Source organism: Danio aesculapii, chromosome 13 (genome assembly GCF_903798145.1).
Source record: "Danio aesculapii chromosome 13, fDanAes4.1, whole genome shotgun sequence".
Taxonomy (NCBI): domain Eukaryota; kingdom Metazoa; phylum Chordata; class Actinopteri; order Cypriniformes; family Danionidae; genus Danio; species Danio aesculapii.
This window is the reverse complement of record NC_079447.1, coordinates 23,775,313-23,847,401: the sequence shown is the minus strand read 5'-3', so window position 1 is coordinate 23,847,401 and position 72,089 is coordinate 23,775,313. Positions and strand designations below refer to the sequence as shown.

General features: G+C 34.5%; 5 protein-coding genes across 5 annotated transcripts in view; 3 read left to right on the top strand and 2 right to left on the bottom strand.

Moving 5' to 3' along the window:
* The window catches only part of rgra (retinal G protein coupled receptor a), a 12,529-nt gene extending 4,581 nt beyond the window's left edge, over positions 1-7,948 (bottom strand). Inside the window, exons 1-6 of the mRNA XM_056471572.1 lie at positions 7,542-7,948; positions 7,163-7,319; positions 6,234-6,355; positions 5,009-5,162; positions 2,217-2,334; positions 581-694 (exon numbers count right to left, since the gene is read on the bottom strand). Coding sequence (XP_056327547.1) covers positions 581-694; positions 2,217-2,334; positions 5,009-5,162; positions 6,234-6,355; positions 7,163-7,319; positions 7,542-7,620 — 744 coding nt within the window. The 5' untranslated portion in view covers positions 7,621-7,948. The remainder of the gene's footprint in view (positions 1-580; positions 695-2,216; positions 2,335-5,008; positions 5,163-6,233; positions 6,356-7,162; positions 7,320-7,541) is intronic.
* A 7,919-nt stretch (positions 7,949-15,867) lies between these two features.
* Positions 15,868-19,697, top strand: lrit1a (leucine-rich repeat, immunoglobulin-like and transmembrane domains 1a). The gene is made up of 4 exons (XM_056471472.1): positions 15,868-15,989; positions 16,690-17,150; positions 18,132-18,437; positions 18,595-19,697. Exons 1-4 carry the CDS (start codon positions 15,868-15,870, stop codon positions 19,635-19,637), a joined length of 1,932 nt encoding a protein of 643 aa, XP_056327447.1. The 3' UTR covers positions 19,638-19,697.
* Positions 19,698-23,708: 4,011 nt separating this feature from the next.
* lrit2 (leucine-rich repeat, immunoglobulin-like and transmembrane domains 2) lies at positions 23,709-27,207 on the top strand. The gene is made up of 3 exons (XM_056471555.1): positions 23,709-23,815; positions 25,000-25,775; positions 26,382-27,207. Exons 1-3 carry the CDS (start codon positions 23,709-23,711, stop codon positions 27,182-27,184), a joined length of 1,686 nt encoding a protein of 561 aa, XP_056327530.1. The 3' UTR covers positions 27,185-27,207.
* An 8,223-nt stretch (positions 27,208-35,430) lies between these two features.
* Positions 35,431-60,832, bottom strand: cdhr1a (cadherin-related family member 1a). Its single transcript, XM_056471291.1, has 18 exons — positions 60,772-60,832; positions 60,621-60,626; positions 60,216-60,311; positions 57,963-58,108; positions 57,814-57,864; positions 57,646-57,735; positions 57,389-57,475; positions 54,764-54,883; positions 54,511-54,654; positions 52,822-52,900; positions 52,607-52,707; positions 51,571-51,774; positions 50,897-51,049; positions 48,914-49,078; positions 46,750-46,817; positions 39,522-39,750; positions 39,187-39,441; positions 35,431-35,968 (listed from the first exon to the last, which is right to left on the bottom strand). The coding sequence occupies exons 1-18, from the start codon at positions 60,830-60,832 to the stop codon at positions 35,450-35,452; spliced, it is 2,574 nt and encodes an 857-aa protein (XP_056327266.1). The 3' UTR covers positions 35,431-35,449.
* Positions 60,833-66,105: 5,273 nt separating this feature from the next.
* Positions 66,106-72,089, top strand: part of chst3a (carbohydrate (chondroitin 6) sulfotransferase 3a) — a 10,142-nt gene continuing 4,158 nt past the window's right edge. The window contains exon 1 of the mRNA XM_056470984.1: positions 66,106-66,259. The gene's annotated coding sequence lies outside the window, so the exon portion shown is untranslated. The remainder of the gene's footprint in view (positions 66,260-72,089) is intronic.

Sequence of the window (72,089 nt, the reverse complement as noted above, 5' to 3'; positions counted from 1 at the left end):
ATCCAGAAAATGTCATTCATTAACACATCGCTACGACTACATAATTTGCTGTAATTTAAGATGCTTATATTATTATTGCTTATTGTGAGGAAAGCGTGTAGCACTTTTTTCTCATTTATTTTTTGTTTTTGTTTTTGCTTATAAGATATTTCAAACCTTCAAAAGTAAAGAATGAAAAGCACTGTGTCTTGAAAAATATCTAGTAAAATATTATTTACTGTCATCATGGCAAAGATAAAATAAATCAGTTATTAGAAATGAGTTATTAAAACTATTATGTTTAGGTATCTGTTGAAAAAAATCTTCTCAGTTAAACAGAAATTGGGGAAAAAGGGCTAATAATTCTGACTTCAACGGTATGTCAGTGCGTTTACGGCCATTCTAATCCATATGACTGTCTTCTGTAGAGTACTAAGGAAGATATTTTAAAATCATTAAGTTATTTATAAGGTCAGTTGATTACTGTTTTGTTTGGATCACATTTATTAAAGGAAATATGTTTTGTCCTTCAAACAAGACATGAGATTGATAAATGACACATTGTGATGCCTGCTGTACTTTAAAATCATGATTTTCTCACCATCCTCAGTTTCGGGGAGACAAGCGTTGCATTTTCCACTGCGGCGTAGAAAGCCAGGACTCCATAGGGACCCCAGCAGAGCAGCATGGTCTTCAGAGGAGTTCCACAGTTGAACTATACACACACACACACACACACAGCACACAGGAGATTTAGATGGATTTCTGAGTCACATGCTGCAGATTTAACTTGCATGCAACTTATACACCATTAAACATCTACTATGGCATTGTGCAAGCAAACTACACAAAAAGTGAACACAAAACACAAAATTAGTTTATAGGTATTGATTATGAGTATTGATTAAGCTAAACTGATCATAAAAACTCATTATAGCTATTGATCATAACTTTAATTAAATGACCTTCTATTTACAGGCTAGAGTTGTTGTTTTAAACATTTTTAAAACTGTATAAGTCTGACTGTATTATTACTTATACTTATTACTTATAATTAGTTTTTCAATTTTTACAAAGTTTGGTGAGTGCTTTAGTTATTTTCATTAGTTTGTTTTTTAAATGTTACTTGTTTTAAATGTTGTTTTTTAGATTAACTATGTTAGCTAACAAACTAACAATAAAATACTTCTACTACTGTAGTATTTTTATATAATTTGTGTATAATTTTTAAGAATTACTAACACTACATGGAGCGGGGGTGGGGGGTGGTGGGGGCAGGTTATTTAATTTAATAATACCAACATAAAAAAATAATAATGTAAAAAAAAGATTGCTCATTTTTTGTTCATATTAGTTTATATTGACATTTACTGTATGTTAATAATAATATTTGTTTATCTTAATGAATTTACTGATATAAACCAATAAAACCTTATTGTAAAACATTTACTGGAATTTTGATGCCTCAACTTACATTAATTAAAATTTGTTGCAATGGCATTAGTTTAATTACATTTAGTAGAACACAAATATTATTATTTTTATATACTTTGTTTATATCATTTTTTTAAATAAAATTTGTATATAATTTTTAAGAATTACTAACATTACATGGAGGGGGAGGTATTTAATTTAATAATACCAACATTAAAAAATATGTAAAAAATATATTGCAAAAAAATTATATTTTTTGTTAATATTAGTTAATGCATTTACTAATATAAACAAATGAAACCTTATTGTAAACATTTACTGTAATTTTGGTGCCTCAACTTACATTAATTAGTTTATATTAACATAATATTAATAATTATATTTGTTTATAAAATGCTATTAATGATATCTTATTGTTAACATTTACTGTAGCTTTGATGCCTCAGCTTACATTAATTAAAATTTGTTGCAACGGCAACACTTCTAAATTATGTTTAGTTTTCCTTTAATATTTTTTTGCTTCAGCTTTATTACAGTAAACACAAATATTTGAATAACATAAGTTTTAATCCAAACAATCATTTTCTTTTGCTCACTTTGGAGTGAGCAAATTCCTGAAGAAGAGTTCAGTAGCTGTTGCTGAAGAGATGCCTTTGTGCTCCCAGGCAAAACGTTTCTTTGACCCACTAAGTCACCCTGAATAATATTCTTACGCAATGTGAGGGGAAATGTATACTCGCTTCTTTTCATGCACCCTTTAGTCTCACATGTCAAACTTTAATATTGCGCAGAGGATACTTTACCTTGGCCTGGCCGGTCTTCTTGAATTTCTTATCAATGGACTGATAGGAAGACAGCACCACAAACACCTGAATGCCCATGTTGAAGATGGACATAGGGATCAAGTAAGATACATAGTTCCTGGAAAAAAGGACAGACAAAATTACATTATAGGCCTTTGAGGGTCTTATCTCAAAGTGACCAGATTCAAAGTGAGAGTCACATGATCTCCTCATGACCCTCTTGCTTTGTAAACAAGTTCAGAGTTCATATTGGACTGTAAATGGGTTTAAAGTACAATGTATGCTGCCTTTAATAGATTTCCTGGGGCATTTTTATAATTAGATTATTTGTGTGGTATTTTATATCTAATACTGTATGTACTGTAATTTGCCTCAGTTTATCTCAGTTATAGTGTAATATGTACAATAAATGTAAGTTTTACAGTTCTACTGTAAATCTCAGGAATACTATAGAATGGTAAAGTTTATAAACAACCTGTTGTATGCTGTTTAGAGGTAGAATGCATGCATTTACATAATAACCTAAACAATGTAAATATGAAATATAAAATTACAAAAACAAGAACTCAATATTACTGTAGTCATTGACTCAATTACTGCTCTTGAAGTTGTATTAATGATAATACAACAATATAATACATATTATTAATGATAATGCAACAATACAACTAATATCAACCAAGAAATTGCAGCTATAAAAAAACGGACACCAACATTGAACATTGTCAGTTTCTATGAAATGATTAAATATGTGTTAGAGTAAAGGGTTAATATTTGATTTAATTTGATAATGCCTTGCAACATTTTTTCCAAACTTTTAATAATGTTCACTGTAAACCCCGCTGTTGTCATTACTAAAGATATTAAGTTAATATAACATTTTTTAAAATACCAAGTTATGGCATCAAAACTTAAACGGGTGAGTTTAACTTACTCATTAGGAAGCAAGAAACTTTTAATTAATATTTTAGGTTCTCTAAACTTAACATATTATTTTCTTTAAACGATTCTCAATGTCTCTGTTTAAAATGATTGCTTGCAAAACAATCCTGAAACTATGGTTGGATCCATCTGCTCCAACTGATCTATCCTGGAGGCTTTATCTACTGGACATTATTAGTCTGGAATACACCACAGCCAAAATAAATGGTGCCAGTAAAAAAAACTGACCAATTTTGGTCAAATATGAGAGAGACTGTATCATTTATGTTTCAATCCTAATTTTGTACTTGTGATTACAATATTGTATATTGTATTGTTTTTTTTATTTTGGTTTTATTATATATTTTTTATTGGGTGATTCTCGGGCTTTGTTCAAAATCAAAATGTTCAATAAAAAAAAAATTAAAAAAGAGATTGCTTGCGCTTGAAATTCTGCCTTAACAACCGTGCTGATTGGTCGATAGTTGTATATGACATAAGGTGGTAATTTTGCTTGTGATGCTGAATTTTGCTGAAGCGCAGCAGGACAAAGGCACTGCCTGAACCCATCTGACGAAAGAGACAAGTTAAACTAGTAAGTAGATATTTATATACATTTTTCTTAATTGATATACTTGCAAAGGCGACACAGTGACACAGTGGGTAGCGCTGTCACCTCACAGCAAGAAGGTTGCTGGTTTGAGTCCCAGCTGGGTCAGTTGTCATTTCTGTGTGTTTGCATGTTCTCCTTGTGTTCACGTAGGTTTCCTCCAGGTGCTCCGGTTTTCCCATAAGTCCAAAGACATGTGCTATAGGTGAATTGGGTAAGCTAAATTGTCCGTAGTGTATGTGTGTATGTCCTGGTCCTCGGGGTTGTGCGTTGGGCTAACGACCCACCTCGTAAAATTAAGATATTACGAAACACCAATATGGTGAGGCTAAATATCAACTTCAATATAAATGGCCCTGGAAGTAAGTAAAGAATATAAAAGCTGATCATTTTGGAAGATTAGTCTAGTAGCCATTTTAAGTTATCTGTACTTAAACATTTACGTTAATTCAATAAAGAGACCACAATTGGTCAGCTCAATTAATTGAGTTGTCGATTTCCTATTACTCAAAGAACTGAGGAAATCACTTTCCTCAAAAACATTTGAGTAGTCTCAACTTTTTAGGGTTTACCAGTGTTGTCATTCAGAACAATTTCTTTTGCTTTTGATCAAAATAACAAATGTTTTATTTGCTGTGATTGACTGTCAGCAAATGATGTAAATAAAAATGGTCACAATATTAACTAATAATGAACATTATTTGTACAGTGTTTGTTAATCATAGTTTAACATGTATACTAATGCATTATTAAAATCCAAACCCATGCTTGTTAATATTAAAGCACTTTGAGTTAATATGAACTAACAATGAACAACATAATTTCATTAACTAAGGTTAATTAACATGAATAAATACTGTAATAAATGTATTGTTCATTGTTTGTTCATGTTCATGAACTAACATTAGCTATTACAATCTTATTGTAGTGTTACCATAAAAATGCATGTGATTGGTTCATAATGTTCAGCGCTGCAAAAACATTTTAATTCTGAATTCTGAAGTGTCCAGTTCTGAATTTAATGCTATGAATTGTAACTTTCCATTTAATTTACATTTTTTTAATGAAATGAAATTAAATTAGGGTTAATTGTGTATCTGTTACCCTTTTAGATTTGTCAGCAATTTGTGTTAATTAAAGTAGAACTTTTACCCCAATCCCATGTTAGGAAACTGCCACAGGTGATGGTAGGCAGTATTGTATGTTCTAATCATACAACAGTATGTGAATTATGAATGTTCTACTCAGCAGTGCATCTTACCTGTCACCCTTGCTATAGTCCAGTGTGCAGCAGGTCCTCAAAGGCTCATAGTCATACTCTCCCCAACCAAACAGAGGCATGGCAGCCCAGAAGGCAGTGAAGAGCCAGGTGAAGAGAACCAGGGTGATGGCACTGCTCCATTGCAGCTTTGTCCCTAAAGATGCAAGGTGAACACAAAGGTATTTAATAACACAACACTATTTTGATGCTCCACTTTAGACAATCTGTTGACTACAAGTAACTTTATAACTATGTAAACTAGTAGTCATTAGTGGTGGGATATGATCTACTGTATATCTGCTCACAATTTCATTACAAAACAAGTGCATATCAACTTATTCAAAAACTCTAAAAGTCACATAGAGTTAGGTATAGCCAACAGAATGTCTAAAGGTATTTTTGTTTTATTTTTTAAATACAGTTATTTGCATCATGCAGCATTCAAATGTTTGTGGTTAGCAAGACGTTTTTCCATATATTCAAAAATATATATATAAAGAGTTTAGATGGGGAAAAAAGTGCTGAGAAACTCCTATGTTTATGTTTAGCTACTTCAAATTTTTTTTTTGGCCTTTTTGCCTTTAGTAAGTGGATAGGGCAGAATTTCAGACAGGAAGCGAAGTGGGAGAGAGAGGGTAGGGACGGGAAATGTCCTTGAGTTGGGATTGGAACTCGGGACGCCCTGAAGTGCTACTGCATCATATGTCAGCATGCAAATAAATTCTTATTTTAGAAGAAAATTTCACATGGCACCTAAAAGTTTTTGCATCTAAAGTCTGTATATAGAACATATAAAGCTGAGTTTTAAGCATCATTCTTCTAAACCCATGATCCTTGATATTATAATAATTGTAAAAATTGTATATGCTGAAATACATTTTCTCAAAAACAGTCCCTTATTTTTCAACATCTAATTTACTCAAATTTTTCTATTTAATTAACTAATCCTAAACTTTTTAGTGGTAGTATGTAATATGCATTACTTTAAAACTTGGTTTACTGGTTAGACCTTGGTTTTTGGTTTGACACACCAGTTTTAAATGGTCATTCTATGAAAAGCATGTTTTTAATTGAATACTATGTGATCAGCAGGTGTTATTTGCAACATGGGTGGGCTCAGGGTGAACTAGAACAAAGACTGTTAAATATCCCATTGAATTGCTGGTTCCATGGTGAGAAGCATCTCATCTTTTGTTTTGCAAATGTTCTCTGGTCTGTTACTCACTTGTGCAGTACTGGTGGTATCTGTCCCAAGCAATGGCGGCAATAAAGTGTATGCTGGCAAGAGCAGTCATAAAGCCCTGGAAACCATGGGTCTGACATCCATCTGATCCATAAGGCCAGTATCTGGCGTTTCAAAAAGACAAGTATTACAAATTCAAAATTCACCAAGTTGCAAGTTGATGTTGCTTACCTGCATTAAAATAATTAAATTATAATAATAATACACAAAGCTTTTTTTTTTTCTAAATGACATTTTGGCACCCTGATCTAAAATATTTGTTCACATTCTTGCTTATATTATTTAGAAAATATGGTAATATATCAAATTTGTCTAATGGCCAGTTTCAGGTCCAATAGTCATAGTTAGCCACAGTGTTAAAATGTTTTAATGGTCTACCAGCTAAACAACAAATTAAACAATAAAGGTTCTTTATTGTAATTGATTCTTTTTTAAAGCTTCTTTGTGATTGACGTTCTTTGAATTGTCAAATTAAACCTTTAAAAAGATTCCTTGGAGAACCATAAATGATACTTCAATAGCCTTACTGCAGAATTAATCAATCAATACTCTTTGAATATTTATTATTATGGTGTATAATGGCTAAGATTTTATTCTAAAATATATGCAGCTTTAAAATACTTTAAAAAGTCTCACACTAGCCTGACCTGGTTTACTGATCAAAAAAAGTCTTCTAGCCTGGTTGGCCCTGTTTGGACTAAATTACGATTAAAAGTCATTTAATCAAATAGAGAATTTTAAAAATCCAACTAACCCTCTCACCTCACAGCTGCACTTATAACATAAAAATGACCACCTTTATCAACATTACATCACAGCTGTATTTACACACCAGCATCTGTGACGCAGCATCGCCTCTAGGGGTTTCGTCAACAACAACATCATCATCGTCAACACAAGCGCGCACTCACCTCAGAAAGCTAGAGAAAGCAGCGATTGTGGCGTTCATTGAAATGCCCATGTCTGCCATGGCCAGACTGAACACGAGGAAATTACTTGGGGTCCGCAATTCTCTGATTTTAAGGAAAGCAATAACGGTGACAGCGTTCAGGAAAAACCCGAGGAGACCTTCAGGGGACACAGAAAAAAAACGTGTGAACATCCTCGAGACGCAGAGAGCCAATATTAACATAACATTCAAAGGTCAAGTCGCAACGTAAACAGGTTAAATCGTAGCAGTGTTGCTTTTGTAGACCTCTTGCTATCGTTCCCGGATGAATCGCATACATATATCCACAAAGTAAGATTGCCACCCAAAATGCTTGTTTTTAACCCAAACATGACTCTTACCCTCTACGAGCAGACAAGATCCGAGGGAGAACACGTCGAACTCGGAGAATCCCTCCGGTAATGGATACGACGTTACCATATTGAAGGCAATTTCACCACCAAACTGTGAAGAATGACAGTCCGCTCGCTCGCGCGCGAGATGTGCCTCGGTGTGCTCAATCGAAGCCTTCTTTTAAAGGAGCATTTCACGTGAAAAAGCATGAACGTAATTATGTAAAGCCCCCTCTGTCTGCTTCAATCCGCGCAAGAATGTATTAATGATCACAACAACTCCTACCACTGACCCCTGATACGTATTTACACAAGGCGACCGTAAAGCGCTCATTCAGTTACACAACAAGCCTTTGTGCCTCTGAGCGCTCTGATAATAAGACCGCGGTGGACGAGGACCAGTGCAGCCTGCCTGTGCCAATCCAGTATGTCGAGCTCTGTTCTGCTCTGCTCTGCTCTGGTCGCTGCCCGCACAACAGGTGTCCTCGAGCTGCCACTCCTGACACTAATACACCAGCATCCGACGGTTTGCCTATGCATGAGTGAATGAAGCGTAGCTGAGTTTACAAACGTGGGCACTGTCAAACAACAGCCAACAAAAATGTTCTAGCAACGCTTTACTAATGATTAATAAAATTATAGAAACCTTGGAATGTTGTTTTATGTTGCTTTCATTGTGATGCAAACGTTATTTTAAGAATTATTGGAATGTTACTTTTGAATGTTCTGCATACATTCTGAAATGAAATGAACTATTGTTTTACTTTGTGATTTTTGTTGGTAAAACTAACTAAATTACCCTGGTTTTAAAAGCATTATCAGGAAAGCTGTAGAAAGGCATAATAAAAAAGCAACAACATAATTTTACCAGTAGGCTATCTATGTGTATTAGAGTAAAACAATGGTGACTACAAAAATAGACCAGAGCATTTTCATTAAAGCTAACCATATATTTAATCAAAGATATAAAAGCTACTATATAACCACGATTTTAAAGCACTCGGTAAAACCATAGTAACTTAAAAATAACCATGCAGTAAAAAGAAAGATGCTAAACTATGGCCTCACTATAGTAACCTAGGCCAGTGGTTCCCAAATTGGGGGTCTATCATCCGCTTGGTGATTTCCAAAAATCGAATTCATTTTATTAAACTATTAGAGTTACCATTATTTAAAAATTTTATCCATGATCTACAGAAGAAAAAAATGGTAGATAACAGTTATATAAAAACAACAACATTGAAATAAAAAGCCATCATTCTTTTGATTTTTTGCGACACCTGAGGTGATTATGATAAATTAAAGAGACAGCACATTGACTTTATGGCACCAGGTTAAACTTTCTTACACCTTTACTGACCTAGGCTTTTATAGTAATACAATAGTAACTACAAACATAAATTAATAGTATTAAGTTACTACAGTATAATATTACTAGTTTGTTTATTTTTATTATAGTTATCACCAAAGCAGGGTAAGTGCTAGTCACTTTGTTTCATGAACGATTTATGATTGCCTTTTCCAAAAATGCTGAGAACATTACAGACTGTCAGATAACTTTGAGCTTTTATTAAATAATTATTTCCGAGAATGGTTCAGAATTTCTTGGAGTTGGAGACGTTAACAGTTTAAAAAAAGCATAATAAATAGATCTTTAGAAAAAATATTTAGATAAAATGTCTTGACTATTATAAAAAAAATATTATTTAGAGAAATAGTAATGTAGTTACAACCTTAAACCAGTTCATTCATTCAGTCTTAATCATAAACTGTGATCAAAATAGAAGTATTTGCGATATTTTTTAGACAATAGTCTCTGAATTCTGTTCTTTTAGAAGGCCCTTTGTTTCCAGATTGTGTTATTCATAGTTGAGTGGAAGCCAAATCATAAACAAGTTTCAGAGTTACACTGATACACTAACCTGCTTTTTATTAACTTGCAAATCTGTGTTGTAAATGAGTTTTTTATGTGTAATTTGTATGTATTCATCAGTGTGCTGTGTATACTGTATGTAAATGTATAGATTTGGAGTGGAAATCCAAAGTGTAAGGCTTATTGTACCATACAGCAAACCTAAACAAGGCCCACATTGTCCAGTCAAGTACAATATGAAGATTACGAAGTTGTGAAAATTAGGAATTAGGAATATCATTTACTTGCTTAAAAAGGAATGGCAGAGCTTTTAAGGGTTAAGCACATTTCTTCCACTCAGTGAGCCTATGTAATACAGTGGAAATCAAAATTAGAGAGATATTTATAAACACATTTTTTTTAAAATAATCTTTGATTGACATGTAAAGCAATTTAGCATCTATCTGTGTTTTACAAAAGAAACAAGGCAATTACAGCTAGAATTTATGAACATTACAAAATGAACAGGTTCTTGCGTTTAATGACTTGACCACATCTGTGGCCACAGGATACTAGTTTCTCTCAAAGGACATGACAAGTCTCTCACAGAACATCACTAGTCTCTCACAGGACATCACTTGTCTCTCACAGGACATCACTTGTCTCTCACAGAACATCACTAGTCTCTCACAGGACATCACTTGTCTCTCACAGGACATCACTTGTCTCTCACAGGACATCACTAGTGTCTCACAGGACATTACTAGTGTTTCACATGAGATTATCTTACAGGACATCACTGGTCTCTCACAGACATCAAAAGTCTCTCACAGGACATCACTTGTCTCTCACAGGACATCACTAGTGTCTCACAAGACATCACTAGTGTCTCACAAAACATGACTAGTCTCACACAGGACACGACTAGTCTCTCACAGGAAATCACTGGTCTCTCACAGACATCAAAAGTCTCTCACAGGACATCACTTGTCTCTCACAGGACATCACTTGTCTCTCACAGGACATCACTAGTGTCTCACAAGACATCACTAGTGTCTCACAAAACATGACTAGTCTCACACAGGACATGACTAGTCTCTCACAGGAAATCACTGGTCTCTCACAGACATCAAAAGTCTCTGACAGGACATCACTAGTTTGTCACACTACTCTGCTGTGATCTTGATCACCTTTATACAGTTCAGAGACAGTAGGTGTCTTAGCCATAACTTTGACTTTTCAATTAGGTTCAGATCAGGACTCCGGGCTGGACATTTATTATTTTAATGTATTAAGCTTCAAGCAAATGCTATACCCGTTTTGCTCATCCAGCATGAAATTTGCTGATTGAATAGACAATGACATAGGGAAGGAACCATACAGTATGTTGAACCAAAGGAGCTTCTGGTTAACATTAGCATTTACTCTGCCAAGTAGCTTTATGATACAGGTGACTCATGCTGCAGTAAATATCCTAAAATACTTGACAATACATCTAACAATGACTTCACACCTTCAGTCTTTCTCTCAGTTCGATGACAAAAATGATCACCCAAATAAATTTCCTTTATCACTAAAGTGAACTTCAGTTCTCTGTCCACACAACATGATCCTCAGCAATATATTGACATACAGATATTTGTATTTTCTGTTCAGAGCTAAACTGGAGAACAATTCCAGTCAAACATTGAGATTTTCTGTATTATCCTATCCTATCCTATCCTATTTTTCTTTTGTGGAATTTATGATAGGGGCCTCTGAACGATTCAGCAATGCAACATTCAAGAAATCTTACAAAGTCAGTGAAAACTGGAAAGTTATTTTGCCAGTTATATAGGGTTTGTCAGATTTACCACCAGGTGACAGATTAATCCCAATAACTGGGAAACATCAAAAAGTGTTCTCTAAGTTTGACATGTTCTTCTTGAAATCTCTTATTTACATTTGTTATAATGTGCTTCAGATTATATGTAAATCATAAAATACAGTACGCTTAAACACTGCTCTTTTACAACTGTTAGAATCAATTAAAATACACCTAAGCAATGACTTAAGAAATTGAAGGTTAGTCTCAATTTTTTTATCAGAAGAAAAATACTTCTTAAAATTGTTTAATAGATATGTGAACATCATCCAAATATTTTGTATCGGATGTGATTTGGTGAAAGATTAGGATTAGAACTCTATAATCTGTGATTTTATGATCCATAAATCATATTCCTCACATACAGCTCCTCTATTCCATAACTTCTAAAAGAAGGATTTGGTTTTAACAGCGCAAACTAGATTAGTTTCCTTATGTGAAATAAAAACGGTAACAAAAAAGGAGATATTTTTGAGATTACCTAATAATGCTCAAGAGGCTTATAGGCTACACAAACTGCAGCTTTCATTGCATTCTTGAGCAGAAACTAAACTAAATGTCAAACTCATAAAGATCTTTAGGGGAATAATGTGACCTCAGTAGACCTTAGTAAGGCTGAAGGAAATGTTTAGCACTTTGTGTTCATTTATAGAATAATACTAAATATAAAACAGTAGAAATGATTAGTGCTATAAACAAAAATTAATCATGTCAATATGTTTAAGAAAATTATACATGCTTATAATACAATTTATGTATAAATCTAAATTTCTATGTTACAAAATAGTTTTGTAATTTTGTTTTTATGTGTGTATCACATATACTAAATAAATAAATAAATAAATAAATAAATAACCTTCAATTTCTTAGCGTTGTATGTGCTATGCTAATTATTCTCTTTATTCTCTACTTCCAACAGGGGATTCTCATCCCGAGACCCTCAGACCACACATTCTGATTCGATCCAAGACCAGCGACGAGATGATCCCAAGGTTACCATATCCTGGACCAGGCCGTATCCTGAGCAGCTACTGTGGTGGTCAGTGGATAGCATGAGACTGCTTCCTGTGACGCTTCAGGGACAGATGAGTCTTCGCTGAGGTCCAGCTTCCAGCCTTTGGCGCTTGGACTACAGCTCTCCACAAAATTTTTGGCTAGTGGTGAAATGGTCGTGCCCGTCTGAGCCTGGTTCTCTCTGGGTTTTTTTCTTCACCTTCGCCAATTGGTGGAGTTTTTTCCTCGCCGCTGTCGCCACTAGCTTGCATGGTTCGGGATCTGTGGAGCTGTGCATCGATGGATTGCCCTTCAGTGTTTGAACTCTCAGTAGTGATTATTAAACCACACTGAACTGAGCTAAACTGAAACTTTAGAAAATGAACTACACTGGTTCAATTTAATATGATCTTTTGTGTGAAGCTGCTTTGACACAATCTACATTGTAAAAGCGCTATACAAATAAAGGTGAATATATATATATATAAAACACTCTGACATAAAACTTTTATTTTGGAAGTTATTAATTGTGATAAATTTTTGCCCAGCACCAGAAACGATATTAAAATAATTTCAACTAATTGAGTTAAGCTCGTGACACACTTGAGAAATTCTGTTTCACATTTATAACTTGGCACTAATCAGAACAGATATTTTGGTGCCAAGGATCAATGTTGCCGGATAAACAAAAAGGCTTCTGGCAAAAAAAACTCTCTTTGGCCAAGAATTAAAGGAAAATATTCTCCATAACAGACACACCATATGGTTTTATTATACATGCAAATTTTTCTATGAACAAAATATTTTTAAAAGTTAAACTGCTGTGTCTGTACTTTCCTTGCTTACTGTTTTGACTTGTTTACTGAGTTAATGTTGTCGAGATATATACAGTATTCTATTTGAATGCATTTTAAATAGCAAATTATTCATATGATGCAGTATATATAATTATATTGCAAGAATTGTTGCATTTAAAAAAACCTGCATAACAGCAGGCTAATAAGAAGAGCAAGCTGCTGGTGAGTCAAGGCCTAACAGGATTACATGAAGGAAAATATTTTTCAAATCCCATTGGATACGCCATTGAACAATAGCTGTGTGCTCTGTGTCCTCTGTCTGAGAGTATACTCTGACAGATATTAGTAGACTTTATTCTGTGCATTTTCAATCAATTCAGTAATAAATCTATTGATAAAGGGCTCTTTTATCAACCAATCACATGGCAGCAACTACATGCATTTAGGCATGTAGACATGGTCAATACGATCTGCTGCAGTTTAAACTGAGCATCAGAATGGGGGAAAAAAAGGTGATTTAAGTGACTGAAGGTGGCATAGTTGTTGGTGCCAGATGGGCTGTCTGAGTATTTCAGAAACTGCTGATCTACTGGGATTTTCCAGCACAATCACAATCATCTCTAGGCTTTACAGAGAATGGTCTGAAAAAGAAAATATCCAGTGAGCAGCAGTTCTAAGTGCCCAATGTCCAGACTGCTTCGAGCTGATAGAAAGGCAACAGTAACTCAAATAACCACTTGTTACAACCGAGATATGCAGAAGAGCATCTCTGAACGCACAACACATCGAACCTTGAGGCAGATGGGCTACAGCAGCAGAAGACCACCCTGTCAGCTAAGAACAGGAATCTGAGGCTAAAATTCACACAGGCTCCCCAAAATTGAACAATAGAAGATTGGAAAAACGTTGCTTGGTCTAATGAGTCTCGATTTCTGCTGCGACATGCGGATGGTAGGGTCAGAATTTGGCATCAACAACATGAAAGCATGGATCCATCCTGCCTTGAAGCAACTGTTCAGGCTGGTGCTGGTGGTGTAATGGTGTGGGGGATATTTCTTTGGCACACTTTAGGCCCAGTAGTACCAATTAAGCATTGTGTCAACACCACAGCCTACCTGAGTATTGTTGCTGACCATGTCCATCCTTTCATGCCCACAGTGTACCCGTGTTCTGATGGCTACTTACAGCAGGATAACGCGCCATGTCATAAAGCGCGAATAATCTCAGACTGGATTTTTGAAAATGATAATGAGTTCACTGTACTTAAATGGCCTCCACAGGCACCAGATCTCAATCCAGTAGAGCGCCTTTGGATCATGAATGTGCAGCTGACAAATCTGCAGCAACTGCATGATGCTATCATGTCGATATGGACCAAAATCTCTGAGGAATATTTCCAGTACCTTGTTGAATCTATGCCATGAAGGATTAAGGCAGTTCTGAAGGCAAAGGGGGGGTCTAGTACTAGTAAGGTGTACCTAATAAAGTGGCCGTTGATTGTATAAGGTGCGTAAGCAATACATTATAATGTTCAATTAGAAATGAGATTAAGAGATGTAATGTAACATTTAACAAAACATTTACTGTATTACACTAATTATTTGTCTTTGTTAACGTTAGTGAAGTAAGGATGTTCATTGTTAGTTCCTGTTATCATTGTTCATTGTCATTGTTAGTTCCTGTTATCTGACTGTGTATTTACTAATGTTATCAAGCACCAATTAGAATTTTAATTATACATTAGTAAATACTGTAAGTTATAAGTGCAAAGTATTGTTCATTCTTAATTTATTTAAATAAAACCAATGAAACAAGATTAAGGAGTGATTAATATTTAATATTTAATGTTTTTTTTTCTTTTTAAGAAAAAGAAATATTAATAAATATTGAATTGTTAGTGTTAGGTTAGAATATCAAAGTAATCGTTTAAAAAATACATGGTTGATACTACAATTATTTATAATAAAAGGCAGAAGACAGAACGTTATTTTTAAAAAATACATTATTAAAATGTATGCTATTAGAGAACGATGGAGTACAAATAGAATAGAGAATTAGTAACAGGAGTTTTGACAAAATATGACTCTTTGGGAGTCTTGTAAAAAACTAACACAACAGTAGCAATCCAAATCAACAAAAGAGCAATAATTGTTATGATCAGCTGGTTAAAGTTTTTACACACAACAAGGGTTATGAAGTAATAACAGATCATCTGATTCAGCAGTCTTTTGTGGCATTTTATTTGCAGTACAAACATTCTAAATGCACCTACAGCATTTTTGTCCGATTAAGATAAGTTTATTAAGCATATAAATATTAAAGTGTTGACATAAATATTGAGTATTGTTTTGTTTTTTAACAAGTGTTAAAACTAAATTTTACACACTGGTACAAGCAAATATAAATGACTGATACAACCAGAACAGACCAGCTTTCAAAGCATAATCTCTTACACAATCCAGCAGTGATAAGAGAAAAACAGCCATAATTTAACTGTCTGACAGTTGGACGGCTTAAAATAGAGCTTGATGAGGGGTGGGCATTACACATCATGACCAATTCGCAAACATTTCCCTCCTTTAATTAACAGCTGTATCTCTGTGTAGCCTATCAGATTGCAAGATTGCGCACGCAAATGAATGAAAATAACGCGCGTGCTTGCGCTAATCCTCGTCTGTCCTTTTTATCTGCTGGACTTCTATCTGTCAGATCACTATGGGATGTCGGAGCAGAGGGACGATGACATGCTGGTTATTTTTCCATAACTGCAAGTGGATGGTTCTTCATTAAAACTACGTTCCGCGGTGTTGTATTGACACTAGTGGCGAAATGTCTCTTATTGTCTTTTTGGGTCTCCTACTGGCATCTGGAGGCTTTCCACTTGTTCGGAGCACCTGTCCTACACAGTGCAGCTGCTTTTATCATAACTTGAGTGATGGATCAAGAGCCAGGTTCGTGTGTGTTCATTTTAATCTCTTTTTTCTTTATTTAGTGGGAAATGCAAGGCGTTTTCACACTTGAATTGCAGTGAACTGATGCGTTTTCAGACCCTGGCTGTGTTGTATACATGGCATAACTAAATTATATTTAATTTATTTTTATTATTTTTTTCTTAAATTTAGTAATTAACATGTACATACGTATATTAACATATACAATTTTGATAACCACAAAGTAGCCATGGTTACACTAACCATGATCAGATGGCATTTGTCGTAAAACGAAAAGAAAATAGTAATCAATACGCCAATATGTATGTTATTATATAATATTACCTTGTTATTTGCTATTACTTTTTAATGACTTTGTTAATAAAACTATGAATTATTTTCGTTTGTTCATTGTGTTTTATTTCGTTTGGGATATTTAACACAATTTATGCATTTATTTAATATTTTAATATATGACCAGGTCTCACTGGAAGAAGAGACAGTACTGTCTCAATGTGATCTCCTGGCTAAATAAAGGAAATAATAATTATTATAATTTTAATATTTGAGCAATCGATTTAAACAAATGTATGTATTTCATAATATTATAACAAATTTGGTTTAATTATTGCTGAAAGCGTTTGTAACTGGTTTTCGTGTGCGCATGCTTTTAAATCCCTGATTTATAAATCTTTCCTCTTGTTTGGATTGCGTTTTGCAGGAGCGTGATTTGCAATGATCCAGAGATTTCCCTGGTGCCCGCCTCATTCCCAGGCGACACATGCAAACTTCGCATTGAAAAGACTGCCATCAAGAGGATCCCGAGCGAGGCTTTTAGTTACCTCTCAAACTTAGAATTCCTCTGGATGTCATTTAACGTTTTATCCTCTCTGAACTCGGACAGTTTCCGCGGCCTGTACAGTTTAGAGGAGCTAAGGCTGGATGGAAATTCGCTCTCTTCCTTTCCGTGGGAGTCCCTGATGGACATGCCGAGTCTGAGGCTCCTTGATATCCACAACAACCAGCTCTCCTCATTGCCTTCTGAAGCTGCTCTCTACATGAAAAACATCACCTATCTGGATTTATCCAGTAATAATCTGCTGACGGTACCAGCCGAAGTTCTCAATACTTGGTTGACAATTAAACCCACCCTGGGAGTAGAAAGTTCAAAAATGATTCTTGGTATGTTTTTTTGTCTCCTTTTTAAAATGCATTGGGGGTTTTATATATAACATTATTTATATATAAAATTTGTATAAATGTATTTAAATATATATAAAACATTTTTTTCATACTTTGCATAGTAAGTTAAATTGTTCAGCAGATCCTCTTATTTTTTATTTATTTATTTACTTATTTATAATTTAACATTTTCCAGTTAAAAAAAAAAAAATTGGTGGTTTTAACAAAGATATTTTCCTGACATCAAGACACCTGCAAAAGCATTTATTATTTGTGTTTCAAATGATTAGATATTAAAATATAAACAATTATTTTTAGTAAAAGTTGTCAAACAATTTACAGTATGAGAAAGTATTTCTACTTTTATACAAAAACCTCTATCAGATGCGATTAATTGCCTACATTATTTGGAAAACTTGCATGCTCTTACAACATTTTATATTATTATGTTATTCTTAAAGTAATATTTCACCCACCCCCCCAAATTTTTTTTTTATAAAATTCCCTCACTATTAACACACACACACACACACACACACAATTTCTATAAAACCTCTACGAGTTTCATAATTCTGTTGAATATTCTGTATATTTTAAAGGATGTTAATAACCAGACTATCAACACTATGAAAAAAATGCAGGGTTCCACACAATTCCTTAATCAATTTGTGTTTAGACAACATGAAGTTAATTTAATTGCTTTTACAAATTTAAGTTGACTGAATTTAAAACAATTAAGTTATCCCACAAAAACTCTCAAGAATTGTGTTGATTCCGCTTATTATAAATCCGTAATTTGAACAAGCAGCAAAAAATTTTTTTTGGAGTGAACATTCTTCAAAATATCTTCTTTTGCTTCCAACAGAAAAAATAAGCATGTGTATGTTTGGAACATCTGAGGCTGTGTCAGCATTGTATTTTTTGGGTAAACTAACATTTTACGAAGTTGCCTCTAGTCACTAATCATTTGTTTTGCTCCAGGTCTTCATGATAACCCCTGGCTGTGCGACTGTCGTTTATATGACCTGGTCCAGTTCCAGAAGTCTCCCAGTCTGTCAGTGGCTTTCATTGACACGAGGCTCAGGTGTGCTGATCCAGAGAGTCTGTCTGGAGTTCTGTTCAGTGATGCTGAGCTCCGTCGCTGCCAAGGACCTCGGGTTCACACCGCTGTGGCCCGTGTAAGAAGTGCAGTGGGAAACAATGTCTTGCTGCGATGCGGAACCGTTGGGGTTCCCATCCCCGAGCTGGCCTGGAGAAGGGCAGATGGGAAGCCACTCAACGGGACAGGTGAGTCAGCACAGAGCAGGTTGGTTTCAGAACTACTAATGAACCATGATTCCTCCACAATCTGGTGCAGACACAACAATGCACTTTGATTACACAATACTAATTAGATCCTGCTTTTTCAGCAATCATACTCAAGTGTTCTGCTTTTATTTTGCAGTTCTACTGGAGAATTCGAAAGAGGGAATTGTTTGGTCTATTTTAAGCGTACCTGCTGTATCCTATCGTGACACTGGAAAATACATCTGCAAAGCTACAAATTATGCAGGCAGTGCAGAAGCTGTGATTTCTTTAATCATAAATGATGCACCCAAAATGGAAAATCCAACCCTGGATCCAAAACCCAAACTAAAGTCCAAAAAGCCAAACACAATGGTCAAAGCAGCCTATCAAGAAAAACACATTGCCACTTATGTTTCCCCAACACCTAAAAATGGACTACCACTCAGTGGCACAGCGAGCTACACAGGCCCGTATCCCGGAATGGAGAGCGACAATGCTGCTAATAGTCGGATGAATACCCAAACAGCCAGTCCAGATGGATTCTTGGAGACCAATCTGAGCAACTTAGCCGCAAACACATCCTCACTCCAGCAAGACCCTGACAGGGTAGTGCGCTCTGTGAAAGTGATTGGTGATACAGACTACACTGTGTGTCTGAACTGGAGGGCTCCGACCGCCAAAAACACCACCGCCTTCAGCGTCCTCTACGCTGTGTTTGGGGAAAGAGATATGCGCAGAATTAATGTCAGTCCCGGCAACAACCGGATCGTCATTGAGGGACTAGTTCCAAAAACCAAATACATCGCCTGTGTGTGCGTCAAGGGGCTGATCCCCAAAAAGGAGCAGTGTGTAATCTTCTCAACAGATGCAGCGGCGAGCGCTAATGGAACCCAAAAGCTCATTAATGTAGTAGTAATCACGGTCGCTTGCGTGATAGCTGTGCCTCTGACTGTGATCGTGTGCTGCGGGGCGCTTAAGAGGAAAATTAAGAAGTTTCTGGGCAAGAACTCCAAAGACATTCAGGACTCATATGTGACTTTTGAGACACTATCTCCCAGCACCAAGGCCAAAGGCTTGGAGGGGGAATATCTCACCAGACTGAATGCTGAGGAGTCCAACAGACTGCTGTCAGCCCGCTCCAGCTTAGACTCTGAGTCCACAGCCAAGATTGAGGGACAGCCGAATGAATACTTCTGCTGACAGTATCCCTCAGCCACGATTCCACCACGCAGCCTGCCGTGTATCCAGGCCCAGCCGCAGTACCTGAGTGCACATAATCTGTACCAGCAGTACATGACTGGCCATCCGTGAAGAAGCTTCTGGATACTTTGCATATGTAACAAAGCGCACCACGTCAGCTTTTGTTACTGTGTATTTGGACTTGGTTTCTAAACTAAGCCATTTGGCTGGTGGTGGGGTTGTGGCTGAGCGATCCCAGGAACATGTATATAGACCCTTTTAGATATTGCTAGAAGGAAAAGATTCAAAGGGAAATGTTCATATGAAAAATGTTCTTGTATATTTATGTATATCGAAACATCTATTAATATGTGATAATAATAAGAATATGTACAGAATTGGGTCATTTCTACATACACTCTTAAAAATAGGTTTCATTTTGTTTTCACAATGCTGTAAAACAATGTTTTGGTTCCACAAAGAACTTTTCAGGAACGTGTTCTTAAAGGGAACCTACATATTATATCATCATTAATTCATCCTCTACTTGTTCCAAAGTGAATTGAGTTTCTTTATTCTGTTGAACACAAAGAAAGATATACTCATCAACTTCCATACTTTGGATGTGATTGGCTGCTTTTTCGCAATCTTTCTCAGAATAACTTGTTTTTAGTTCAACAGAAGAGATAAAATATAAAAGTTTAGAACAACTTGAGTGTGATCAAATGGTGTTGGAATGTTCATTTTTGGGTCAACTATCCCTTTAAAAAGCTTTTTTTTCCTTACCGTGAAAAATCTTAAAACATCTTTTCCACTTTTAAGATTGCAAAGATGCCATGAATCTCACTTTTGTAGCATCTTGAATCTGTAAGACTTTAGATTATCTTTAGAAATAGGGTGATCCGATCTCTCAAAATGGAGATCTTTCTCAATTATTTATACTCCAGTGACTCAACGCTTATATATTCAGAAACTCTGACTGTCTCTGAAACTTGACTAATTTATTCAAACACTGTTCAATAAATGAGTTATCACTAACAAGAAAAAAAGTGTCTGTTTTCAGCTGAATGTCCTCTGACTTTATTTTCTTTTCTGATAACTAAAGCATTTTAGCTACTGAACGGCTTTCTAGGGGTTATTGCAACATTAGAAAATAGTTTTCACATCTAACTTGATCTCAGTGCTTGGAATCAGTGCAAATCGGAAATGTGATTGTATGGTAATTTGGCCAATCAAATTATTCAACAAAATGATTTGCCACTGATTAGACTTTTTTTTTACATGACAAAGACCTACTATTGTTTAGCAATGAATACATTTTAAAGAAGATGAAACGTGGAATAAAAACTAGAAGAGTTTAGATGCAAAAACCTTTGTGTCGTCTGAATTTTTCATCTAAAATTTGCATTTTTCTTAGGCTGTTTTGTGTGTAGTTTTAATAATTTTACCCTTAGTGCAAAGAATAGGTTACTTTCATTGCCTTTAAAGTGAAATAACTGAACATAAACATAAAAGGAGGCTGAGAAAAACAGATTTCAGATGGCACTTAAAGGTTTTTGCATCTTCAATCATTTTTTTTCTATTGACTCTAAGCTAAAATAGAGCTGAAATATACGACTGTCCTGTGAAAAAAATATAGTGTAGGCTCCCTATATAGAACACAAATGAAGAAATTTAGGAGATTTCTGCCCCTTCATTGAAAGTCTATTCACCATAAACCCATGTTTTAAAATGCTTTGCTAAAAAAAACCCAAAATACAAGCGGTCTAATCCAAGACTTCTGAAGAGATGTGATCGCTTTATAGGATGAACAGATTTTATTTAGGCTTTTATTCACGTGTAAACACTGATCAACAAACACAAAAGCTCACCAAAAAAACAAACCCCATTGGTCCCTGGATGCTTAAAGATCCTGATGTGACATGCAAAAAATGAACTTCATTGGTTCTTGTGTCAAGCAAGAACGCTTGAATAATTTGAATACTGCAAACATTGTTCACTGATCAGAATAAAGACCTAAAATAAATCTGTTCATCCAATAAAAGGAGCATGTGGTCTTAAACCTCCATCTTGGAATCAAAGATGCAAAAAAAAATCTTTATTTTTAAGAGTGTAGTTACTCTTTTAACAAAGTATAATGAGTCTAGTGTAACACTACAATAAAAAAATTGAGATTTTTATTTTAAACGCAGCAACAATATCATCAATGTGTATTCATTTCTGTTTACCTTATTAAACTTGTGCTATCTGAACCATTACGTCCCAGGTTTCTTAATAGTATTGTTGGAAATAGATTTGGTACATACAATATGAAAAAGTTTTTTTATTATATATATATCCATATATATATATATATATATATATATATATATAAATAAATTAACTTAAATGGGCTAATAATAGAATAATAATTCTAGTGAAATAAAACAAATAAGACTTTCTCCAGTCGAAAAAATATTTTCAGACATATTGTGAAAATGTCCTTGCTTTGTTAAACATCATTTGGGAAATATTTAAAAAAGAAAAAAAAATTAAAAGGGGGGCTAATAATTCTGACTTCAACTGTGTGTTTATATATATATATAGTGCTCAGCATAACTGAAAATTATGAAAAGAATATTTTGATCCATTTCTCAGTGAATACAGGCAATGTATTGTGCATGGGCATTTAAACAAAACAGATTTATTAAACATATACATTCATTAAAATAACATTTTAGTCACTAAACATATTTAGAAATTGAAAGATAAAAGAATTACTTTCAAGCAATGATAAAATGTTTTGATTTTACTTGCATTGCAAAAAATAGTTTGAAAAAGGTCATTTTTGAAAATATTTCTCATAGTTTAAAATGGTAAATTGTCTGGGTTGGTGTTGTATAGAACTATACAAAAACTATGCAAATAACTTCAAGTACTTTTCTGTTATTCTACAGACTTATTTCTTTATACTGTATATTATATCTTTTTTGTGAAATTTTTTTTTATTATTTCAGTTTTTGATTAATATAAAAAAAATACAGCCTATGATTATATCATAAAACAAACCCGAATCCCCACCCCCACCCCCACCCAGGTAGACCTTTTATATAAATGACAGAAGTTGCTGTAAAAAAAACAAAAAAACAAGAATAATGTCAATCCAAATAAAGAGTAAAGATATAGTATAAAAATTAATAAAAAGTACAAATAAATAACTATTGCATCATAAGATACATGAAGTGCATATAAACAGAAAAGCTGTACATTAGAAGATAGAAACAAGAAATATGACTGTATATTATTGCTGATACATTATATTATTTCAATTAGGTTAATAACTACTGAACTGTCAACAAAACCACTTTGTTAAACAATAGAGTTTAATTTTCAACATTAAAAGTCTAGAGCAGAGAGAAAGGTCCTATAATGCATTCCTTCATTCCTTTTCTTTTCAGCTTAGACCTTTTATTAATCAAGGGTCACCACAGTGGAATGAACTGCCAACTTATCCAGCATATGTTTTACGCAGCTGCAAACAATCACTGGGAATCACTCATACACTCTCATTCACACACATACACCACTGACAATATTAGCTTACCCAATTCACCTATAGTGAATGTCTTTGGACTGTGGGGGAAACCGGAGGAAACCCACACGGACACGGGGAGAACATGCAAACTCCACACAGAAATGCCAACTGACCCAGTCAAGGCTCGAACCAGCTGCCTTCTTGCTGTGAGGTGACAGCGATAACCACTGCACCACCGTGTCGCCCCATAATGCAATTGAGAACTGTAAATAAATGGAAAAACATGAAAACTGTTAATTAACAGATATTTTTTTACAGTGTACAAAATAAAAATATTTCCACTTTTGAAGTTGCACCTAACTCTGATTTTTGTCAATTAAATTTTAGAATTTTACAATATTTGTAAAAGTGTTTTATTTTTACAGTCTAGGTCAAAATTAATAGGTCAGTCCTACAATTAAGTTGCAAACAGTGTCTCACGAGGTACGTCAAGGATTACAGCTAATAGGCTTTACCGAACTGTACCTGCAGTCATGTCGTGCACAGACACAGAGCGGATGTACCATTTATAGGAGACCATGGATGCCTCTGTTTTATTTCATCTGATTGTTTTCTGTATTTTGATTAGTCATATCAGCTCAGAGTGTTTTCCAGGATGCTCCTGTGGGACTGATCGTCATGGGAGGTTAGTTTCAGTTTGTTTTAGTGATGGCATATTGTAGATGAGTAGTGTCATTGAGCAAAGATGGTGGTTGTTGTTTTGAAACAGGGCACAATGTGAAAGCTAACGTCTGTAAATATATGTCAGTGTGCCTTTAACTACTCTGCCCATAATGTTATAAAGTAAATTATTTAAATAGTTAAAAATATATTAAAATTGATTCTTGAATTCTTATAATTACACCCTTAAACATATAGCTTCCAAAAGAAGGTTTTCCCAGCAATGAGACAATTGGAAATCTTTTTTGAGTTCCACGCAAGAACTTTTCAGTGATCAGTTTTGAAATGAGTATTTTTTCTTTGTTTGGACAATATTTTCATTTTTCACGATAAAAAACATTTTGTGCAATGAAAAAAAAAAAAATCACAGAACCACCGATGATGCCAATGAAGAACTTTTTTTAAATTCAACATTTTATTAGAGGTTAACTGTATGTACTGTGTTTGTGCATGTATTTATTTAAAAAAATAATAATGAGTCATTATACTGTCATTACAGGCATGCCAAGCATTTTTTTTCAAAAGGCTGCTTCATGTTGGAACTAAAATAAAGAACAAATCTCTGTCAGGACAACTTGATTTTGTTAATTCTTTTTAAGAACAGCTGAGAGTGGCTTTGTCAAATTGTATTAAATAGGCCTACCTCTCATGGAAAAATATATACAACATTTTATTTTAGATAATTATTTTTGTTGAATTTGTCTTAACTTTTTAATTTAGAGCTTAAAATACAATACACAATCAAGCAAGCAAATAGAATACAAAAAAAAGTTCTCAACATTTTATTTATATAGATATAGAAAAGGCTGTTATCTGGTCATGTTTGAGATGGAAGAAACAAGAACATTGCCAGGATAGGTTGATGATATTCATTTCTTATAATTGTTTTTAATACATTTTATTATTTATTTATTATTTAAAAAATATTTAACTTTTTTAATTTAGGGTTTATTCTAAAGTTAATTTAATTTTTTTAAATCCCAATATTATTGTATCGGCTGCTAATTGATCATGATGGAACATTCCATTTGCCATAATAGCTCATATGTTAAAAACATTATAATGTAATAGCTATTATAATGTCAAGTACAGACGTTTTCTTTAGATTTGTACGTCAACATCTAATTAAATGCATTGAATACCTTTTAGGTCACTCACGTGTATGGAAACAGCTCTAACCGGGATTCCTGACGATCTACCGGAAGATTTGACAAAAATCCGGATTGAGAAATCACAACTAAGCGAACTGCCGAAGGCCGCGTTTTCCCATGTCAATGCCCTAAAACATCTCTGGTTGAACTTCAATGACATTGCCATCATAAACATTAAAAGTCTGGAAGGTCTGGCTAACCTGACGGAGCTCAGGCTGCAGGGAAACAAGCTGCGTTCAGTACCGTGGACCGCGTTCGAGGAGACGCCAAACCTCAAGATCCTGGACCTGAAACACAACCGCATCGACGCCCTTCCCGAACACGCCCTCAAGTTTTTACCAGGCCTGACCTACTTAGACCTGTCCTCAAATCAACTCTCAGTCATATCTAAAGACGTCTTTCTCAACTGGCCTCTTTATCATTCAGAAAACAAGCACGAAAAGCCTTCAGCATCTAATGTTGTTCTGGCGCTTCATGACAACCCGTGGCTGTGCGACTGTCGGCTGGGAGGCTTCATTGAGTTTATTAAATCGTTAACTCCGCCGTTTATTCTTATGAACTCTTATTTGACGTGTTCTAGCCCTGAATTGAAGGCAGGGAAGTTTTTTCATGAGGTGAACTTGAAGACGTGTGTGAAGCCAGTGGTCAGTGCTCCGGTTATCAACATCACCGCGCCGTTGGGAGGTAACGTCACGCTGACGTGCTCTGTGTCGGCCAGACCTGAAGCGGTCATTCGGTGGATATATGCCCTTAAGATGCTAAGAGGATTTCGCGGTAAGAGATGAACGTAAAATATGTTTACATACATTTATTTGTGTTTAAGATAAATATGCTTAACCCTCGATTAGTATACACACACACACATTAGCCCACTTTTGCAAATGACATACGCAGCCTAATGAACAAATAAATTGACCTCATCTACTTAGACTCTTAAGTACCCAGCAAGCATTTTTTTTTTGTTTTTAAAAGATGTCTAATAGATGTCCAATAGACGTCTAAACATAGCAGTCTTGGCTAAAACAAGGCTAAATTTGGGCTGTCAATGAAAATCTAATAAACGTCTAAGAGTAGGCCAAAATTTGACTAGTCGTCAAATAAACAGAAAGGAATGACTACACATATAAAGTCTGTCTAATACGACTAGTCTAGTTTCGAGCTATTCTTAGATGTCTATTAGATTTTCACTGACAGCCCAAGTTTAGCCTTGTTTTAGCCAAACTGTCTACGTTTAGAGGTCTATTAGACGTCTATTAAACACATAATTGTTTGCTAGGTAGATACTGTTATTTAATATAGAGTTTATATAATACGTACATGCTATGTTATTATTACAGCCTTTTGATATGACCTATTGAACAATATTTTCATTTGTTTTAGAAATTCTGAGCCGTGTGGATGAAGACACCATCAGTTCTCAGCTGGTAATTCCTTCACTCCATTCAGCCGACCGAGGCCTCTACACCTGCATTGCCAACAATTTCCTAGGCAATTCCTCTGTCATCATCTCAGTAGATGTGAAGTCTCAAGAAGGCTCATCATCTCATCCCTCAGGTCCTTCTGCTGCCATCGGCGAGGAGAACGTTTATATCGACATCCGTATTGCCAAACAGACAGTTTATGGCATCACAATTGAGTGGCGTGCTGTGACAGAAAATCCAGCAGAAACCTGGTTCACCATCCATTTCGGCCGATATGAGGCGGTTAAGAAGGAGCAGATTTACATGGGGCCAGGTATAAACACATACTCGGTCACAGACCTGCTCCCTGCCACAAAATATGAAATTTGCGTTACTCTTAAGAACCAGGCTCCTCGAATCGGTCAGTGCATTGTGTTTGTGACTGGCAGTGATTTCAACGAGATGGAACAGAGAGAGAAGCTCATTCATATTGTGGTCATTGTACTTGCCATGGTGCTCGCTGTGCCTGCAGGAATGTACGCCTGTACCACCGATGCCAAGTTCAACTGTTTCGAGCGCTGCGCTGAGATGTGGAGAAACAGAAGACACGCAGAGCTTTCAAACCCGGCTGGCGACAGGCAGGGTACATTTGACAGTCTCCAGGCTGCCAGTGATGAAGGTCTCTATAAAGAATCCAACAAAGACAAGAAAGCCAGAAGAAGGTCTGCGGAGAAGATACACAAGACAAAGAATGAACGAAGACCAACAGCTGAGCTTTACTGACACAAAAAGACAACTGTGGACTTAATAATACCCATGAAAGGGTTCACACAAGCCTCCGTTTAATTGCATTGTGACATTCATCCAGCTTGAGTGTTCAACAGAAGATGAGAGTTAAAGTTAATGCTCTTATTATGGATGCCACAATCTTCATGAGAGTCATAAACTCACGGATCAGCTTCTGGACAGGATTTTCCAAATAAGCTGGCGATAACCAAAGGAAGCGTCTGAATAAAACAGTGAAAGGCTTTAAAAATAAAGATGCATCAATGGAAGCATGATGATCTTTAAAAGGATATTTCTCAGAAATATCACCAAATTGCTGTTTACTCTGTCTCAGAGCATCCAAAATGTACAGTAGGTGGACCTTCTTCTTCCTGAAGAATTAAAGAATTTATCGAACATTGAATAATTCATAAAATGCAAGTCAATTATAACGAGCACTATGTGGGATTATTAAAAATAAATGTAAAAATAAAAAAGAATACAGACAAAACAAAAGTAATAGCCCTGGCCATTCAGCCATTTCATTCATTTTTGGTTAATTGTATCTTAACCTTGAACTTTTCGGTGCACAAAAGCTTCTTGCAGTGCACAAATGTTCCTCATTTTTAATTGTTCCTTACAAAAAAAAAAAAAAAAAACATTATTTGTGTAACAGCAATCGAGGAAGGAAAATATATATTTTTGGATGCCTGTGGAAAACTCTGAAACTTATAATCTCAGTGCATTTTCATAGAGACAACTAGTTTCAATTAAATATCGAAGATATTCATGGCACAGTTACTGTGTATGAAACTCTTTATTATGGAGATTGAAGATGATATTTCTCTTCTATAATAAGTTATTCTAGGTTGTGGTGCATTTGTATAATTGTAAAATTCACTTGGATGTTTTATGTAAGAGATTTATTTTAATGCACATTATATGGTCAGAGAGATACAGTCTAAAAGAAGATTAGGGTTGCTGAGGCTTGTTCCATATCATGTGAATCCAATAGGGTAGGTCAGTCAGCAATCAGCCAAACAATTAAAATAAAAAAAACGAATAATTAATAATAATTACTTACATTTATATAGCGCTTTTCTGGATAAAGCGCTTTACACATTTTTGGGGTGAATTTCCTCATCCACTACCAGTGTGCAGCATCCATCTGGATGACATGATGGCAGCCATATTGCACCAGACCGCACACCACACACCAGCTGATTGGTGGAGAAGAGACAGAGCGATGAAGCCAATTATAATATGGGAATGGTTAGGAGGCCATGATGGACAGAGGCCAGTGGGCAAATTTACTTGGCCAGGATACCAGGGTTAAACCCCTACTCTTTTTCAAATGACATCCTGGGATTTTTAATGACCACAGAGAGTCAGGACATCGGTTTAACGTCTCATCCGAATAACAGTGCTTACTGAGCAATATAGAGTCCTCATCAACATACTGGGGCGTTAGTACCCACACAGACCTGCAGCCCTGCTTTGCTTCAGTGGACGACCATGTGAGAGTTGCAGAGAGCTAGCTGTCAACTGACATAAGATTGCAATCCACTGACCATCCAAGGAAATAAATCTGACCTTTATTTGAACTATTAGAGGCTGGACACTTTCAGCAGTCTTGAGGCCGCCAGTGATGAAGACAAATATAAATAGCCTGCTGGACTAGTAGAGTAGAAAGCCAGGTGAATTTATGCAGAGAAGATACAAAGAATGAATAAAGATCAACGACAACGAGCTTTACCTGCACTGAAAGAGACCTACATGTATAGATTGATTAATACCCATAAAAGAGCTCAGGATAGTCTCGATGTTAATTGTATTGTGAAATTCATCCAGCTTGTGTGTTTTAGCAAAAGATGAGAGTAAAGATAATGTGCTTATCATGGATGACACAATAGCGTCTGGACAAGATTTTCCAGATAAACTTGCAAAAAACAAAAAAAGCCATTTATTCAAAGCAAAGACGTGAAACAGGTCTACATTCTTAAATATGCATTTATGGAATCATTAAGACTTTAAATGAATGGATTAATTAAAATTTAATGGGACTAGCAGCTTTTATACACTCAAAGACAACAAATATAAACTGTTATGGTTAAAGTGATTCGATTATTCATGCTTTCACAACAACCTTTAATAACATAGTTCATCTAATTTTCTACATTTGCTGTTAAGATACTTCCGTCAGGCATTCCAAGATGTACAGTAGCTAACATTTATTTTTTCTTTAGTAGATAATAATTAAAAAAAAAAAGATTTTTAGCTGAAATGGTGATCTTTATGGATTCATGAAATGTAAATCAATAGCTGCAGGCTATTTAAGAATCAACAAAGATATACTGTCAAATCTAAATTCATTTGGCAAGACAAAATCTCTTGGCAACACATTTTAATTTTGGGGTGAACATCCAATGGTTCTGCCCATTCCATAAAAACTTCTTTATTTCAGCCTTTTTTTTTTTTGTCCTTTCCTCAATTTGTGTGTGACTACAAATAATATTCTGTGGGATCAGTTTGGAAAAACAGTTGGAACTTTTATTTTTAAGGCTGTAGTACAATTAGAATCAAAAGAACAAATCTTTTATAATCTGAGTGCACTTTATAGAAGCAGCTACAATGTTTATGATACTGTGTATAAAACTATCATGATGGTGGGATGCTACATTGCCATTCTATGCTACATGAGTTATTCTAGGATAAGGTGCATATGTATAATTGTAAAATTGCATGTTTTATGTAACAGGTTTACTTTAATGCACATTACGGTCATAGAGGTAGACCGTCTAAAAGAAGATTAGGATTGTTGATGCCTGATCCATATCATGTAAACCCAACAGGGCACTATATACTTATCATTCCGCATCAGTCAGCAATAACTCAATGAAAATGACTGACACAAGACTGGTTTGTTAAATAGTTTGCCCCCTGCTTATCTGTCAGATTTATTGACTGAACATGGGCTCCGTCTGCCTCTTTGGTTGATAAATAAATCCAATGACCTTGAAATGGAAATTGCCCTTGAATTTAACTCCGTCTACTGTATTATATTATGTGAGTTGTTGTTTTGCTCCTGAAATTCACATTTTGTTCCTTTTTATATAAGAAAAATGTGAAAAATGTGCAAGCTTTGTCTGTCTGTAAATGTATCAGTCTAATGAAAATGTTACTGACACTAAACTGTTGATTTTGAATAATATAAATGTTTATACAACCGTTCTGTTTGGTTCTTGAATCTGATTGGCTGATAGCCGTGCGATATTCTGCAAATAACAGCACTCATCCAGCCTCTTAACCCTTCACCCTTGTGTATTACTCCGCCTACATACAGCAACAAGCAGAGGACACTCTAGAGTTTGACAAATATTGCTGCTGTTGGACAACATAACTACATTCTTGACTAAAAAAGCCTCGAAGGTACATTGTTTAGATTGCAACTATGCAGTTTATTCATAAGGATAGTACCTATTTTAATTTTTTTCACAATTTTGGAGCATCGGATTTAGTGTATCGGCCGCCATCGGCCTGTCCAAAAGAAAGTGACGGTTGATGTTCTACCACAAGATGACGAACAGCATTTTTTCAGCATACGTTTCAAACTACAGCTGAACAAAACAGGCAAGTGACATTCTAAGTCAATCTCTCTCTTTTGTATTTTGTAGGGCTGTATTTATACCACAGAAACTGGTAGTGTTTGCTTTGCTCTGGCTTTTTCTGGGTTATTTATTGTGAAATCCCGATTGCAACAGAGAAATACTGGGATATCTCTGTAGATTGATGGCATTTTATGCCATTCAGCCTTATAATCTTAAAATTTGAGCAAAAATTACCTGTTTTGTCATCACTTTAGACATTACGCTAGAGAATACTAGCTCTAAAGTGATGTTGGTGAAGTAGCAACGATTTCTGCTGTTCTGACATCAGCTGTAGAGGTGAATAAATGGTGGAAGAAAGTAATTCTTCATACAAAAGGATTTTGAGACCCTCAGTGTTTGATTTTCTTTTTTTATTTACACAATTATGCCATCGTACTGTTGTATAAACGCAATATCACACTAGCAGCAGTGCAATATGGCTGTATATTGGCACTGGTGGGGGTTACTAAGGCACTCGGCCTATGGCCTCGAGCCAACACACGCTTCCCACCAGAGCTGATATACAGCCATATCGCACTGCTATGAGTGTGATATTGCTTATATATCACACTTATCACACTTCCCTGCTAAAAAAAGTTGTTGCTTTCTACTAGAAAATACCATTCAAAACATCATTCAAAATCCATTAACTATTAACCAGAAGAAAAAAAAAAAACCAGTAGAAACCCACAGAGATTATTACAGTGGTCAGTACTTTCACCTCACAGCAAGGACACTGGTACGAGTCTCGGTTGGGCCAGGTGGTATTTCAGTGTAGAGTTTGCATGGGTTTGTGTTTAAGTGGGTTTCCTCTTGGTGCTCCGATTCCCTCTGGGTCCTCCGGTTTATTCGGCTTTGGCAACCCCTGATAAATTAGGGACTAAGCAGAAGAATAGTGAGTGAATGCTGATGTGGATCATAAACAAATGTGTCTTTATTAAACCAAGTTGGCCTCACATGTAAGTTTATCTATGGATTTGTGTAGGTGGGACCTACATCAGTTTGCCCATGTGTGGCCCATATGGGTTTGCCCATGCCAGAGCCACATGTTGGGTTTACATAGATTCGCTCATGTGAGAGCTACAAGGTAAAGCCAAGTATATTGCCCATATTGAGGCTACCTGGAATAGCCCAAATGTGGTCTACATGGTATAATCTCATGTGTGTTTAAGTGGTACCTACATGGGATTGCAGATGTGAGGCTTTCATAGGTTTGCCCATAAAGAACCTACAGTCAAGCACAAAATTATTCATACCCCAGGACATTTCAAAGATGGCCACAGAGTGAAATGACTTGCCTTAAAGGGACTTTTCACATACATATGGCCCACATAGGCTAATCCTCTATGGGATTGATTGTGTTTGCCCATATATACCCTATGTGCTTAACCAATGTGGAACCCTTGTGTGTTCCCCACACATGGGCAAACTAAGGTGGGCTCAATATGGGCAACACAAAATGTATGCCTTCGGAGTTGGTAAACACACATGGGGCTACTCGTTTCAACTAAATAGGGCAAACCCAGGTGGACTTAATATGGGCAACACACAATGGTTCCACATGGGTTAAACATGGGCAAATACAATTAATCCAGGCTGTCTGTGTGGGCCTTATGTAAGTCACAAGTAGGTGACTAGTACATGACTTCAGAGTGGTTAAAAAAACATTGGGGTCAACATAACCTGAAATCATTGATTTGGTTTAGAGAACATGATGCTAATTTACAATCAACAGCAGCCTAAATGGCTCAGCATTGTTATACCCCTTGAGTGTTATGGTTCTTAAAAAAGTATTGCAGATAAAACAAACAAACAAACAAACAAAAAAAAAAAACATGGAAAAAAGATGGAAAACACAGATACAGTACTTAGACTGCTGTTTGCTTGTTGAACTCAAAATTCTAAATTGGCAATGTGTTTATTGCGAGATCAAGCACAGTACGAAATAGAAGTAAGGCTAAATCCATTGAAGCAAAATGTGGCTGCTGAAGTAATTGCTGATGAGAGACTAGTGTGACAAGGTGCGAAAACAGCTGAGCTCTTATTATGCCACAGTCGACCACTTCCACTTTTTCAGCATACCAAATTCAGTTTGAGATTGTGTTATAATGCTGCTCGGTGCAGTTTAATAAAACACAACATATTTTAAAAAATTTGGCGTTTCCCTATTTTCTATAAAAACACACTGGAAATCGTGGCTCAATGGGGTCATGCGGTGACACAGGAGACGATGGGTCTTATTTATAAAACTTTGCACAGAAATCTTCCTAAAAGTGAACGTCCATCAGGATAAATTGTAATTTACATATTGATGATTATTGCTCATATGATCATTTAAAGTGGTTCAATTATTAAAGTTAAATGTGTTTACTAAGAGTTTACTTACAGCTGCACACATTCTCCTAACAAGTTTGTTTTTTTTTATAGATCACAACTTTTGCAGGGGAATGGGCTCTATGCACAGCTAGAGTTTTAAAGACATCGGTAAACTTCCCATGAAAGCTTAAAGTGACTATTTTCTATTTCACAAGGATGTTTTTACAGCATCTATGTTGTAATGTAATTACAATACATTCAGTTAAATAGACTTAATCGTTTATTTAGTTGTTCAATCATGAAATGATATGAAAGACCATTGTAACCACTAGCGCCATCAGTAGGAACAGGCTAGCTCGGAAATTCCATTGAAAAAACTGGGGTAAAATAAACTGTCATATTTTAAAGACAAGGCGGGGGGAATTGAATTTAATGCAGTGCTTCTTGTCCAATCTGAGACCCACTTTATATTGTATATCTAACAGGTAGTGAAGATTGCTGATTTTTTAAGAAATCAGATCTTAAACGTGACAATTTTGGAATGAAAAGACAGTTCACCGGAAGCCCTTGGGCTGCCTGGCTAAAAATTAAAAGTCTGTGTGCATATACAAGTTTCCACATGTTTTGTGTGTAAGCCATGTTTATAAATGAGACCCTATAGTTAAAAACAGCATATTTATCTGCATTCTACCATTATTCAAAATCATTTGGGATAATATCTACATAAGCCTGCAAAATATATAACACTGTAATGGTTTTTGGATGTTTAAATGAAGAAATCTTACATACTCTGCTATAACAAGGACCTCCCATTAGCATGTAGCATGTTTTGGATGTTTGTCCAGACCTCTGTGACCTCAACCAGAAGGCTCCAAAATAAACTGGTCGGTTCAAAATAAAATGTACACATCTTGGTTAAAATGTTCTGTTTTCCTTTTATCCTTGTCCATCAGTGCACTTTACAAGTTTGTAATCCTCTCTAAAAAAAAACAGTAATCCTACTTGCTTCCTACAGGGTATAATTCCATGTCATTTGTGCTTTTACCCCCCAGTGCTGCTTTTGCTATCTGAAAACAGACTTTTCTCATCGCAACAATTCTGCTTCATATGCAGAGGTGACTTCAAGAACAAAGAGACATGTTGAAAAGTCTTCACCCTTCAAAAATGTATCACAGTGTGCTTATGTCTTTAAACCTAAAATAGAGGTTTGGAAAAGCCAGATAGAGCAAACTCATAATTTGTCGAATCTTAACATGACCACCAAAACATGGTTTCTGAAATATTTGTGCACATTACTCATAAAATAACATCTGTATTTCAATCTGCATAACATCCGGGCATTAAAATCTGTACTTAAAATAAATGGAGGAGGAAATAAAATAGGTCACCAACTGCACTATCAGCCCATATGATGAAATGTGGCGTTAAAGGAAATATAACAGTTTTTTTTCATCTCAATCCTATAATACATTGAAGAAATTGCACACAAAACTGTTCTTATCAAAGGACCACTTGATTTGAATAAAATATCCATTTATTTACAAAAGGTAAATATAAACAGTGGTCACTCCATGTATTTTACATTTAATACTGAACTGCATAAAAACTGAGAAGGTAAAATACATTTATGAAACGTTTACAACATGATAGCCAAACTGTGTGGTCTTCCATAACTATACACAGACATTTTTACAATATTTGACCTTTAGGAGTTTATCAAACTAGCTACACATTTTGGCATGTTCAACATCCACAAGAAATTGTATGAGACCCAAAATGCATGTATTTGGTAGCCTCACGGAAACTACTGCGTTGTAAAAAATATATAATTATAATAACAAAACATTGTTCCCTTTTGAAAACCACATACTAGGTAAAACAAACATCATCTGATGAATAGTTAATATAAAAAAGATCAGGCATGTTTAATTTCTTTCAATGATCTGCAATCAAATTTCTATTTCTGAATAAGGTATCCACAGATGGAAAAATATCCAAGAAGCTTAAAGTAAATGCGAAGCTGTAATTTTCCACCCAGAAGAGGGCAGTGCACGGTGTCATAGTGATTAGCAGGGTGTTAGTCTTGGCTAGTGACACTTTCCCCCATTTTCATTAGGTTCAGCTTGCAATCCCAGCTGAACTCTGCACGCAGTAGGGGAAGTATACAGTAAGTAGCTTGCAGAGTTGGCCTGCTGGGATCTTGTACTTGTGCAAATCCTTCCTGAAATCATCCTTGTCTGTTGAAACTTGTCAATGAATTAGCCTGGGAAACTGTCTGCTTTCCATTGAACGCTGGGATTTTCACATGCATTTCAACTTATCAGTATCGGTTTGCCATGTTTTTCTGTTCCAGTTTAAGTTTGAGCTCAGAAACTAGCGCTGTGTTGACAGGATTGTCTTTACACCGGTGAGATTTCTTCTTTGATTTGGACGCTACAGATGCAGAAACTGTAGGTACAGTCCATTCCCGTTCACCATGTCTACAGTGACTTGGCAACGGTGGAGGCATGACGGGGGCATTCGGGGGTGATGGAGGTGTTCGATGAGAACAAACTTTGATGTTATTGTTAAAGTTGACATTGTCTGCTCTAGGGATCTCTTGCTCTTCTCTGAATGGTTCTTGGAAGTCGTCTTGTTTCTGGGGTTTACGCTTCCTTCGTATGATGCGACGTGAAGGTAGAATCTTGTTGGCCTTGTTTCTTCTCACAAATATAACAGTAGAGATAACGACTGTCACAAAAACTAAGATTAGAATGACACCACTGATCAAGCCTAGGAAATGCATGGGATTTTCCCTACTATTCATAAAAAAGGACGTCAAAGGTCCCTTGAGTGGAGTCTGTAAAAGAGCACAAAGAGAAGTCAAGTCCATAGGACTCATGAATGATATACTGTAGGCTGCTCACTTTTTGCTCTGAGAGACATAGTAAAAGCGAGGCAGATAACCAGTTCTAAGAAGCCAATAGCAGTCTAAATACCTTTAGTAGTAGTGATGGGCAAAATTAAGCTTTTCAAATATTTGAATTAAATGTGGACGTGTTAAACTGGTGCCGTGACCCGGATGGAAGATAGGTTTGGGGGATGTTTGTAACCAAGGCTGGCTAATAGAAGATGTGCAAGTAAACTTCCCTGGCATCAAGAGGTAGATTAATGACAGATTAGTAGGCCCACATGGAATCTGTGCGTGCAGAAATCAGCAGACTTCCGCAGATTTTTAGCCCATCATTAAATGTATTTTTTTACTTGTGTAAATATTTGTACATTTATATTTATTCAGTTTTAAAATTAATTTCAGTAATAATATGGACTAATATAAAAGTGTTTATTTGATTTATTTACAATGCAGCTCGTAAAGTCATATTTTCTGTCTTTTATTATATGAGAGACTTGCTTTGTTTACCAAATAAGTGGATCTAATTGGATTTGCATTGTAAATAATAAATACAGGTTAAAAAGGTATTATTTTTTATTTTATATATTAAGTTTTTAGTTGTGAAACTTCCAAAATCATTACGCATAAATCCGCAGATTTTTTACAAAATTCTCTGTAGAAATAGCAAAAAAAATGTCTGCAGATTCTGTCTGGCCCTGCTGATTAGTTATTGGCTGCATCAGAAACCGCATACTTCCATACTGTATAGTACGCTAAAATCAGTATGGGAGCCGAGTAGTATGTCCAAATTCACAGAATTCAAAAATCAGTATGCGAGACGTACCTGATGACCTAATACTTCCGGCGAGATTCTGAAGTGCGCATCCCATGCATCCCGTGCGCTATCCCATTATGCCCCGCGACAGAATTCATATATGGGAGTGAAGCGACGCAACTGATGCAGGTAGGTTGCATGACCATGACAAAATGTTGGATGTAGTACGTCCGAATTCCATTCATACTGTTCACATTCCTACTGTATAGAACATACTTTTCTAACAGTTGAGTAGTAAACTGAAATTGAAATGCTGAACCTACTTAGTAGGCGGTTTCAGACGCAGCCATTGTCTTTAGATTCCTTGTTAGTCCACCTGCCTCCCATGTTGGAAACTCCAGTTCAAAGTTGTGGAAAGTAGAACTGGAGGGGTTATAGTAGTGTTGTAACCCAAATGTGAGTGAGGTTTAGTGGAATGAGTGTAACTGAGGCCACCTAATAAGAGTTTGTGCGAGTAAACCTCATCCCCTTGGCCTCATAAGGCACACAAGTGACTGACACTCTCTTTAGTGTCCTTGTATGTAATCCTTCCTCCCATGTCGGTTTAAATCCCATTTAGGGTGGGGTGAGTATAACTGGAGGAGTTACAATGGTGACATTACAGGCATAAGACTGAGGTTTAGTGGGATGAGTGTACCTGAGGGCAGCTAGTAAAAGCTGTGTGAGTAAACCTCACTCCCCTAGCCTCACAAAGCACATTAGTCGACAACACAGATTGACACATCTGCCATTTGGTTAAACATTGCATGGGTTAAACATTGCCTCTAACTACTGTACCATGCTGAAAATATTGTTTAAATCCCTTTCCCAGTGGGGTGTGTTGAACGGGAGGGGTTACATTGGCGCTGTGACTGTTTTGAGGAAATGTAACAGAAGCTAGTAGGAGCTTTCTTCTCCAGTCATGAGAGTGACGACACAGTGAGAGTTAGTGTTCCTTCCTCCCATGTGAGAAACGCTCATTTGAACCCTATTTACAGAGCAAATATACCAGTAGGGTTATACTTGGTTAATCAGGTCAATAAGTGAATATTAACTCTTATTAATGCAGACATATTTTCTTCTCATTACAGAAACTCTAATTACAGATATGTGTTCTAAAACTCTCTACAAAATTATATAATTGATCTGAGAGCAGATACTAGTTCATGGAGTCAGAGATATGATAGCCCCCTAGTGGCAAGCTAGTGAAATTGAAATGTTCTCAATTGTTTCAGCTTGATCCGAATCACTTGCAGAAAGAATGATTTCTTTCTAAGTTTAAGTTAGCAGTGCTTTAAAGGTGCCCATCACTACTGCATAGATCAGAAATGTCTAATAGAGCTGCTCAGGATAATAAATACAGTGTGACTGCATGGCATCTCAACAGCAGAGAATAGATTGATTACAATTGATTTGGTGTTCAATTTAAAAATGAATCAGTTACAAAGAGTCTGGTTGCACATTTAGACAAGATCAGAAGGGTTGAATGGGGCACCCAGAATTAAGACCATGCAGTCTCATTGTCAATCTCTATTATTAAAGGGATAGCTGACCTAAAAATTAAAATGTCCTCACTATTTACTCACCCTCCATGTGCCCCAAACCTTTAAGAGTTTCTTTGCTAAATTGAACACAAAAGAAGATATTTTGTAGAATGTCAGAAACTGGTAATGACTGACTTTCATAGTATAGGAAAAATAAATACTATGGACGTCAATGGTTACCAGCTTCCAAAAGGTATCCAAAATAACTTATTTTGTGTTCTGCAGAAAACTCAGGTTTGTGACAAATGAAGGGCGAGTAAATGATGATAGAATTGTATTTTTTTGGTGAAATACTCTATAATTTTGACTGAATGGAGAAATGGGTGATCGTTCTGAGCCAAATAAGTGCAGAATAAAATCTTTCTGAAAAAATATGTATTATAAGTGTGCTTGTGTACTCTTTTACAGACTTTTTACTTTCATTTAAACAATAAAATGATGGTAGGATGGAAAAAAGGAGTGGTATTTATGTCAGAATCAAAATTTCTCATGGTCAGGGCCTCCTAATAATCTTTCTGATCTTGCCCTTTGGCTGGACCCGGGACTTTTTCACAGATTTCCAGAAAATGAATGTGGATATGAAAATGGTCAGACAGATGGCGAAGACTACAATGCTCAAACATATGCCGAAAACAGTCCAGGGCCGAGTTCTCAGACTCAAGAAGTATGAAAGCATTCTGGATTTGATCTGTAAAGCACACAATAACACAAACTCATACTATTTTGATAGTTTTCTTTAAAAAAAAAAAGAAAAATATACTTTACAAACACTGTATTTACAAGCATGCATTGAAGAAGGATTCTAATAAGCACTAATAAACACTCACCGCTTCTGTGATGTCAATTTTTACCACTGTGGTTGTGCTGAAGGATGGTGAACCTCTGTCTTTAGCCTGAACAACAACAGACCAGGTACAGTCTTTCTGATTGGTGATATTCTGGACAATGTCCATTGACTTGATGTACGGCTTCAGTTTTATTTCTCCCGTGTCTGCATTAATGTCAAATATGTTGTCTGGGTCGGCTTTCATTATGGAGTATTCAATGAGATTGTTGGGCTCCTCTGCATCTTCATCAATCGCCTACAAATCATCAACCCCAGTCAACTTACAGTTTCTCAAGTCAGAAGCAGAAACATTTCAAAAAGTAGTAAGCAACATACCTCTATTTTGACCGGTGCACCAATCACCATGGTCTGCTCCAGAGAGTTTTCATTAAACGCTGGTGGATGGTCATTGAGGTCAGTAATGGTGACAAAGACTTCCGCGAGGCTGTATTTTCCTTCAGGGTCTTCGGCTTTCACGTAGAAGTTATACTTGGATTTGACCTCAGCATCCAGACTGGCCCAAGGCTGAGTGTAGATGATTCCAGAATCAGCCTGAATGAGAAAGCTGCGTAAAAAATAGAGGACAGGAAATTAGTTTTATAGGGAAAATCGGGATTAGAAAGCGGTAGTTGTACATGTACATGTTAACATGATTTAAAGCTTTGAGAACACAGTGTAAAAGAGTCAACAGGACAAAACATCATGTCTATATAGTTTACTGAATACACTCTTTTGTAATTTAATCTTAGCATCATGTCTACATGTATATACAGTGCATCTCTATTCAAAGCGCTTCACTTTTTCCACATTTCTTTATGTTACAGCCTTATTCCAGAATAGATTAAATGTATTTATTTCCTCAAAATTCTACACACAATACAATAATGACAATGTGAAAGAAAAAAAAAAAGATTTTGCAAATTTATTAAAAATAAAAAACCTTAACACCATAGATACTTCAAGAATTGTAAAGACTTTTTCCAATTTTTGTTTTTTCAAAGTCTCTTTTTTGTCCTATTTCTCCCACGGAGAAGAAACTGACAAATACTTTTGTGCACCTTGATATAGGGTGTTAATCTTAGGCCACATGCTCCCTCTTTACACAAATCAGCTGATATGCATTAAATCAAATAAGCATTTAAGTTTGTCAGCTTGGAGTTAAGAAATTATGGATAAAATGATGATATGGTCAAAATAATCACAGTGTAGCTTACTGAATACACTCTGTTGCTGTTATTTAATCTTAACATCATGTCTACGTTTATATAGTTTACTGAACACACTCTATTGTTGTAATGTTCAGGGTCATTAAGATGTTTTTATGCTTTTATAAGAGACATAGCTACATTTATTTGAACAAAAATACAGTAAAAGCAGGAATATTGTGAAATATTAGAATGCAAAATAACTCTGTGATGTGTTAGTAAATGTAATTTACTTCTGACAAAGAAGATTTCTCAGCAGCCATTACTCTTGAGGTTTTCTTTGCAAAATGGCACCTAAGATTATTTCTGTGTGTACATGTGATTAGAGATACAAGAAATGAACATATAGTACAATATGCATACAATTCTCTTTTAGAGGTGCAATCAATGAATACAAAGACAAAATTACTAATATTTTTTGGCATCATTTAATCTTATTAGCAAACATGCCAATGATATTGGTTAAATAAAAGAATGTTTGTCATTTTTCTGTGAATTAATAGAAAACTGTACCGTAATATAAATGACTATAAAGACATATATAAAAGAAAGATATATTTCAAACTAAAAAATGTTAACACAGACCTTTTTGTTCAGTTTTACTTTTTGACAGTTTTTAATGTCAAAAATGGTCAGAACAAACACACCGCAATGCCAGACCAAATTGTAAATAAGCATATTCACACATATATTTCTTTCTTTCTCTATAAAGAGCACACATACAGTATGTATGAATGTATGTATGTATGTATGTATGTATGTATGTATGTATGTATGTATGTATGTATGTATGTGTTGTCAGAGATGGGCAGTATTTATGATACATGTATTTCAAACACGTATTTTAAATACAAAACAGCATTTTGTAATTTGTATTTGGTAGGGCTGATGAAAATGGCTTAATATTTTGTATCAAAATACAAAAGCAAAAAATTGTAGGAAATCTACAGTAAATCAAGCTACATCATATAAATGCACCCTCTGACTAGTGCTTTGGATGTTATTGCCTCTTCTATTTAAAGAAGACTTGAAAAAATATTAGGAGAAAGAGTACACTGTACAAATAATAATGGTTTTGGATGGATTGCTGATGCCAAATGTTTGTTGTTAAAACAAACAACATAAAATAAGCCCTACAGTGGCGATTCCTACAGTACTTCATTGGCTGTTTTAAATGCCTGTAGTTGATCAGTAGGTCCACTGTATAGTTAATGTAGAGGAAAGACGTAAGCCTTAAGATGTCACAACATAAATATTTAATAACCAAAAACTCCTAATACAGTTTTTACATTGAGTATTGAAGACTTCAATAGCAAAAAAAATGGATTTCTGAAAAATTCTTTAAACAAACAAAAAAAAAAAATGTCAAATGAACTCTTTATTTAACACCCTTTTGAAATATTAAGAGGTTAAATATAATCATTGTACAGAGATGATGGCAATTTTACAAGCCATATTCGCTATCAAACATTGTTTACTTCACTAGGTCAGTTTAATAGAGAAGGGATTGATTGAATAGGTCTAATTAATAGAAGTTTTGCAAAGAAATGTCATGCTCCTTTGTAAAAGTATTTTGTAGTATTTTTAAAATACAAAATACTGTATTTTATTTTGATACATTTGTGGCTGCAGTATTTTGATTTAGATTATTTTGATCCACCTAAAATTAAAATATTTGGTATTTTATTTTAAAATACATTTCAGTGTATTTTTAGATTAGATTCAATTTATTGTCATCACACATGTACAAGTACAAGGCAACGAAATGCATTTTTGTATGTATGTATGCATGTATTTACACACACCAGCTCATTGTTTCTAGCAAGAAATGACACACTTCTCCTTTAAGCGGGCTGTTACATGAGCAGGAGAACAGTCTATTTCCTGCCCAAATCCCATTAGTGGATTAACCAAGATGGAGGGCCAGGTAACTCTTTGTGTGCAGTGCTCTACAAATTTAACTTCTTTGATTCCATATAGAGAATCATTCTGGTGAATTCTGCTGTAATCCACTAGATATAAATACAGACAATGATAAAATGTGAAGAATGAAGCCTAAAAGTCTGAATATTATCAGGTGAATAACACAAGGCATAAGCTGCTATTAACATGCTGCGTGTGGTCTGTCTGGCAGAATCATCCAGAAAAGATCCCATGCTCAATTAGCCTTCCAAATAAAGGATTGAAATAAAGACCAAACAGCAAGACAAATGAAGCGCACTGCAAAGATTTAACAGGCTTTTCTGCCTACAAACCATGACTCACACATTCATATGGAATGCATTCATGCTCTGAAAAACATAACAAACATGTAACTATCAGAGATTTTATGAATTTATGAGTTTGGGAATATTTAAGGGTCGGAGGAAAAAAAATCTGCTCCAAGACATTCTGAATAGTTCAGATATGCAAGCTTTGCCTTTGGAATCTAATAAAAATAAAAATAAAACCCTCTTGGGTACAGCTAGTCCTGAGTACAGCTAGCAAATCTTACAACAACATGAAGCTTTATTGAAAGTTCTTGAAAATGCTTTTGAAATTCTTGCTTTAGCGTCTGTGATGAATTTAAGGTGCTCTTTCATCCCCTCTCTTCTCCCATTCACTAAATAGTCCGGGTTTTTGTAGATAATGATGTTGCATAAGCGACTGTTTTTTTTTTCCCCATGTGGCTTATTCCAGTCAGCTGGCATTGCATCAGTTGGATCTTTAGCTTTAAAAAGACCACAGACTCTCTGAAAACAAGAGGAAGTGCTTCTTTATAACTTTGAAGTTTAAAGAGATAGCAGTGTGTGGACAGTTAGGTCAGATACCACACATATCTTTACAAGTTGTGACGATCTTTTTGGGATGATTTATTGGATACAAAATACCTAGAAACCTTTTATTTCTGCTTATGGAAAATATTAAAGGCACAAAAACTAAAACAGAACAATATTTATGTGTGTTTCTTCTTGCTGCTTGTAAAATGTATTGAATTTGCTTGAAGATATCACTATCAATTAACATTAATAAAACAATATATATAAATAAAAAATGTTTAGGATCATTGAAGAAATCCTGGTAATGGATGAAGTTACACATAGTTTACAGATTTAAAAAAAATGATTTCCAACAGAAAACCTACTGAAATCCTCAATCCTATCAAAAAAATATAAAAATTGTAAAAATTATTGCTAACATTTTTTAGTTCAATCAAATGAACTTTTCTAGTCTTTTCAATTTACGTCAATATAAAATATGACTAAAATTAATTCATTTTCCACCGCTTTTCCGGGACCAAGTCGCGAGGGGCAGCAGTCTTAGGAGAGAACCCCAGACGTCCCTCTCCCCAGACACTTGCTCCAGCTGTTAACTTTGTATAACAAAACATTATGTTGAAACCTGATTAACTTATTCAAATAAGTTTGTTGTCATGCCAAAAGTCAATATGAAAAATTATTTGACATCTTTTTGACAGTTTAGTAGCTGCTATGGACAACCTCGCCTGTTAGGCTTTGTTATTAATTTATTGTGTGTGTGTATGCTTTACTTGTTCCATTATACTTTTAGGTACTTGTGAACATACTCCACATGCTATATATATATATATATATATATATATATAGAGAGAGAGAGAGAGAGAGAGAGAGAGAGAGAGAGAGAGAGAGAGAGAGAGAGAGAGAGAGAGAGAGAGAGAGAGAGAGAGAGAGAGAGAGAGAGAGAGAGAGAGAGAGAGAAGAGAGAGAGAGAGAGAGAGAGAGAGAGAGAGAGAGAGAGAGAGAGAGAGAGAGAGAGAGAGAGAGAGAGAGAGAGAGAGAGAGAGAATTGCAGGTATATTTTATAATTTTTCAAAAACTTCAATGAAATAATCCCTAAAATAAAATAAAAAAATGTTTGTATGTGTAATTATGGACATTTTGTCTTGAAAATATTGACTAAAAGACTCCACTATACCCATTTCTTTGCATCCTGAATCTTACATTCAGCTTCAACTATCTAACTAAATATTTGAGTAAATGTTTCATAATTGTTTTGTGTATTTACACCATTAAGTTAAATAAACATTTGCGTGAAACATGTATTCTGTAATATTTGTACTTATTTCACTTAAAAAAAAACATGTTGTGGGTGTCCCTTTGTTCATTGGTTCTAAATTTATGACAATATTTAAAGCACTGATAGAAAAAGCACAAGAAAAAGATGTGCAATGTGAATTCAGTATTAAAGCTGGCCAGGTACAACTGTGGCGTCATTTCAGTTTAATCATCAGTTGTGTGTGTTTTAAGGCCTGTGACTGTAAGCTTTTTAAACATAGTTTAAAGTAAAGTTTAAAGCATTAAGGCACAAGGAATTATTAAGTGTTTAGCTTTAACAAAGATTAACTTTATTTAATTTACTTATACAATGAAGACTACAGTTTTATTACACATTTGATTATTTTATTTCTGTATGCTGTTAGGCTCCATTTACTTTACTGTATTTATCTCTGTTCGGAATTTGTTTATTCAATTTTATGAAGATGAACTCCCCTACAAAATCATCCCAATCAATCAAAAATTATTAATTCATTTCAAATAGAGGAGACATCTGGTGACATATCGCAATATAAATCACAGAAAATCAAAAAAAAAATTTCCCAATATCATGCAGCCCTATAGTTTTAGACATACCATGTGGTATCTGGTTTGCATCACAAAATCCAGGTTAGTATCACAAAATGGTGTAAAATGCTCACTGAATACGAACATAATAGATCACTCAGATCATTAGGATTATAAAAACTAAAAATTCCAAGGGTTCAGTCAAAGCAGGTTGAATCCGCCTTCAACTACAATACCCCCTGCTGCTAGAAGTAGCTTCCAGAAATGATCAGATGTGCTCCAACATTAGGCACATTCAAATCAAGAGTGAAAACACATCTGTTTAGCTGTGCCTTTACTGAATAAGCACTGTGCTACATCAGTTAGATCGCACTATTATGTCTTTCTTTTTTTTTATCTTTAAAAAAGAAAGATTCTTTTATTTTTTATGTTTTAATCACTTTTATTATTAGTTTTTATTTTCTTATACTTATCTCTTTTATTCATGTTTACGTAAATTACTTTGAATTGCCACTTTGTTTGAAATGTGCTATATACATAAACTTGCCTTGCCTTCTTTTATTGTTTAAAAAAGTTCAACTATGAATTAAACAACAGCTAGTAACAGAATCAAATGTTCCCTCTCATATTTAAGAGATCCATAATGGATAAATTATACGTTTTTTTTATATCATTCTAGTTAAAGTTAAAAAAAATGGGAAAAGTAATTCTGGAATGAGTCAAATGTTTTAATATGTAGTCAAACTTGTGGTCAAAATTATAAGCCCTCCTGTGACTTTTTTTTTTTTCCTTTTTTTTTTAAAATATTTCCTAAATGATGTTTACTAAAGCAAGGACATTTTCACAGTATTTCCTGTACTATTTTTTTTCTTCTAGAGAAAGTCTTGTTTGTTTTATTTCAGCAAGAATAAAATAAGCGTTAAATTATTTCAAAAACTATTTTAAGGTCAATATTATTAGCCCTCTAAGCAATTTTTTTCTTTTATTGTCTTATATTATATTTTCTTTTATTGTCCTTTTTACAAACCATCTTTATAGAATGATTTGCCTAATTACCCTAATTTGCCTAGTTAAGCTAATCAACCAATTTAAGCCTGAATATTAGTATTTTGAAAAATAACTAGTTAAATATTATTTACTGTCATCATGGCAAAGATGAAGTAAATCAATTACTAAAATGAGGTATTAAAACTATTATGTTAAGAAATGTGTTGTAAGAAAATATTTTCCGTTAAACAGAAATTGAGGGAAAATATACAGGGGGGCTAATAATTCAGGAGGGCAAATAATTGTGACTTCAACTGTATATGTATGTTGACATGCAAATATGACATGTATGGATGTTATGATGTTACACACATTATACACACAGTTGAAGTCAGAATTATTAGCCCCACTTTGATTTTTTTCCCAAATGATGTTTAACAGAGCATTAACCTAGTTAAGCCTTTTAATGTCACTTTAAGCTGTATAGAAGTGTCTTGAAAAATATCTAGTGAAATATTATTTACTGTCATCATGGCAAAGATAAAATAAATCAGTTATTAGAAATGAGTTATTAAAACTATTATGTTTAGAAATGTGTTGAAATGTGTTTAACCTAAAAAGAAATTGGGGGAAAAAATAAACAGGGGGCTAATAATTCAGGGCGGGTTATAATTCTGACTTCAACTGTGTGTGTGTGTATATATGTGTTCTGAACTCTGACTATATTTTTTAATAGGTAATAATAATAACAAAAAAATTAAAATGAAAGTGTAAAAAAACATGAATACTCACATGTCGGCTCCAGAGCCATAGATGGAGTATTTGACTACACCCCATATACCAGAATCGGGATCCATGGCCTGTGGAGAGCAGAAGGGGACAAACGTCATCAGCTGGCATCTGTTCTCATGAATAACTGCGATGCCAATATCTACGTAACAGACCAGATGACGTTTTGAGCCAAAAGGCAGACCATTAGGGGGGATGTGGGATTTGTTTATTATTTGTGTTCCTGGTTGTACCATGTTTTTATGTCCAAGGTCAAAATCAGGCAGGTCATTACCAAAATTGTAGAGCAGAAACGGGATAAATGCTGCATGACGAGCACTTAGTTTATCTCAACAGAGTTCAATCTCTATATCCGCTGATAAAGGGCAGAGCAGGACAAGTTTACTTTCTGATGGACAGAGTTTAGCATTAGACCCATGCAATGGGGAAATATTTGGAGAATGACAATGAATGAGATTGATTTTTAATTTTTTTTTATGGAATTAATTCCTGTGACGGCAAATGTAAATTTCTTATAAATACAGATAACGAAATAAAAAAGCATTGAGAAAATACTTCAATTGAATTTAATTTAGTTTTCTATTTAAAAATATATATCAAAAATTAATTTATTTGCATTTTAGTAAAGAATAATGTAACATTATTATTATTATTATTATTATTATTATTATTATTATTAATAATAATAATAATAATAATAATAATAATAATAATAATAATAATAATAATAATAATAATAATGTTAATTACAGTATTGTTACGATTAAAGTTTATTTACTTATTTTTGTTAAGCATTGTATGTGTTTTTTTCCCTTTTGTCCCGCCGTCTTGTGTTGTTTTTTTCCTATTCCATAGGCTCCTGTGCTAATTCCAAATGACTGCTTGTCACAGAGAGCTACGTATAAAACGGAACTTCCGGCAGAGTTCAAGGAGCTAACTTTGGTGCGACTGTTGCTGGGTTTCCCTACCCCTCCAGCTGACAACCAAACTTTATTTTTAAAAAAAATCCGCGTATGGTTGCAACTTTTTCAGAGTTTGAGCTTGTTGGTGTGCATGGCCTGCCTATTTATTTTGATTACTATTATCTTTGTTTATGTTAAGGGAGGAAGGTAAGCTTCCTGTATTTTTCTTTAAAGATTTACAGGTTATTTAGTTTATTAACTTTGCAGATTCTTTTGTTTGTTATTTTGGCCAGTGACCACCCTGAAGGGATGCTCATTTGAATTGCTTATTTTACCTACAATAAATCCATTCAATTACTCTAAACTGTGTCCACGTTTGGTTGTCAACTGGAGGGGATCTTTTGCATGTTTTTGTTGTTGTTTTCCTTGGAAAAACATCCACCACAACCTCATTGTGTTTATTATGCCCATGTAGTTATTTTCCCCTAGAATTGGGGCTTAATAGTATTTTTTTTTTTTTGAAAAATATTTAAAAATTAAATAATTTAGGATAATGTGTCTTTTTAATAAATGCAGTAAAACAATTTAAATTGTTTAACAAGTCAAATATTACTACATTTAAAATTAATTGTTTTAATGTATTTGTTTAAATGTCACATTCCAAATGATGGCACAGCTGAATTCATCATAAATACACAAAAATGTTCAAATTTTAGTGCAATTTAAAATAATTTTGGTAATTAATATATGACTTACAGATCCCAAACTGCTGTACTGCATTTTGTACTCATTTTGATTTTAAAGACAATCAAATTAAATCACTATCATGTGTTTTCAAAAAATTAAAAATAAAAAAAAAACATATAATAAAATGTCAAAAGTTATCAGATTATATGAACAACAGCAACAAAAAAACATTTCACTTAAGGATTCTGATACAGAGACGTGAAAAAAGAGACGTGACAGTATTGCCATCTGACCGTCATAATAATTTGACCTCATCCTGATGATATTTTTGTCTAATAAAGCACAAATCTGGGGTTTTAGCGTTACACAACTGAATGAAAATGATAGCCATCTGGCAGCTTACCATGTAATAGACCGTTTAGCATGATTTTGGATTCTGTTCCAACCCCTCAAATGTTATATTTAGATTAATAATGCGTATAATGCGTCTTTTTTCCCGAAACTCAGCGTAGTCAAGAGAGGATGACGAACATGTTAATCTTTTTGTGTTTACAATGTCTAGAACGTTCTGTACTCACTGTCACAGACACAACATTAGATCCTCCGGGTGAGTTTTCTGGGATCCGGGCGATGTAGAAATCAGAGGTGAATTTGGGAGCGTTATCATTGGTGTCCAGTAGATGAATGATAATGTCTGCCGTGGCACTGAATCTCTCTGGTGTGTCAATCTCTACGGCCAGTAGCTGCAAACAATGAACATTTGAACACATTTTAGTTGATTAAACGTCACTGATTGCTATAAATTACTATATGCAATGTATTAGAAAGTCTTGATAATATATAATCATGTAGGGTCTCAATTACATGTATGATCAATTAAAATGTATTTGATAATTTAATTTTAGTTGCCTTTTAATGCAAAAGCAAGTTGTTGTTTTTTGTCAAGTAACTTTCTTGTCTATTGATACACTTAAACAGAATAAAAAGAAAGATAACATTAACAGTCCTTTTTTTCCTTATAATAATATTAATTTGACTTACTTTTTGTTTAATACTTTCAATCTGAAAAATCATTCATTTGTGAAAAAATATCTGCTGCTGTATTTTATTGTATTTACTGTTAAATTAGCTATTATTTCCCATACAATGAAGGACTATATGAAACAATATATTTTTTTGTCCTTAATTAAAAGTCCATAAATAAAAGTCCATAATTTATAAGTATCAAAGATGAGATGTCCAATTTCATACAATTAAAATTACAGAAGTGATTTTATATACAAAGAAAATGATTAATTAATAGTTTAAATAACTTTTGCAAACATTATTTTTAAAATGAGAGCCAAATAATCTTTATACAGTGTAACAAATATATTTATGGGAACAAGGAAACAAGATGCGTATTGATATTGTAAGAAATATATATTAAATTAAATTAAACAATAACTGATCTTAAAAAATGTCAACAAATTAAAAATACATAATTTTCCCAGAGATGGGTTGCTGCTGGAAGGGCATCCCCAGCGAAAAACATGTGCTGGATAAGTTGGTGGTTCATTCCGCTGTGGCGACCCCGGATTAATAAAGGGACTAAGCCGAAAAGAAAATGAATGAATGAATGAATGAATGAATGAATGAATGAAAAAAATACATCATTTAAATATTGAAATGTCTAGTTGCCAAATGCTCCCACTTAGAATGTTATCACTTGATTGAATGGGAACCAGTGGTTATCAGCTGATAGATATGGGCCAGTAGGGGCCTTTTGCACCTACCAGTAGGCTCAGAGGGCTGTTATTGTCCATCCACATGGGTAATCAGCTATACTAATAGAGAAGACTCCAGATCCAGATCTGTTTTTATATAACTGTGAGGGTTGGGTTTAAGGTTGGGGTAGACGTTAATAAAATACAATTAATGGGAAATTGTATAAATAATATAAAGAATTATTGCGGTTATTCGGCTACACTAATAGAGAAGACTCTAGACGCAGATCTGTTTTTACATTGCTGTAATGGTTGGGTTTAGGGTTGGGGTAGACTTAATAAAATACAATTAATGGGAAATTATTATAATATAAAGAATTCTCGCTAACTTTCAGCCGCAGCCGTATGTGATCTATAGCTGATTAATCATGTGGATGGATGATAACAGCCTTCTGAGTATACCAGTACCATACCTACTGGCCCATATCTATCAGCTGATAACCACTGATAATGCCCATGCAATCAAGTGATAACATTCAAATCAGGTGGCAAATAGGTCAAATATTTTTGGTTTGAAGGATAGTGGCGAAGTATAATAAATGAAGAAAAAAAATAAAATAATTTTGGTAATTATTTTATAGTATTTCATGACTGCTATCTTTTCATAGAGTATTTTATTAATATTATGTCATAATGTCATAATTTTTTTTTTATTCTTGCTCAAAACATCCCTGACAAGAGTTATGAAACCCTGTTACACTGAATGACTTCATAGTGTGTTCTGTAAATCATGTTAAAATTATTAAAATTACATTATTATTTGTGAATAGCTTTTCCAAAACAAAAATGTTCTACCTTAAAAGTCAGGAATTGTGATTTTTCAAAATCCATTGCAGCAGAATCCTCCACTAGGACGGTGACTTGGGCTTCATTGAGAACAGTTTGAGGAACCACTCTTAACATGCGGCCTGGGCCCACCAGTCTGAGGTTGAATTTTGCATTTGATCCCTAAAAACAAATATTCATCACTTTTGATTACAAACCTTTCATAGTAAGCTATTAAAACACAGAACTGGAATATGTCAAAGTGATTCTAAATGAATGTAAATCATCATATCATCAACTGTGCTCATCCATGTGATCTTGTTTCTGTGTGATAAATCTGAATGTGACTAAATGCTAAATAACTGAAAATGTTATTGCATAATATGACAAAAGCTTAAAAGGGACCACCTGCTTGTTTGGGTGCGTTTACGTAATATAAATGACAATGTTTTATTATGATTGAAAAATCGCTCTTAAAAAAACATGGAAGTAACGCATTAAACTAATGGTGTCTTATCTCTTATTTTTAAATAATGGCACTTTTTGCACTACAAAACCACTGCAACACTCAATCAGCGTGTATTAAATTCTCTTAAAACCAAAAACAAATAACCAGATTTTCTTTGTAATGGCTCTAAATCTGCTCAAACTATTTTTTGCTACAACAAACCCCATTGCAAAAATAAAAGAAAGATGTTTCTGACCTGGTCGGAATCGTTGACTGTGATTTTCAAGCCCCTCAGAAACTCTCCCTCTTGAGGATGTTCATACATTGTTAATTCGAACACATTTTGAGGTCCATTCTCTCCATAGAATGTGGGTGGATGGTTGTTCAGATCCACTACCCGAATGGTCACAGTGGTGGTGGCGAAGTCCAAGCGTTTTCCTTCTGCACTGATTTCCAAAGCCTGAGAAAGTAAGAAATCACTGATTATTATTGTTACAGCTACTGTAAATACCAACCGGCAGTCCTGTTGCATTTATTGGCACAAAATACAATGGGGACACACACGTATAAAAGAGATGTTGCTAAATACTAAGGACAGAGATAGATTTTAGTAATTGGCTTATTTCTGAAACTGGATTAAGCTCAGTCTCAAGTCAGAGATCCAGGAAAGCAGCGATCGCTTGCCAAGCAACATCTGACACCAGAAAACAAAACAAAGCAAAACAAAATGAAATGAAACAAAAGAAGCAAAACAAAATGTAACAAAATAAAATAAAATAAAGCAAAACAAAATAAAGCAAAACAAAAGAAGCAAAACAAAATGAAAGAAATAAAATAAAGCAAAACAAAATAAAGCAAAACAAAATGAAACAAAATAAAAGCACAACAAAATGAAACAAATAAAATAAAGCAAACCAAAATAAAGCAAAACAAAATGAAACAAATAAAATAAAGCAAACCAAAATAAAGCAAAACAAAAGAAGCAAAACAAAATGAAACAAAACAAAATAAATTCAAACAAAATGAAACAAAACAACAAAATGAAGCAAAACAAAAGAAGCAAACAAAATGAAACAAAATAAAACAAAGCAAAACAAAATGAAACAAAAAAAAGAAGCCAAACAAAATGAAACAAAAAAGAAGCAAAACAAAATGGAGCAAAATGAAACAAAACTAAACTATAAACTAAAATAAAAACAAATAAAAACAAACAAAAATAAAAATCTAAAAACAATACTAAACAAAAAACACACACAAAAAAATAAATAAAAATGAAAAACAAAGACCTTTACCTTGACTTTAATATTAAAAACTTCCCTCCTCAGGTCTGCTGGGTACAAATTCAAAGTGATGACTCCACTGGTTTTATTGATGGAAAAAGACCCATCTGCTCCTGAATACATCAATACATTGAGTTTGTTAATTCAGCGTTGTGATCTGAAAAGTCATTATTAAATTCCTTTCAGGCCATCAATCAATGTGCAAAATAATAATCAATACAACATACCAGAATCTAATGAATATATGATCGTATTTGGATTATCCATGTCTCCATCTTTGGCAGAAACTGTAAATATCTCAGATCCCTGTAGACAAAATTAGATCTTAGAAAAGAAGCAGTCAACAGTTTGTCAAAATATCTGAATCTGAGGAAGCTGTTTAATTTGTTTAAAAGGTTATTGGTTAGCAAATTTGCAGTTAAGTAAATAGATATTTGAATGCATACTAAAATACTGCTAAATATTTTTTCCATTTATTTAATAAAAAGGAATTAGCTACTGTATATTTTGTCTTGAGAGTGTGTGTGCCGCAGCACAATATACTGTAGCCTTTTCCAGCTGATTTAAGCCACATGTTGTTCAAAAGTCTTGCCACCTATCCAAGATTTAGCAACAACAAATAATAACTTGATCATTTGGTGTCATAAGTGCTGTATACTGTATGAAAGGCAAAGGGTTCTAGATTACGCTTATTTTACCAAAATAAAATATGGTCATGCCTCGAGTTTTAATTATTTAATTAGAACAGTAAGGTCTGACTTTGTCTAGATAAAAGTCTTGTCACTTAACAAAAATAATGTACAGTATAAAATATAAAGTCATGGTGCAGTGGAAAAATAATTAATATTGTGTATGACTCCCATGAGCTTGGGCGATTGCATCCATACATCTCTGCAATGACTCAAATAACTTATTAACAAAGTCATCTGGAATGGCAAAGAAAGCGTTCTTGCAGGACTCCCAGAGTTCATCAAGATTCTTTGGATTCACCTTCAATACCTCCTCCTCCATCTTACCACAGATATGCTCAATAATGTTCTTGTCTGGTGACTGGGCTGACCAATCCTGGAGCACCTTGACCTTCTTTGCTTACAGGAAATTTGGTGTGGCGTGCTATCCTGCTGAAGAATTTCCCTCTCATGTGGTTTGTAATGTAATGGGCAGCACAAATGTCTTAATACCTCAGGCTGTTAATGTTGCCATCCACTCTGCAGATCTCTCACACGCCCCCATACTGACTGTAACCCCAAACCATGATTTTTTCCATCATCTGAAAAATCTACCATCTGCCACTTTTCCAAATGATTAACTAGAAGTCAAGTTATTATTTGTTGCTCTTACAACTGGGATCAACGACAAGACTTTCGTCAGGTAGTGCATGGAACTCCACAAAGGTTTAAGAAGATTTAAAGTTACATGGACAAACTTTACCAAGTAATATTTTATTTTGTTATTATTATTATTATTGTTATTATTATTATTGCATTAAATGAAAAAATATGTTGTTTGTACAAATATCAAAAATGCTGTTTGAACAGTTTATTAGTAATCTGAAGAATCACAACACACCGAAGGTTGGATAAATGATGTTAAACATGTTCTGATTTCTATTCAGTCAGCAGAAAAATAAACTGCATTTTAAAAGATTTAATAACAGAAAAAGATTTAAAACGTGTGTTTTACAGTATTTTTAATAAACAAATGCAGCTTTGGTGGGTGTAACACAGTGACATAACACATTTTAACCAACCATGACCTTTTGAATGGTTGTGTCTATATACTGTATAATCCCATTTTTCATTTTAAGATACATAAAAAACATTTAGCAAGTAGAAGATTCACTTTTAAATTCAACCGAAGCACATGCTGGTAAGATATCATGCAGGAAAATGATTGTGGAGTGTAATGATACTCACAGGTGAAGAGACCTCATAGACATAACCAAAGTAAGGAGTTCCAATAAAAATCGGGGGAGAATCTTGAGTGTCGATCACATTTATCGTCAAAGTAGCAGATGATGACATCACTTGTTGCTTGCCCTTGTAAATGCCTCCTCCATCCTGAAAACACGATACTTTATTGTGATGCAGGAAGAAAAATAATAGCTGGAAATAGATGAACAAATGCTTGACCTTTTAAAACAACAAGAACTAAATGACCAACTGTCACCTTTGCCACCACAGTGATGAAATGTGTGCGGGATTTCTCATAATCGAGGGATTCTCCAGGTTTTATCCGCAGCACGCCACTATGATGGTCAATAGCAAACTTTGGGCTTTGTTCACTGCTCTGGATTTAAGAACAAACAGAGACATCCATTGAGTTACAATAGGAGGGTTTGCTTTTAAAACAGAAATCTTTAACCCTGGATTATTCTAATCCTCAAGTAAACAGAAACCTGAAACAGGCCTTATCTTGCTTTACAATTCACACTCTTCATGATTTATACAGGTTAATCATTAACATTTATTTAACCAGGATAACATCATTGACTACACCTTCATAACCTGAGATTAACATTCTTATTTGCATTTTTGGTGTATTAGGGCTGTTAACTGAACAATTGCAGAATTCAACCTGTTTACATAAAGGTGAATAACCATATTACAGAATGTAATCAAGCTTTTACTTTTTGCTTTTAACTGCAGTAAGAATGAAGCAATCTTTTCTGCACTCCATTTAGCATGATTTCTCCATTAAAACAGTGAAACAGCTTTTTAAATATAATAATATTTAAAAATTGAATTTAAACAGTAATTCAAAGACTTAAAAAACATAACAGTAAAACATTCAATTGGCTGTTGGTTGCTAAGGATATATTCAAACACCATATTGCTTCTTCCTGCATGTTTGGTTATTTTGGGGTTTACAATGCGAAAACGCCACAAATCAAATAGCAAGGTTTCATAAATCAGATAAAAAGAATGATGACGATAACCCAGGGTTAGGCACAGTATGAAAAGCTTGTTTTAGGTATGGGTTTACATGTGGATTAACTGTAAACAATGTTCCACTGAAGGATAAATAACCCATTCCAGGTTAAAATGGCACAGTGCAATCTTCAATCTGAAAGCATACAGGTACTGCACATTTCAACTATTCACTCACTTTCCTTTGGCTTATTCCCTTCTTTTCAGGCGTTGCCACAGCTGAATAATCTGCCAGTTTCTCTGGCACGTTTTACCGACAGATGCACTTTTTACACAACCCAGCCCTGAGAGAGCAACCTCATGCAACCCCAACAAAGACAAAGCTAAATGACTCTGTAGATGAGTGTGGAATCATGTGAGACGTGGCATTCATTACACTCAGGCTATGGAAATTATTTTTACAAGATCATATTTATAAATGAAATAGTGAATATGCTTGATGTGGTGGTCTGCTGTACTGGTGTTAAATAGTGTAATACACATTTTACAGTATGTGCAACACTATCCTTTTTTGAATAAATAAAAACCAGCTCTGCTAAACTGATTGTTTTCATTCTGTTGTCTCACATTGCATACATCTGGCACTGCAATAAGAAGTTAACACCACAAGAGTGCTAATTCTGCTTTGTTCTTGCCCCTGATAAAATAAATGAATAAAAATTGTGCTAACAATTGTAAAACTTTCCTTTATCCAGGGTGTTAAGTGATACTTAGAATGATGATAACTCTGGATTAAGCAGAGTGTGAAAAGCTCAATTTGAATTGTTTTACACATTAAGGTAAAAGTGATGTAATTTGATGATATTTAAGATAAGTACATGGAAGTCATAACGTAAGTCATCACAATATTGAACATGGTTATAGTGGTTAAGGTCAGCTCTTGTGAATGTACTAACAAGGGCTTTGCATTAATGAACAAATGTGCAAAAAGAGGTCAAAATGAAGAGGAATAATTATCAGTTCGCTCAATTGGATGCTACGCTGTAAAAAATGCAGGGTCCAGACAATTCATTCTTGTTGTCCCAACAATAATCGATTAAGCTAATAAATTTAGGTGGATTGAACATAAATTAGGTTTCCCCCAAAATTATCCAGAACTGTGTTGTTTAAGCTTATTGTAAATAAGTAATTGAACAAGCTGCAAAAATCTTTTTTTGAGTGTACCAGGCTTCTGCCGGTATCAAATTTTCTTGTTGCAATTGATTGCTGAAGCTTTTATCACGATATATACAGTACAGTATTATATAGACCTAAGCTATGTAAAAACATTACTTTAACTGGTATAATTACCTAAATTGTTTTTACTGTATATGTTGAGAACAAATACATATTTGCAAAGAATGATACAACAGGTAACACTTTGCAATAAAGTCTCAGAAGTAAACATTATTAATGGGTTGAAATCAATAGTGAGAAAAAGACGGATTAATTACAGTTACTATATTTTGTTATTTATTAATTACAGTTAATAAAATTACATCTTTATTTAAATTTTTGATTATGTACTCACTGAGAAATGAACTAGCTAAGATGTAATAAATTCTAGTTGTAGTTGTCATTACATTGACTTAAATGAACTGATGTTAACAAAAGGAACTTTACTGTACAGAACAAAAGACCTGTAAATGGTCACACCATTTTGTGTCACTGAATATGAATAATAAATGGCAACCAATTACCTATTAAGTTTTCACCACTGAAATTGTAAAAATCGAATGTTCTTAAAAAGTACTCAGTGTAAAAAATAAATAACTATTCACAATATTGTGACACTCTCATGATATTAATATTGTGAATATTCATTATCACAATATATTGAATTATTGAATATCGGCATATGCATAGATGTTACAGTAGATGTTACCTGAAGGAAGTAAGTGACTGATCCTCCCGAGCCGGTGTCTTTGTCCACTGCCCGCACCTTATAGATGCTACTCCCAGACGTCGTGTTCTAAGTTCAAACACGCACAGAGAGTTTTCAAACCAGCTTGTTACTAATTAATAATTGTAAGTGAATAAAAAAATGTTTACTGGCCAGGTATCTTCCAAAATATATTCTACAAGAGCTTAAATTATGAATCTAATAATTAATGACAGATTCTCTGAGACAAGACTCCTCACCTCTGGCACATCTACAATGGAAGGCATGTTTTGAAACTGTGGTCTCTCATCATTGGCATCCATGATAAAAACTGAAACCTTTTCAACTACCTGACAATACATCAGAGAATTAGAAAGATCGCATCTTTGATACAGACAAATGAGTCCTAACTCAATCATAATACTTACTTTATTAAGGCTATCAGAGATGCTAACAAAGACTTCAATCTCATCTTGTGCCTGTGGCAATAAACAGACATAGTATTACAATAAGTCTCTCAGCACTCAAATTTTAACACACTTAAAACTAATTATAAATAAAACCATGTGTGCTGTACCTCTCTGTCAAGGTCCTCTATTAATGTTACTACTCCAGATTTGGGATGAACACGAAAATATTCTTTGGATCCAGGTTCAAAGGTAATTCCATACTTTACTGGCTGGCCTTCTGGGTCAGTTCCATTAAGAACATATATCTGTGTTCCTGTAATATACAGATTTAAGGAATTAGTTCTGTATGTTTATCATTCACACACGTCAAGAAGACGTCCTGATGTTTTGCAATATATTACATTATTTTTAGTCATACTGTTGGCCCCAGACGCCAGCTTTATAATTATAATAATGAACTATTATAATGAATATGTTATTTTTTTTTAAACATTTGTCATTTTTTTAATTATTATTATATTTTAAGAAGAAATTCTAAAGAACAATTGCTCCACTTTGACTTCCATAGTATTTTCTTTAAATGTTGAAAGCCTTCTGGGGTACCTAAGTAAACTCTGAACGAGGGGGTTAAACATATTAACTAAAATTAATTGTAGTTGTTATTGCATTATTTAAATTAGCTTTTCATTAAATCCCCATAATGACACCCATCTCCTTCATCTGTTCATTTAGATAAGTTTGAATTAATTAAAAACGAATGATAATTAATAATAATAATAATAATAATAATAATAATAATATATTAAAAATATGAATTCAACCAACAAAAAACAATAGAAAGTAAATGATCAAATATATATTTTTAAAAATACTTAAATACTAAAACATATATTACTAAATATTATTAAATATAATTTAGCAATGTATAGTTTATATTAAGTTAACTACACTAAAATATACTCTTATTGGAGCTATAGAACAGTGCATGATTCTCGTTTTGTTTTGTTATTTGATTTACATGCATTGTACAAACAGCAGTGGGTTTATTAGGCTCCTGACACTTTAAAACCAAATGCACAGGTCTAGTATGCTGACAAATTTTTGATTACTTTCCTGATTTTACTTTGCCTGACGTAAAAACTTGCCAGGACAAACATCATGTATGTATCTGTCCATTCAAGTGAACACCAGAGGCTCAAAGTAGCTTGCACAGTATGTTCGTGTTTCACTCAGACTCAAATAGCAAAAAACTAACCAGGGAACAATGCCTCTTTGAAAGCTTAATACGCTTTTAACTCTTTTTTTAGCATCAAGCATGTCCAACAGGAGACTGTATATTCTGACAATCACGTTACATGCCTTGACTGATTTAAACTATACTTAAAGGAACAGTTCACCGAAAAAAAATAAAATAAATAAATTCTGACATCATTTACTTGAGTTCCTGTTGAACACAAAGAAAGATAAACTGAAGAATGTTATGGAAAAAACAGCCATTGAATTCCATAGTATATTGTTGTTCCTATTATGGATGTCAATGGCTGTTTTTTTCCCCAACACTGGTCAAAAAAATCCTGTTTCGTGTCCAACAGAAAAAAAGAAATCCATAAAAGTTTAGAACCACTTGAGTGTGAGTAAATGGTAAATTATTTTAAACAAATAAATTTGAAATACAGAGGTTGCACTTTCTATTTCTGCCGCTTTTTTTTTCTTTTTTGTTTGGGCTTTATATTTATCTGTAATGAAAAAATGTTACATGTGGTATTTTAATGTGGCATTAGTATCAAAATAATATCTGTGGCAAAGAGCTCTTTTGAGTTCACTGTGTTTGATATTCCATATTGCTAAGTTATAGTTACCATATCCGTTTTGCTGCTCAAAGATTCGGCTCAATGTTTTTGTGCTTTTCTGTTAAAAGTAATTTGTCAATTCTAGTAAGTTTCCTTTTAATTTTCAATAACAGAACTGTGAAGAGATAATGTCACCTCATTCAAACAGGTTATAAAATCACAACTGGTTACAGTCTAAAGGAAATAACTAAGGAAATTTGCACAAATTACGAGAACTGTAATTTATATCCCACACTCTTTGAAAATATCTTCTTTCGTGTTCGATGCAAAGAAAAACATTGATTAACATTTGGAGAAATTTCAGAATGAACTATATAATCCTAAATCATAAACTGGAAAAGTCATAGGGCTCTAAACCAATTTGAAACAATAAAATCTGTCAATTTGTGATCTCTAGCCTACTTGCAGCAATATATACCTTGATCAACAATAAAATCTTAAGAACAAAATGGCCAATGCTGCACCAAGACACATGGTATCAGGAAAACAACAGTCGCCATGTTAATACGGTTTACACCTAACCAGATGAGACTAGGTCAGTTTTCAAATCACATGGTACAAAAACGTTACCTCTTGGTGTATCCTCTGATAGATTGAGGAGTGCCATATTGCCGTTGTTACTGTTGGGCCCATTATCATAGAAATAGGGTGCATAGTCACTCTGTGCTATAAACAACAAGCAGATATAAGATTAGCACAACCTCAATTAACAGTGTAAAATAACCAGATTTACGAGGACAACTGTATCAATTTGTCATTTTACTAACATCAAGTTGATCACACATAATGTAATAACACTAATGACTCTCTCTATCCACTTGTCTGGGATTACTGGTGTCTTACGTCATAAACGGCTCGATATCCCTTGGTTTACCAAGGCTATTTCACTATATAAATTCATTTATGAAATGAATTTATATCTAAGTTTAGATTTTTTTTTTTTTTTTATGTTCAGGCAAGGCTGTATTTGCTCACCTCCTACTGTCAAGCAAGAATAAAGGTGATGCGAATGAGAAAGAAACATCAAAGTACATTACAGTTGTCAAGATTATTTTCAGCATTCAGCAGCTTACACAATCAAATAAAGGAATGTTGTCTGAGTTCAAAGGTGTTAATGAATACGTACCAAAGCAGAAATGCGCTAACAGAAGAAATGATGAAAACTGTTTTTCCCTTGCATTCTTCATCCTAATAAAGCAAAGCAGTTACAGCAGGCCAGACAGCACACTATTGAACAGAGCTATGTCGGTGTCCTTCTAAGGGTGTTTGTTTCAGATTGAGGAGAGCTGAGGCAGGTGCTAAAGCCTAATCCAATGACACAAGCCTTAACCCCCAGTGCATTTTTAGAAGCCCAGCTTTGCTGTATGGTAATTACTGGCCACTAGAGGGGTTCACGAGCAGCACACCTGAACTGATATGACAGGTTACACACCATCTTAGTTGTAGTACTACTGAAATCCCACATTCAGAATGCTGGAAATCTATAGTGGCTGACTCAGAGAGAAAAAAAACTGACAGGACAAAAATCAGCAAAATAAATAAATAAATAAATAAAAATACATAGCAACAACAAAGCTATTTACTATTGAAGTCAAGATTATTAATTAGACTGAAATTGTAAATTCTTTTTTCAAATATTTCACAGTTTGTACTGAATTTTTGATTAAATAAATGCAGCTTTAGTGAGCAGGATTAGCTTATTTTAAAATATTTATATATTTATACATTAAATATCCTATACTGATCCTAAACTTTAAATATAGTATTGTTAAATATTGTGTGTATATTAAGGTCAATGTTATTAGTTAGATCAATGTTATTAGCTCCCTCTAGAAATATTTTTCTTCTCTGATTGGCTACAGAACAAACCACTGTTATCCAATAACTTGTCTATTAATCCTAAGTTACCATAATAACACAGTTAAGTCCTTAAATGGCACTTTAAGATGAATACTAGCATTTTAAAAATCAGAGAATAGTATGCACTGTCATCATGGCAAAGACAAAAGAAATAAAAAAAAATGTGTTATGTATAATCTTAATAATAAATAATCTTTTCTACATTAAGCAGCCTTTGGGAAATGATTGCATTGCATTTTTTAGAGGGTTAATCATTTAAACTTAAACATATACATGCATTTAAAAGCCATTTTATTTGGTTACACCTTGTTTGTACCAGGTTGGACCCTCCCTTTGTCTTCAAAACTGCCTTAATTCTAAAAGTTTGCTCCATACTGTCATAAAAGCAATACACAGTTGCTGCATATTTGTCTTTTGGACTTTTGGGTTCAGTGAACTCATTGTCATTGAGAAAACACCGTGAGATGATTTGAGCCTCCTCGTAACATTGCACATGCTGAACTTAGCATCACCAGTACAATGGACAATTCTCAGGCAGGCTGTGGTTTTAAACAATGCTCACTTGGCACTAAAGAGGTCAAGAAATGATTCCTCAAACCATTGAGCTATCAGTAGCCTGAACTAATGATATGAGGCAGGATTGATTCATGCTTTCACGTCAAACTCTGAATCAAATATCCACACATTGCAGCAGACATCTGGGCTCATCAGACCAGACAACCTTTTTCTGGCCTTCGACTGTCCAAATTTGTTGAGTCTGTGTGAATTGTAGTGGCAGTTTGCTGTCGCTATAGACAGAAGTATCGCCGGTGTGCTCTTCTTCTGCTGTAGCTCATCTGCTTCAAGGTTTGATGTGTTGTGGGTTCAGAAATGCTCTTCTACAGACCTTGCGATTGTTCAAAGCAGTAAAGAATAAAACAAAGTCTATTAAATTATAAATGGCTTTGAATGTAATTGCAAGTTCTTATAAATTATGAATTAAGTAAATAAATATTATAAAATAAATATTACAAGATAAATATTACTAAATAAATATTGTTAAATAAATATTAAATGAATAAAAAATACATGCAGTTAATTACAATTAATACATTTAAATAAATAAAAATAAGATTAATATTATTAAATAAATATTAAATAGGTAAATAAGTAACTAAATAAATAGATAAATAAATAAATAAATAAATAAATAAATAAATAAATAAATAAATAAATAAATAAGTAACTAAATAAATAAATAAATAAATAAATAAATAAATAAATAAATAAATAAATACATACATACATACATACATACATACATACCATACATGCATGCATGCATGCATTCAGACATACATACAAATTATTTATTTGGAAATCTAATTATAGAAGTGTGAGTAGACTCCAATGACATTTTTATAATTAATGTATAATTATCCAAGCGCTAAAATATTTTGTAGATTAAAAACAAACAAACAAAAAAACATCAAATAGATGAATAGATGAGCATGGATAAAAACCAGCCTTGTTATTACTGACTACTAAAAGACCACATGTCAGTTGTAAAATCTTAGATCCAGTTGCCATATAGAAATAAAACTGTTTTCATATGACTTCTTGCTCAGATGAGCAGCTGTGCGGATCACAAACCGAAACACCTGCCAATTTACCTTCATCTACATTTGTGAGTGTGGCTTTGCTTTCAGGTTTAATTTGTTTGGAACAGGCAGATGGCAGGCAAGCAGATTAACCTACAATAATCCTTCATCATCATGTAGTGCTCAGAGCCAGTCTACAGGGACACACAAACCAGAAACATCTCCGAGCAGCACAGAAAACACTGAAATCTGGCCACATCGCGACATATTGATAACATTAAGATGATGATGATCAGAATTCTTCCTTGATGATGCTTATTATTAACTGATTTGTTGCATTTACATTGCATTGTATACATTATTAAATTCTAAGCAATTACTATGATTTTGATCAATTATATAAAATGAATAGAATTTTTTTTAATCTGAGAAAAAAATGTAAAAGCAAGACAAAAATCCAGTATTTTGAAAGATTAACCCTGAAAACGTCTTGTATATGGTGGTCATGTGCGTCAGTCATACATCAGCAGTGTGGATTATGTGACAGAATAGAAACCTTGAATGGCAGACAGATTTGCCATTTATGAAAAATATTATCATCTTCTTAAATCTGTTTCTGACGTGAATATAAAAGGTCTTAGATATCGCATTTATTGTGATTATCCTGGCATGGTCTAAAATAGGACATGCAAAAAAAAAAAATGCAAAACAGAAAGAAACCTCAAATGACATTCTGAGTCTGCGTCATTTTTAATGATAGCGGTGTGAATTCATACATTAAATATATTTTTAACATCTTGATATATGAAAATATGACATTAAATGGTTTTTAAAAACATTATATGAAATAATATTATATGCATCTATGTATGTTTGAATATACATATGAATGTGTGTACTGATTTATTATTAATACATTATATTAGATAATTTCTGATATTCGGAAAGGTCACAGTTATGAAAACGCATGTGTGACCACTGGGACACTTTATATTTCATTAACCCCAGTTTCAATACTGTGTAGCTATAAAGATCTGAAATCTTCAATCCACATGTTAGAATGTTACTGCTTGGATTACAAATAAGCTTTGGATTGGATGTAAAGTCTGGGGCATCAGCATATTTGGGTCATATTAATCTTCTTGCAAACTTCAGTTCATTTGAAAATTTATTACGTATTATAGCTCAGTGTTTAAGCTTTTACATGGTCGACCGACCCAATCATTATCTTTTTTCACGTTTCTCCTATTTCCAAAATGCTCTAAGAGATGTAAACAAACATGGCCCTTGTATTTAAGCTATATAAATAAAGTTGCAGGAGAAGATGAAGTATCAGAAATATGCACTGTATGTAAAAAAGTAGGAGACAACCGGAATGATCAGTTTCTCTGGATTACCGGATTCATTAGGTATGGATTTGAGTAAAATATTAATATTTGCTTTATTTTATAAAGGTTTGATAACATTTCTTTCTAATTTAAAATAAAAATATTATAATTTAGAGCACCAAAAATGTCAAATGGCCAGAATAACAAACGTTTTCATTTGTTCTGATTGCGAATCAGGGTTATTCCAATAAAAAAGTTTGATATTGTGTTTTTACACTGATACACTGATATTGTGTTTTTACAATTTACTTTATTAAAATTGTATTTTTATTGTTAATTTATGAAAAAAAGTTTGAGTAAAATGTAGTTTTTGTTTTATTATGTAAACTTTGGATGATGTTTTTCCTAATTTAAAATAAATTTGTCATGTAGAGGTTTTGTTCTGCAAAAAGAAAAAGAAAAAGAAAAAAGAAAAATCACAAAAAGGTGCCATGTTTTATGATGTTATGTTATTTATTTTATAAAACACAATACCAATATTGTAACTTTGGAATAAGTTACAATAAAGTTACAAATAAGTTAAGGTGGAATAACCCTGATTTTCAATAAAGCAAAAGGGAAAAACAATAACAAAAAGTGAAAACAATTGCTATCATGACAATTTAAGCAAAGATACAGACCAGTAAAAAAATATTTAATTTTAGTTAAATCTATACCCATTTATTCCAGTAAACAGTGCAATTTTAAGTGGCCTCTTACTTTTATTTCCACAGCTGCACAAAGACAAACAGCTGTAAACATCACAATGTTTAAATAAGATAACAACAGTACCTTAAAAATAGCTCTGAAAGTTCTTGAAAAGATGCATCTGGGGTTCAATACACTGTGAATGTGAATATTTTAATCATTGCATTTCATAAGAAAAATAAAATAAAAATCAATAACACTGTACATCACCGCCACCACGTGGTTATATGACGTTAATGCTGAAAGTTTCGAGGTTGTCAATCGTGGCACATTCATAATTCAGCAGTCTCTGTGTTTAAGTGATCCCTGAGGAGTCATTCAGAGCAAAATAGCAGCACATCAAACAAGTGCATAAAAACAGCATACACATAACTAGCCTGTCTACAGGGAAGTCTATGTTTTAAAGAAAAATTCAATTGAAAAAAACGTTTCACACACAATTTAAAAGAAATATTGCATAGTAATAACTTATAGCATATTAAAACGCAAACTGTGGAAACTTTCGGAGAAAAACATGTTGAAAGTAGCCTAACTGAGAGTCGTAGTTTAGTTCAGACAAGTTTTCCCCGTTATTCATTTTTGAGTGTACTCACTAGTGAGATTTCAGACCCCATCGACCGGGGTGAAGGAATCCACGTAGGAGTGTCCCGGGCCCTCCTCAAACAGAAAAGCCCTTGTGAACACACACACACTGGGGGTTCTTATTTGACCACGTGACCGTGTATCCAAGGATAGCCCAAAACTTGGAAACCGCCGAGTAATGGACACGTTTCCCAGCATGATTTACCGGAGAAAAACGCACATGGAGATACATGAATAAAAAGTCTTTACGTTTAGCGTATGAATTCCTGTTTAGAAATGACTAAATGGGAAGTTCGTTTTCAGAGAATGGTCTCTCTTTGTTCGTGGAAACAAGTGTATTAAGTCTATATTATAAGTTTGATCAACTTTTTTCTTTCGTGTAATTAGAGTAATCTTCCCTCACGTAAATGAGCGCAGCTCTTTGGCGTTTTCATTTTCGCACAGGAACAATGTGTACCAGACGCAATGATTCAGGATGCTCCAGATGAACCACTTCTTTAGAGTTCCGTTCAGTAAGGTAAGATTTTTTTCAATCCAGCAGCATCTGTTATCAGTCCAGTCCTGTCGTTTTTTTTTTTATATTATTGTGTCTTAGTCACGCTGCATTAACTTTCACTGGAAGTTCTGCAGCTTAAATCACTTTCACTGCACCAGACAACGGTAGTTTTTTAGTTTGTTGTATTTTGCTTAGCTTAATTCTCACATCTCACATCTATCCATCCATCCATCCATCCATCCATGATACAGTCCTAGCTATTAATAAATCATTAACTATGAGTTTTGCCTGAAAGAAATCTAATATGAGATATTAAGGTAGTATTTAGTTTTAGATATTGGGTAGGATTATGGGTGTAGAATAAGGTCATACAGAAGACGTATTTTATAAGTATTAATAAGCAGGCAATATTTTTCAATTAGGCAGGTAATAAGCCACTAGTTAATATAATTAATTGGTACATGTTGGTAAAAATGTTCTTTCTTTCTTTCTTTCTTTCTTTCTTTCTTTCTTTCTTTCTTTCTTTCTTATCTATATCTCTTCAAAACCAAACAAATGTCATGTGACAACACTACTTTCCACCTACTTAACATTTAACTTAATCTTATGAGTTTACAGATTTTAATCCTAGTATTCTTTACCATTTGTGAAACCGATTAAGTAAAGAACTGAGTAATGAACCTCTTGCTGCAATTGTATTATGGCACCACATGTCAATAAATGAACAAAAGTTATGTTATATGCAAAAAGTATTGGTGTGAACCTACACTGGTCTCACGGTTCGGATAGTTACAATTATCTTGCCATCGATTCGGTTCAATTTGACATGCATCACGGTGCATTGATGATGCTTTCCTTTATATAGATGCACACCTTTATATTTTACCTCAAAGCACAAGAAAAATGTATAAATTTATTTCTAGATTATTTGTAATACAATTTTGTCCTTTAATACAAGCAGTCAGATATATTATCTACTTTTAAAAACTCAAGAACAGGCACAGAACAACATGAGCATTCATGGCAAATAAGCAAATGTAAATATCCCGCTCGTATACTGAGCCTTGTCAGGCGAGTACTTGCACCGCTATGACTGGTCATGCGCTCAACAGAAAGGGCTGCGATTGGCTCTAATTTTATACATCATTGATACAGACACGAGCGTGCCTGCAGAGCGAGTTTTCTCCCCTGCGTCTATAATGGATCAAGTTGGATTTATACTTTCGCCTGCGAAACCTCGCGAAACATGAGGCTGTGATTGCTAATGCCGTTTATCAGTGTTTATCATCGGTGAACAGCGCCAGAGCAGTAGAGCCAATGACTGTATACAGAAGTAATGCTGTATTAGGAGAGGAAAAGTCACGCCAACAGGTCAGAAGTCTACAGTGAGAGAGAGAGAAATGGAGTTTACTTTCATTTTCTCAATCGCTGAGAAATAGGGGCTTCTGCTGTTCAGTGTCAGTAAAATACTGTCCAGCAAACTGACAAGCAGTATATTGTGCAGTTTCTGCGTTTTTAAGTAGCTGGAGTGTTTTAATTACTCACGCTCACCTCCCTCGCCATAGTAAGCTAACGTTACCGTGACAAAGCACATATGAGTTAATGACGCCAGTACGTAATAACCGGTTATGATTATTACTGAACTGATACCGAATTGTCCGCGTCTGCATTGCGGTGCACCAAAGAAACAATTAATTTTGACACCCCTAGCAAAAAGGTTTGCTAAAAGTAAAATGTTTGCTTTAATGTTTAGCTTTTCTTTTGTTTTTGAAAATCTATTCAAAATGTGCGAGATAATGTTCCATTGTCACATAGCCGATTTATGAAACATGAAACAACATACTTATTCTGACCTGTTATTACACTATAAAAGTTTAAGGGATTATATAATATCATCTTTTCAATTAATCTTCCTGAGAAATAGCTAAAACCTATAGTTCGAAGTATCTAAGATGCCAAGTAATCAGAATTAGGGGCTGCACAGTGACCCTTAATTAGTCCTTCTAAAAGTGATATTTATTTTTGTTTATTTTGTATTATTGAAAACCCCATTTTAAATTTTAATCAATGACCAATAAAGACAGAAATTCAAAAGACAAATGTTTTAGCTTTTTACAATGTTACCATAGTATTTACCAGTAAAATTACTCCCCAGTGATTAACTCAAAACAAGTGAAAGTCATGCTGTGCCTTTACTGTGTGTGTGTGTGTGTGTGTGTGTGTGTGTGTGCGTGCGTGTGTGTGAGTGTCTGTGTGTGTGAAAGAAGCCATTTGGTGCCACGTCTCTTTAAGGTTTACATTTTGTGATACGTCCATGACAAATACACCCCCTGTTCCCATTCCTGTTCCCCCTCCTCCACCGCTGCCGCAGCTGCAACTCGTGGGCCCGGGCAGCACAAGCGAGCCTGTCACTGGTGATAGTGGATTTATCTCATATAGAAGAACTCCAGCTAAACACTGCCTATCTCCCAGAAGGCTCCATCACGCACTGCTGAACCGCAAAGCGCTCAGTAATGAAACAAGACAAAAACACAAGGATGAAACATGCTCCCTGGCCCCAGACGGCGCACACCTCTCTGAAAGCCATGCTAACTCACTTCCTGTGTCATGTTTTCTGACAGAAAATGCCACTAGATTACATTCGAGTAATACTACTGAATAAAAAAAAAGTGGCGCCATCCCAAAGGTTTAAAATGATTGACCATATGTCACAGACTGGTGTGAATGCATCAGATGTGCTGTAGTTTATTTTAACAAGCTGTATCTTCCTCCCATCTCTGGGGAACAAATCAAATCCAAACACTTTTTACACAATGAAAATAAACCAACGCTGCTGCTGCTGCAGTAGGTCTATTAAAGCATTTTTACTCACCAACACATCTATACAGCTGTAAGAGAAGCCATTAATGTAATTTGTATGGGAATGATGAACAGAGTGATGTCCGTTTCTGCTTGAGCAGATCATCAGATTTGTCAAACGCTCCAGTGGCTTTTGAATATGTAAAGATTTCAGCTCAACCGTCGTGCATGACAGTTTGACGGCAATGGCATAATAAGCCCACATAATTGGTTTATATTTATTTAGACTGCGCACTATCATTCCTTGACGGCTCGAAAAATTGTGTCGTATCCTAAATGCTACTCTTTGTGCAGACAAATTGCATGGCATTTACCTATGACAGCGTTCCCACTGGTACACGTCTTACTTCGAGACTTACCATCTTTAGCACAGTGTCGTATACATTAAAGCTTCTGTCAGACAATGGTCTTGTTGGTTTATTTGCAAATATGTGTTCTTGATATAATCCAGATGAACCCCTGTCAGACCTGTTGTAGGAGCCATGTTAATTTTTACAAATGTTTGCAGTGAATGTCAAGTGTGCTAATAAGGGAGTGTCATTAATGGCCCGTTTCCACTAGATGGAACAGTACGGTATGGGCCAGTTCGGGTCACCTATATGAGGCTTGCGTTTCCATTGCCAAAAGAGTACTAATGGTGGGCGTGGTGTACAACAGAATGTTTCAATCGACGTCATTCTCGTTCGAGGAAATGTCTACAGTAAAGTTGTTCGGGTTGTTCACATATCATATGAGAAGCACTTCTCACAAAACAGATGCTTTATTCCCATAAATACTTGTGTATACATGTTCATTACTAACCTTTATATGAACATGATTTGATTATAACTGCAGATCAATGATACTGCCTGCAATTATATAAAATAAATTAATAAATGCAACATATATGAACACATACAGACCCTTACAGTCTCCTATATGCTACCAATTACAGAAAAAAACTACACACAGCATACATTTAGTCCTTATTTGAGTTCAAAAACAACATGCAACATATAGCCCAGTCAGTGCAAACCTGTCATTTGCATCTTTAATCTTCACCAGCACATGTAACCTCTTGTTTTAAAGTAATTCCGTCATTCCAATTTCATAATAGTTCAAAAGGTGATGATAATAGTTTGATAATATGATGATAATAGGCAGTTTGTTCATGATTTAGGTTGCTGAAAGAATCATTTGCTCCTTTGTTTTTTCGCTTGTCACTCTCACGTTTGTCTGTTTCTGAAAGGATCGAATGTCAGAAGCACTTCAATAATGCACTTTAATAATGCACACACACTTTATTATCATCAGCTCACGAAGTTCATTATTTCAAATATAGATGAGCAGTGAGCGCATGTGAGAAGTGAAACTACTTGCGCATTAGATGGCCTTGTAAACAACTACGGTGCACAGGGTAGATTCTGCTCTTCCTCTTGGCTTTGTGGCTGCCCATCAAGATGACAACAAGGTTTGTTTGAGCCTTTCAAAAGGGTACCCAAAAAATGGTACGGTACATTTAGCTTTTTGGTACCTTTTGACAGTGGAAACAGCCATAAAGGTGTACCATCCTGTGGGATAATGGAAGGCGGCATTGAGTAGGGAAGCACATTTTTGTTGATTATAGTCAAATGTCTTTTTTGTCATGCTTTAAATACAATAGATTGTGTGAACTTTGCCTCAACATAGGAAGCTTTTTGTAGATTAAATAAATTCAAGACACTAGCATAAGGAATGATTGATGCATCACAGAGAGTATTTCCTCACTCAGCTCCAGCGGTTTTAGTTTATTTCTTTGGCCGCTCACTGTTGTTGTTTGGTTTTCTTACACCATGCATTACTGCTGCTAAATGACATGAAGTCATGAATGGAGCTGCATCAGGTTATAGCAGCTCACCCACTCAAAGCCATTCAGTGGGGTTATCTGGGGTCAAACATGCCCTAAAGCAATTGGTTTTATTGCAATGCCACAGCCTGGTTTATTTGTAGAGGTGTAATGGTGTAATTTCTTTATCATTTCCCACAGGAAACAGGTATCTAAGATTAGGGAGTTTTCTTACTCAATAAAGATGAACAATCTGTTCCATATGCATTACAGATTTTCTCAGTGGCTTTGGTACATTTCTCAGATCAGAATTGAAACTCAAAACGACCTGTTCAATCTTCAGTTCAGTGATTCACTTGTGTACATCAATAAAGCGGTTTCTCATTTGTTTGGTATATCCATGCAAATGATTACCTACAATTCTCTGCTGTTTCCTACAGTACATTGTCAATCGCTTGTGTCATGTTGATCATAATTTGCTATTTGTACGAGTCGTTTTTAAAAATGCACTTACTGTTTTGCAAATGATTTAAGAAATGTACCAAAGCCTTAATAATTTTCTTAGAACATTTATAAAGCCTTTATTTAAATTATTGGTATTGCATAAACACCTTTTACAGCTTTTTTTCATTGCTTTGATGCAGTTGTCAACTAAAACTCCACATTTTTAAAACCCACGGCCTAAACAGCGGCACTCATGGTCAAAATGACACATTTTGCTTGCAAAAGGCTCTAACCATGCCAAAACATTTAAAATATGCAACAACAGCTAATTTGCCTTCAAACAGCACAACTTGCAAACAAGTATATGTGCTCTTTCAATCAATCATTACACAATGGACAACAAAATACACAACCCAGTGTGAATCAGTGTACCATTGCTTGACATTGTAGCCTATTGCCAGTGCCGTTTGCTGACTTTCTATGTAGGCTGTGACAAATTTGCCTTTTTGCAAAGAATTGGATCCAGAATAAGAAATGCTTTGATTAAAATGTTATTGAATCCGTGACATTTTTACAAACTGTGGCTGAAAACTGAAATACTGTAGAAAACAAAACAAAAGGGACCCAATTAAATACTGTAAATATTATAGAAAGCACAAATCTAGAGTCAATTCTATTAGGAGTACAAGACATAGCCACTATTGACCTCTTCCATCCATGCTGGCAAAGAACAGCATAGACCTG

What these genes read in the sequence shown, in the direction of transcription:
- lrit1a (XM_056471472.1), top strand. Translation starts at nt 15,868, where the DNA reads ATGTCTCTTATTGTCTTTTTGGGTCTCCTACTGGCATCTGGAGGCTTT. An exon ending in AGTGATGGATCAAGAGCCAG is followed by an intron (nt 15,990 to 16,689) that starts GTTCGTGTGTGT and finishes TGCGTTTTGCAG; the next exon opens with GAGCGTGATTTGCAATGATC. An exon ending in AAGTTCAAAAATGATTCTTG is followed by an intron (nt 17,151 to 18,131) that starts GTATGTTTTTTT and finishes GTTTTGCTCCAG; the next exon opens with GTCTTCATGATAACCCCTGG.
- lrit2 (XM_056471555.1), top strand. Translation starts at nt 23,709, where the DNA reads ATGGATGCCTCTGTTTTATTTCATCTGATTGTTTTCTGTATTTTGATT. An exon ending in GGGACTGATCGTCATGGGAG is followed by an intron (nt 23,816 to 24,999) that starts GTTAGTTTCAGT and finishes AATACCTTTTAG; the next exon opens with GTCACTCACGTGTATGGAAA. An exon ending in GATGCTAAGAGGATTTCGCG is followed by an intron (nt 25,776 to 26,381) that starts GTAAGAGATGAA and finishes CATTTGTTTTAG; the next exon opens with AAATTCTGAGCCGTGTGGAT.
- cdhr1a (XM_056471291.1), bottom strand. Translation starts at nt 60,832, where the DNA reads ATGAAGAATGCAAGGGAAAAACAGTTTTCATCATTTCTTCTGTTAGCG. An exon ending in TCTATGAGGTCTCTTCACCT is followed by an intron (nt 52,901 to 54,510) that starts GTGAGTATCATT and finishes TTTTGTCTACAG; the next exon opens with GGATCTGAGATATTTACAGT. An exon ending in CTAATGTTGTGTCTGTGACA is followed by an intron (nt 46,818 to 48,913) that starts GTGAGTACAGAA and finishes TGCTCTCCACAG; the next exon opens with GCCATGGATCCCGATTCTGG.